The sequence below is a fragment of the Pelophylax lessonae genome, assembly GCF_965119305.1.
Source record: "Pelophylax lessonae genome assembly, chromosome: 12".
Classification (NCBI taxonomy): domain Eukaryota; kingdom Metazoa; phylum Chordata; class Amphibia; order Anura; family Ranidae; genus Pelophylax; species Pelophylax lessonae.
The window spans coordinates 26,382,690-26,454,778 of NC_138779.1; the positions used below are offsets into that span (position 1 = coordinate 26,382,690).

At 45.7% G+C, this 72,089-nt stretch overlaps 1 protein-coding gene across 1 annotated transcript; it reads left to right on the plus strand.

Moving 5' to 3' along the window:
* Window positions 1–22,001: 22,001 nt before the first annotated feature.
* On the plus strand, window positions 22,002–60,098 carry LOC309568827 (tumor necrosis factor receptor superfamily member 8-like; the record flags this gene model as incomplete). Its single annotated transcript, XM_082274613.1, has 10 exons — window positions 22,002–22,031; window positions 22,097–22,175; window positions 31,615–31,743; window positions 34,982–35,137; window positions 37,981–38,074; window positions 45,591–45,850; window positions 48,636–48,755; window positions 52,547–52,572; window positions 54,695–54,881; window positions 59,492–60,098. The coding sequence occupies 10 exons, from the start codon at window positions 22,002–22,004 to the stop codon at window positions 59,719–59,721; spliced, it is 1,311 nt and encodes a 436-aa protein (XP_082130739.1). The 3' UTR covers window positions 59,722–60,098.
* Between the last annotated feature and the right edge of the window lie 11,991 nt (window positions 60,099–72,089).

Below are 72,089 nucleotides of genomic sequence, written 5' to 3' on the forward strand. Positions count from 1 at the left end.
AAAAAATGTTTTCTTAGAGAAATACGCGGTTTGGCGTCGCTGACCCCTGTCTACGGATGATTTCCACAAAGTTTCAGCAAAAATTGGCAGATTATGGAGAAATGCATTGGATTCAATGAGGGAGGGGACATTAAATCGTATTTAAACCCTGGGAACAAAGATGTATTCTTGAAGTTCTGGTAATCTTGAAAATAACTCCAGTCCCTTTGGTGGCTACACTCGCTTCTCTATTGTATCTGTGGGGGCTATGGTTAGATGTCACCTAGGCCGGACTTCCAACGTATTGATCTTTGTTCATTTCTTTTACATGGTGGATCGATTGGACAAGTCGTTTTTGACAGGGCTAACTGGGTGGCGGTAATTTAAAAGGACCAGATGAGACAAGGTCCTCTAGGAATTTTCTGGGCAACATAATGAATATTAAACAGTATGCCAATGTGATGGTATTCTCAAAGTATATGTATGGACAATAAAGCACTTCTATGGTCTTGCCACAATTTAATTCTAATATGTGGAACTTGCATGTGGCAGTGTGCTCAAGGAATGCTCCTTAACCGGTTGCCGACCGCCGCAAGTACATATACTGCGGCGGTCAGCCCCGGCCAGGAAAAGTGACGTACCGGTACGTCACTAGCCTGTCACTTCCTTATGAGCCAATAGCGGACGAGCGCACGCCCGCGGAGGCGCCCGCCCGCCCCGGCTCGTTCCCTGGGAAGTCCGTGCGTGTGACCGGCGGACCCGATGTCCACCGGTCACTCGCGATCGTCCGCCGTGAAGGGAGAAAGGCAGGCGGCTGATGTAAACAAGCCGCCTGTCATTCTCCCCTGTGTAGGAATGGTGATCATACGGTTCTACTATGTAGGACCGTTGATCACCGTTCCTACACCAGTAGCCATGTCCAATCACAGTAAGAAGCACGCCCCTAGGGACACACTTAACCCCTCCTTCCCCAATAAAGTTAACCCCTTCCCTGCCAGTGTCATTTTGCAGTAACAGTGCATATGTATAGCACTGATTACTGCAGTAATGTCAATGGTAACCCCAAAAGTGTCAAAAATGTCAGTCAAGGGTCCGATCTGTCCGCCGCAATGTCGCAGTACCGCAAAAAAATTGCAGATCGCCGCCATTACGCGTTAAAAAAAAAAACACCAAGAATGACAGAAATCTTTCCCTTAGTAAACGCAACAACTTTTGCGCAAACCAATCAAAATACGCTTTTTGTGATTTTTTTTTACCAAACATATGTAGCAGATAACAAATTGGCCAAAAATGTTAAAAAATTTTGATTTTTACATTTTTTTTGGGGGGAATTTTATATAAAAAAAATTTAAAAATAGTGTTATTTTTGCAAAATGTACGCTCTTTTTTTGTTTATAGCGCAAAAAGTAAAAATCGCACAGGTGATCAAATACCACCAAAAGAAAGCTCTGTTTGTGGGAAAAAAGGACGTCAAATTCGTTTAGGTACATCGTCGCACGACCGCGCAATTGTCCGTTAAAGTCACGCAGTGCCGAATCGCAAAAGAACCCCCTGGTCAGAATGGGGGTAAAATCTTCCGGGGCTTAAGTGGTTAAACAGGTCTCCTGGGCCTACAATGGGCCCCCAAATAGGGTTCTGTGCTGGCGATGTAGAGTGCAGACATGCACCAATTCAGATGCAGGCTGGACAACAGGGTCCTTCCCAGACTCCAAGAAGTATTCCAGGAGCATGAGGGCACCAAACTTCCCCTATCATGTCCCTTTTCCGCAGGATTCTTTCCCTACACTCGGTCTCACTCTCCCTTGCTAACGATTACCTGTCCATGTCTGGACAATCCCCCCCCCCCCCCCCCCCCACACTGCAGGGCATGCTAAAATGACCAAGCAGTTGCTATATTTGGCCTTTCTGGGTCTAATTTGGCTACCCAAATCTCCGGAGAGCTCTGTGTATAATCAGATACCTACCCCCCCCTCTATTTCTTTGCCCCTCCCCCTTTTTTTCCGGTCATACTTTGTCCTCCTTTCTTTCTTTTTAAGGAGTTTGTGTTCGTAACCCAATATTGTGCATGGCTTAAAAATTTGTATAATTTATTAGGTTTTTTTTTATCTTATGTCTGAGGATTATGATTTATTCATCAAGGAGGAGGGAAGAGCGCCACTTAAGTGCAAGATTATGATTTATTATGACATAAATAAGTAGTAACTTACATTAAAGTAAGGATAAAAGCGTCTGTCAGGTACAAAACGGTTCCACGATGGTGAGAAGGGTCTGCACAATCCAGGGTGCCTCAGGTACAGAGCGCCAGACCAGCTGGCTGTGTGCGTCCGGGCGATCGGGGAGATCAGAGAGATGCGGCCGTGGAGGGAACCGGAGGGCATCTTTCTGATCTCCCCGATCACCCGGACGCACACAGCCAGCTGGTCTGGCGTCTGCACCTGAGGCACCCTGGATTGTGCAGACTCCTCTCACCATCGTGGAACCGTTTTGTACCTGACAGACGCTTTTATCCTTACTTTAATGTAAGTTACTACTTATTTTTGTCATAATAAATCACAATCTTGCACTCAAGTGGCGCTCTTCCCTCCTCCTTTATCAGTTTAGAGTTGACTTCACTCTGTTTGAATGAGCTGACCCTGAGCTGCGGACCACCCTTGGATTGCTTCTAAGAACTGTCAGAAATTTGCACATGGACTCTTAATCCCCCCCTGTGCGAACTGTTTTTGCCCCACCTGTGTACATCAACACTTTTATCTGCCATTGTTTCAGCTTATATCTATATTAACTCTTTGACCTTTGGCTTCTGAGCGCCTAAACCAGTCTCATGATTTATTCATCAGGTTGCGAAAATTATTGATTTGAAATTTATAAACCTGGTGTTACTGATATGACACAATTTGCACTGACCCCAAATCAATTGTTCATTTAATCAATAATGTTGGTATGGTGCAATTTGTGCTCAGCGCTAAACTGCCCTGCGTGTATTCATACCGTGGTGATGTATGTATGTATGTGTGCAGTCATGTATGTGGCACTGGCCACACATGTATATGTCCCCACACTAATTATGCTTTAATGTGTTTCTTTATATATATATATATATATATATATATATATATATATATATATATATATATATATATACACACTCACATTTTTGTAAATATTTTATTCTATCTTTTCATGTGACAACACTGAAGAAATTACACTTTGCTACAATGTAAAGTAGTGAGTGTACAGCTTGTATAACAGTGTAAATTTGCTGTCCCCTCAAAATAACTCAACACACAGCCATTAATGTCTAAACCGCTGGCAACAAAAGTGAGTACGCCCCTAAGTGAAAATGTCCAAATTGGGCCCAAAGTGTCAATATTTTGTGTGGCCACCATTATTTTCCAGCACTGTCTTAACCCTCTTGGGCATGGAGTTCACCAGAGCTTCACAGGTTGCCACCGGAGTCCTCTTCAGAGCTGGTGGATGTTAGAGACCTTGCGCTCCTCCACCTTCTGTTTGAGGATGCCCCCACAGATGCTCAATAGGGTTTAGGTCTGGAGACATGCTTGGCCAGTCCATCACCTTACCCTCAGCTTCTTTAGCAAGGCAGTGTTCATCTTGGAGGTGTGTTTGGGGTTGTTATGTTGGAATACTGCCCTGCGGCCCAGTCTGTTTTTATGGTCATTCTATGAATCCATAGGTTTATTCAATTTGTTATCATCAATTCTGTAGAAGTCTGTCAATTTACTAGACCGTGGCTCAGTTCCAATGACTACACATACTCAGGATATTTCAACCTGGTTCAAAGTGCTTCAATTATTGCTATCCTTATAATCAGATATAGGCTCCCCCAGGATGGTAACTGGGAGTCCATTGCAGAGGACATGTTAATCCTCTGCAGGGTTCCCCCAGGACAAGAGGTAAGCAGTGATCATGTGATCACCGGGTTAAAGCGGTTGTAAAGGTATAAGTTTTTTTTTTTTTTTTACCTTACTGCATTTTTTTGTTTGATGGTAGCTAAACCTCAGTACAGTATGATGTGCGATTCCCCCCCAGCATACCTTTTTATATAACGTTGTTAATATTCCGATCTATGATGCCACATGTATATGAACCATTACCTATGATGCCTGACATTGAAATGCACGCTGTGTGCATTTATCTTTGCTTTATTATTTGTTATTTTGTCTCTTGTAGAGGATACCTATTGTCTGGTTATCCTTAATTACCTTTTAATACCTCTTGATACCTGGTTGATATATTTGTATGTAACTCTGTTTATAATTTAACCACCTGCCGACCGCCCGCCATGTTTTTACTGCCGCAGTGTGGCTCCATTGCGCGAATCGACATACCTGTACGTCGTTTCATTCAATAGCCACTAGATGGCGCAATTGTGCCGCTGGAGACCGGGAACGCCCTGTGATTTGCTAGCGGGAATTTCAATCAATGGGTCCAGCGAACCGATGTCCGCCAGCCACCCGCGATCATCCCCGGGAGAGGCAGAATGGCGATCTGCCTATGTAAACAAGTCAGATCGCCATTCTGTCAGGGATGAACACAGTGATCTTGTGTTTGTGCTAAGCAGGACCAAGGATCTCTGTGTTCATCTAGTGAGTCCATCCCCCACACAGTTAGCAAGCACCCCCTATGGACACACTTACCCTTTGATCGCCCCTGGTGTTAACCCCTTCCCTGCCAGCGTCATTAGTGCAGTGAAAGTCATTTTTTTTAGCACTGTAATAATGTCACTGGTCCCCAAAAAGTTTCAAAAGTGTCAGTTAGGGGTCCGAATTGTCCGCCGTAATGTCGCAGTCCTGCTAAAAATCGCTGATCGCCGCCATTACTAGGAAAAAAATAAAAATCATATAAAAATATTGCATCGTTTGTAGATGCTATAACTTTTGCACAAACCAATCAACATACACTTCTTGGGATTTTTTTTTTTAACCAAAGATATGTAGCAGAATACAAATTGGCCAAAAATAATGAAAAAATTAGATTTTTTTGATTTTTTTTATTGGCTGTGTTTTATAGCATAACGTAAATAAAATATATATATTTTTTTCAAAATTGTCGCACTTTTTTTGTTTATAGCGCAAAAAATAAAAATCGCACAGGTGATCAAATACCACCAAAAGAAAGCTCTATTTGTGGGAAATAGGGAAAAAAGGACATAATGTTTATTTGGGTACAGTGTCGCACGAACGCGCAATTGTCAGTTAAATTTAGCGCAGTGCCGTATCGTAAAAAAATGGCCTGGTCATTAAGGAGGTGAAACCTTCTGGTCCAGAAGTGGTTATTAAACTATAAATGAACAAGAAAAAAAACTGTCAGCAGACAGTGGGGGGAGTGAGCCTGCATGAGTGTCCCCATAGGAAGCGGATTCCCCTGGGTTACCCTTAGCAACAACCGGCAAATTCTCAACACTTTAAGTCCTTGGCTCAGTCAGTAAACAGTCCATGGGATTTGGTTTTTGTGTATTTTTTTGGAACTGGGATAGGAGAAGGGATGAGTGGGATACTCCAACTATGAACTATGCACAATCTTCGGGACAACTAGCTTTAGTGTGTGCGGCAAGGCCGCTGCTTCACCCTGCCACTAAGGTGAAGATGTTTAGAAAAGCTCCTGTTTTAGTCACTCTCTTCAGGGTTCTGAAACTGGCACCCCCTTTACTCTCAATGCTGGTGTGCTGACACCTCCGCATGGCCTCCTTCCTCAGGTCAGCCTTATAGGACAGTCAGAGAAGAAGAGATCCTGTCTTCTCTGATCCTCCCCTTCTTTCACTGTCCTCAATCTCTCTCCTGATAGAACAGAGCCTTGGGGGCAAGCTGCACATGCTCAGTTTGGTATGTATTGATAGAGAGTTTTTTTTTTTTTTGGGGAGGGTGCATATGATCAGCAAAGGACCATTCAGCACTGTCCAGACAGAGGGTCAGGGGTTCTGCAGCTTCATAGGCCAATCAGGGGAGAATGAAAACTCCTCCTACAAAGCTGTAACCAGACACCGATAGAAGTCACAAGACTGCTATATACTGCTGATTAGAAAAGGTATTTATCAGTTTATATTTACTAGAATAATTGAATTTCCATGTTCTGTGTATTGTGGGAGAGCAGATATAGTGACTGCAGGCTCCTGAGTTTAAGGCACAGGTGTCAAATTGGCGGCCCTCCAACTGTTGCGGAACTACAGGTCCCATGAGGCATTGCAAGGCTGACAGTTGCAAGCATGACTCCCACAGGCAGAGGCATGATGGGACTTGTAGTTCTGCAACAGCTGGAGGGTCTCCAGTTTGACACCCCTGCTTTAAGGAATCCAACACACCACCCCTTTCTTCTACTTAGTGATAAAAGACTGACAAAGTCTCCAACCCCTCAGGTTTCTTTTCAAAATGATAAAAAAAAGATGCCTATACATACACTTTAACTCATCCCCGGCATGTCAGTGTTTAGAAAATGAATCTTTCACATAGCTTTTGCTGCACCATATTGCCGTGTGTCACAACTGTCTCTCTTTAGGTTATCTAAACCTTCAGAACCCTTTTAGTGCTAAATTACATCATTATTAATGATTTTTCTGTTTTCTCATCAGTAATCTTATTTCCAGTTAGAGCCAACTCATCTCAGGAAATGCAAGTGGGGTCATCGCCGGTGATCTCATATTTGTAGTAAAAGACCACTTTCAGGATGAGAGCGTGTAGCAGCACTGCAGCCCTCCAGGGGCAAACTTTTCATTGTGCTTAAAGCGGAACTCCTGACAGAATTAGAAAGAACAGCTGTACATAAAATCAGTTCGACGTGTGTTTTTCAGCTACAGCAAAACCTTTACTGGAGTCAACTTATCCCCCCCACCCCCACCCACCCAGCTGATTTAAAGCGGTAGTATCCCGCTTTTTGACACTTTTACCTACAGGTAAGCCTATAATAAGGCTTACCTGTAGGTACAATTAATATCTCCTAAACCTGCACCGTTTAGGAGATATTTGCAGTGCATGCAGCCGCTCACACGAGCGGCGCATGCGCTCTGAAGGTCCGGGGGGACCTTCAGTTTTCCTTGCCGGGAGCTTGCCGGAAAATCACTCCCGCGCGCAAGCGCGGGAGTGACGTCATCGCGGCTCCGGCCAATCACAGCGCCGTAGCCGCCGAACCCTGAAGAGACGCCGAGGGATCATGGCAGCGCCCGCAGCGGTTTCCGGGGGTCCGTGTGGGGGCTTCGTTCTAAGGTAAGTAATACATGCATACTAGCTCATTATGTCTTTGTCTTGCAGGTTTTTTTTTTTTTTGTTTTCGGGTTTACAACCACTTTTTAAGTAAATAACTTTTCACTTTCTACCAAATTCAGGATTTTCTACTTGAATACTCAACTGCTTTGCTTATAGCTCACCTATAAACTAATACGACTAAGACCGGGTTCACACTTATGCGGGTTTCCCCGCCTCCAATTCGCATGACAGCAGAGTGTGCCTGGCTCTCATTGGAGCCGGCTTACACAGCCCTGAGGCGGCTGCAAAGCGCACTGCAGAAGGGTCCTGTGCGTCTTTGGCTCCATTTGAGGTCCGAATTCAGGCAAAAATTCGGACCTCATTTGGACCTGAAATGGGGACACACTGGACCCCTGCTGCGAGCCGCTCTGCAGATAATATGAACCCGGCCTTAAAGAGGTTTTAAACCCAATTTTTTTTTTCACCCTGAAAGAGAAACACATAATGCGCTAGTATGCATCGCATACTAGCTCATTATGAAATACTTACCTTAGAACGAGCCCCCGCCGTGCCACCCACTTACCTCTATGACGGGCGACATGTTCAGTCTTCCGGGATCGCGGCATCCGGCCATCTGATTGGCCGGAGCCGCGGTGATGTCACTCCCGCGCACGTGCGCGGGAGCCGACGGTGGCGGCACGGGGCTCTGAAGGAACGGCACCAGCGGCCGTTCCTTCAGAGCGCATGCGCCAGAGACGTCACTGGCTGCATGTAAGGTAAATATCTCCTAAATGGTACATGTTTAGGCGATATTTACAGTACCTATAGGTAAGCCTTATCATAGGCTTTCCTATAGGTACAACTTGCAGAGGAGGGTTTACTTCCTCTTTAAGGTGAAGCAGAAGAAGTGAAATTCTTTAGCAGGAGGGGCAAAGTTGATTATCTCAGCTGGCATTTAGATGTCCTTTCATATCCAGTTGCTCATAAATGGCTTCCTTTGGAGGGGTGACTTCCCAATCATGTGACCACTCTGATTGGCATTCACAATGGTCTCATGATCAGGAGCTCGTCCAGCCAGCTCCAAATCATGATTATAGACCGAGATCTGTCTGTAGAGTGAGTGCACTCTCAGCACCAAAACCTCTGCCATCCATGGATGCATATGTGCCGCAGTACGGTAGCCCTCCTAGCTACCGTACATATGCATTATGTGCAGGGCTGGCCCAAGACATTGTGCTGCCTGGATCCAAAAAAAACAATCACGCCCACCAAAAGGCCCACACAATTTTATTTTATATCTTGATAATTAAAACTAAAATTACCTTGATCAGGAAGTCAGATTTATATGCAACAGCACCTTGTCTACATGACCAATTATATGACATACCATCATGTTCAATTCCAAACCACAAACTCCAGTATTATTTTGTTAGTCTGAATGTCCGACATCATTGCGCACACCACATCACATAAGGAATGATCCTCGGAGGAGACCCTCCACCTCCTCATACTCATCAGTTTGCACTACTTGCTGCCCCTCTTAAAGTGCTGCCTGGGTCCGATGGACCCAGTGGGACCCATGGTCATAGTTGCCAACATTTGAAAAAAATTTCCAGGGACACTTTGCAGCACAGCTATCAATTACTTACCACACCCACTTCCCCGAAGCTCCGCCCACTCTGCATAATTAATCTCCGCCTACTTATCAGATTATAGGGTCTACTTCATAAAGAGAGAATTACAGGAAATTGAAAAGGGAATTGAAAACTTGAGGCCAAAGTAGCAGAGTTGGAATAATTCTCCCATTCAGCTGCACTACTTCTGCCTAAAGTTTAAAATTCTCATCACAATTCCCTGCAATTCTAAAGTGTCAGCTTGTCGGAAGGTGCTCTGCCTCCCCCTGCTGGCGGATTTCGGAAAGTGCACCATGCTGACACCCTGCCTCCGGTGACACGTTAAATTTGCGACAGGCGGGAAGAGTGAGCGGGCACCGAGAGAGAGACAACCTGCTGGCAGAACTACAAAACATAGCTGGGGTGAGAGTGACACTGCGTGGAACAAAATAAAAAAAATAATTAATTAACAGGGACAATGTAAATTACCCGGGACAGGCTCCTATTTGCCGGGATTGTCCCGGGAAAAACGGGACAGTTGGCAGGTATGCATGGTAGGGCCAGCCCTGATTATGTGGGCGGCAAGAGGTTCAATGAGAAGAACAGCCTAAGCTTGTTTGTCTGTACTTCCCCTATGGATCACAGGAGTGCAGTTTGTTCTGTTCTCCTGTGACCCCTTTTCGGCAGACAGGGGGTCGAAGTCCGCTGTCAGCTGACTTTACAGAGCCGATCCAGGCTTGGGCAAGATCGCGACAATGAAATAAGGATCTGCCCACATGCCTGGACTGGCACCCAGCTCAGCTGAGATCCTGAGCCAGCCGCTCCCACCCCCTCCAAGGCTCACTGCTCCAGTGAGAACGGGGGGGTGTCAGAGCAGACAGTGGTAACTGATGGTCACCGGCTCTCTGCTCAGGGAGCCCTGAGAACCGAGCGATCGGCAGCCTTTGATTGCTTGGTTCTCAGGCATGGGACAGATGAATTTATGTCGCACAACACAACTGTTTGCCAAATCTTTATTTTCAAGGAAAAGTACTCTAAAATAATTTTAGTGCATAAAAACACAATTTAAGCCCCAATGTTTCATACAAATGGAAAGATGAGGTAGTGTCAAATAAATAGATACCAAATATGTTAGGCCACAAAAGTGCATGCGCCCATAGGATGGTGAAAAAAATACGGTACTGTATGAGACAGAGAACTTTATTGTTTTCTGAATGCTGCCAGCAGCAGGGACTCCAATAGGATTTCATTCATCCTCTTCATTTTTCAGCAGGTCATATTTAGTGAAGGCCAGCTACATACACAGGCTCCTCCTGTGTGTATTTGACCAAGCAATATAATTTTTTTTATAATTAATGTTTTTGTATTCTTATAGCCCTGATGAAGGTGGGAGTGCCCCCCGAAACGCGTTGATATTGTATGATGTTTTTGTGTACAATGAAAGCAATTTTGGACATTTCCACCATTGATCTGGCACCTGTGGTGCTGGTATATTACTCAAGACCAGGGCTTGGTGCAGGAATAGGTGCAGGAACTCCCTTTTTTGGACTTTCCCCTTGTCTCCGCCCCTACCTACCTCCATGAACCGTTCCTTGGTTCCACCCACTACCCACCTCCCAGTACCATCCCTTTTAGAAAAAACAGAACCAAGTAACATTTGTGGTACTAAGCAATTTGTATGGAATTTTTTATTGTTAACAAAAAAGCAGTAAAATAGATCCCCTGCAGCCAACAACAATTGACTCCCCAGTAACAATAGATCCAGCCAGTGACAATGAGCCCCAGCAGCAACAACAGATCTCCCAGCAGACAGCATCCATAGACCCTCCAGCAGCCAGCTACAATAGACTGCTCCCTAAACAGCAGATCCCTCCCAGCAACAACTGACCCCTCAGCAACATAAGAACCACCCCATCAACAATGGACCCCCCTGCGAAATGAGATCTCTTCCAGAAAAAATAGATCCCCCAGCAGCCACACTAGACCTCCCCAGCAGCAATAAACCCTCCTGCAGGAATAGATTCCCCACCAGTAACAATAGATCTCTCAGCAGCCAGCAGCAATAGACAATGTAGCACAACCACAGCCATTACATACATTCAGTGCTGGCTGGAGGTGCCGGTACTGCGTTCCCACTGAAAAAAAGCCCTGCTCAAGACAATCATTTTTTCATGTTGCTCCATCACATATAATGTTCAGGACATCTGGGTGCTGCTGTGCCTGCACAAAAAGCTGAATTGTGGTGATTAAACTTTGCATATTATCCAGCAGCTCACAGAGTAAAAATTTGCATATCAATCTACAATCCACAACCATCTCGGAGTCACGTTTTCCACTATATGTTGTCAGCAGGATGGAAAGTGAATTGGGTTAGTGTGTCAGTGCTCAGTGAAGCAGTTTTATCGTTTCATGCCTTGCATAGGCAACCCAGAATATATGTAGTTGGCCTCATTTATCAAAGTGTCTGAAATGGGGACTCCTCCACTCCGAAGAAGCCAAGTGTAAAGCTGCCCTGGAATAATCGGCAGAATCCTGCTTTTGGTGCAGGACTCTGCATTCACTATATCTGGTCTCCCACAGTACACAGGAAATGCAATTATCTTAGTAAATATAAACTGCTAAATACCTTTTCTCATCAGCAGTATATAGCAGCCTTATGACTTCTATCAGTGTCTGGTAAAAGCTTGTAGGAGGAGTTTTCATTCTCCTCTGACTGTCCTATGAGGCAGCATGACCCCTGACCCTCTGTCTGGACAGTGCTGATTGGCCCTGTGCTGATCACATGCACCCTCCCAAGAAAAAAAAAAAAAAACTCTCTAGCAATACACACCAAACTGAGCATGTGCAGAGTGATTCCAAAGGCTCTGTCTTATCAAGAGATGGATTGGGGAAAGTGGAAGAAGGGGAGGATCAGAAAAGACAGGATCAAACAGCCTTTTTACACAATGCAGAGGATTAACAGTTGACAGGAGGGGGGGGGGGGCAGAGGGACTGGTGTGACAGGACAGGAGGACAATTACAGAATGATGCACTGTGTCCGTGTCTCTCCCTCCAGCAGCTGAAAGCGGCTTTCTCTTCCTGTCCTTCCTGTTGGCTTACAGCTGCTGGAGGGAGAGACACAGTGCATCATTCTGTAATTGTCCTCCCGTCCTGCCACACTGATCCCCCTTCGTGTGCTGCCCACGTCCGATTCCCACCTGTGTGCCCAGTTGTGCCAGGACCCCCCCTGGTCCCCCCTGCATCGCTGCTGTGGGTACACAGGGGGATGTAGAGTGGGGAAAAGGGTAGTAAATGTGTCATTTACTGGTCCTTCCTAATCTCAATTATACACATTGAGCAGTTGGTATCAGTCACTCACTGTGTCCATTCAAAACTGAAGCAGAGTAAACTCTGCTTCAGTCTACGAATGAACAGGAGGCCTCTGTCTCCTGTTGATTCAGGAGAGGGTGGGGGGGGGGGGGGCTGTCAGGTAGGCTGTATCGGGCTCCATGATTTATAACAGCAGCCCTGGCCTCACTTCATTGCTCCATGGGTGTGAGTGAGCATGTGACCAAACCACCCCCCCCCCCACCCCCAGTGCACAGGTCTGAGGATGGGTAGGGCCCTGTTAGGCAGTGTTAATTTTGGCAGCAAGTTTCAATTTAGGTTTAGTCAAAGTCTTTTAACTAAAATGCCATTTTTGTTTTTTAGTCGTATTTTAGTAATCTGAATAGTTTTGATCATATTTTAGTCAACCAAAATCTCATACATTTTAGTCAACTACAGACAGAATGGGTTTAGGTAAATTACGTGGCAGTTCATCCATTGGGGGGCACAAGGGCACCGCCCCCCCATCCATGCATCCTGCCACCTAATCTACATGCAAGTACACCGGATGCATGGATTCCAATGGGTTTTTTTTTATTTTTTTTGAAGCACGTGATTAGAGCCAGAGGCTCTAATAGGCTTCATAAAAGGGTGGGCTGGGGGCGCAGAGCACTGCGCCCTGAGCCACCCAGTTGTGTGACAAATAGCAAATGAATATTCGCTATTGCCACACTGATTCTCCTCCTGGCCAATTAGGAAGACCTGTTTCCCGATTGGCTGAAAAGGAGAAGGCATGCTATTGGCCAAGAAAGGGGGAGGAGATGGCCGCCGAGAAGGGACATGAAGGAGCCTGAGGGGGAAGCCGCCACTGCCGCCTGTCAGTCCGGAGGAACAAGGTAAGTAAACTGGCGGGGCGGGGGGGGGGATGTGGTGGTGCAGGCTGGAGTGAAATGGGTGGGTCCGTGACCGTCTGCCGTCTGGGTAAATTGTAATGCATTATTTAAACATTTCTTTAGAATTTCCAAATAAATTATATACTCCAGGAGAACAAATCTACTAATAATAGGTTACTATTTATAGTATTAAAGCGGAGTTCTGGCCTCGGAAACTATTTTTCAATAAAAATACCCCCAGGACAGTCAGGGCTAGTACATTTCATAATGGATAGCCTCTGAACTGTCCCAGGTTGCGATTACCTTTTAGAAGAAATACTTACCTTGAAAATGTCTTGTCCAGCGCTGCCATCTCAGGTGTGGACAGCTGAAGCCAGCGCATCCTCTTTGGCGTCCTCTTCCGTGTCCTCTTCGGTCCCACAATGCCCTGCACCGGCCCCGCTCATAACGCCCAGAAGCTGTTTAGCAGGGAATGACGCTCCTGCCCAGTGACTGCCGAACTGTTGACCACACTGGACGTTCGTCCACCGTTACAGATGTTGGGGAGTTCAGGGCGTGAGCCCCATACCGGCTTGGTTTTTTCAGTTTTTTTTTCTTTTTGTTGTTGCTGGTATAAGGGCATTGGGGAAGTTTTATTGGCAACCTGACTTTATGAAACTTCTGCCTCACGAGGCCTTCGTGATGCTTTTCTGTATAAGTTTACAGCTCTGTCGCAATCTTTCTTGGCCTTATGTGTTTTCTAGGTGCACTTCCTTATTTTTTATAGACTCGTATGGCTGATGCAGTACGATTCCTCTCCTGGAACGTGAGAGGACTTAATAACAAGTATAAAAGGGCTAGTGTATTCCAGTACTTGAAATAAACTAAGCCACTAAGACTCACCTGGATGGCAGCTTGGTACTGGCCCTAGGGAGGCCCTGGATACAGAAGGCATTTCATGCCACATATTCCACCTATGCCCACGGTGTGTCGGTGCTAATCAGTAAATCCATTCCTTGTACCATCCACCAGGTTATCTCTGACCCGGGGGGAATATATGTGGCTGTGGTGCTGGATTTGTACTCCTTGAAGCTACTCCTGGTGGCGATCTATGTGCCTCCCCCCTTCGGTATTCAACTGTTGTATAACCTGCTAGATAAATTGTCTGCCTATACTTCTCTGCCTATGTTTCCAAAAACACATGACTCACCAGACAGCAGCAGTCTGGGTCATTATATATATCACCTGAAGCTGCCCCTATCCTACATTAAATCATTGGATATGGAAAGGTTGGGAGACAAGGATTTCGGGCACTAAATTTTCATAAAATCGCTTTTTATTAAACAAACACTTTAAAAAACGTCTAGTGATACAAGCAGATGAAAAAGATCTACATTGAACATAGGACCAAAAAACGGTCGACAGTATGAAATATAATGTTACATGAGGTACTAGACCTTCATATAGTATGAGAACAGTTGTGTACAGAATAAGTTGTATTATGCATACATCCAATGTGATATACTTCAAAGCAGACAGAGCCTGCCGGCGGATACCTCAATACTCAAGGTGCCAGTCAGCAGGGTCGGCTGAAGTTTACAGTAAATACATAGTATACATTACTCGTGACAGTTTGCTCAACATGTTTCGCCTTCTTAGGTGAAAGCTTCGTCTGGAGCTTAATAAATGCTTTGTCTGTACAATGTATATTCTGAACTCTTTTGGTACTATAACGAGGAGGACTAGGAGACGGTCACTGAGCTCATAAATGGGGGAGCCAATATTCACAAGGAGTATAAATACAAACGCTCCTGTTCAATGTAGATCTTTTTCATCTGCTTGTATCACTAGACGTTTTTTAAAGTGTTTGTTTAATAAAAAGCGATTTTATGAAAATTTAGTGCCCGAAATCCTTGTCTCCCAACCTTTCCATATCCTCTGCCTATGTTGTTAATGGGTGATTTTAATGTCCTCTTGGATTGTGCTCTGGATACTTCCAACCCCAACCTGCAGGCCTCGGTGGACCTAGTTGCCTGGGCATCCGCTATGGGTTTGGTCGAGCTTTGGAGATGGAAGCATCCTCATTGTAGAGAGTATTCTCACCTTTCCACCACACACCGCTCTGCGGCCAGGATTGACCTCTCCTTTGGAAATGTTCACCTCCAGTCGCTCCTGCTGGGTGCCGAGTACCTGGCAGGGGGGGTGTCTGATCACAACCCGCTTCTCTTGACAGTGCACCTCCACACGGGGGATGGAGAATGGGGGTTGGCGCCTGTCCTCGGCCTGGCTCCAACATGAGCAGGTTCGCCTCCCACCTGGTGCAGGCAATCCAATCCTACTGGGCGAACAATGAAGACTCAGCTGATCCGGCGGTGGTTTGGGAGGCTTTTAAAGTGGTGGCTACGGGGGAATGTATCTCCAGTATCAAGTCTGCTAGACAGGACCATAATAGTGAGATTGTGTGCTTACAGGAGGTGGAGAGGGAACGGGCGAGGGAACATGCTGCCTCACCAACGGACTCCAGCTACGTTTCGCTGCTGGAGGCGAGACGACTTCTCTCGCTCCACATGTCTGACCTTGCCCATACTGAGGCTTCTCACCGCAGGGCATCCAACTTTGCACAGGGGGACAAGAATGGCAAACTTCTGGCCATGTTGGTGGCTGACCAGAGGGCCCCGATAAATATTCCGCTCATTAGGAACCCTGGTGGTGACATAGTGACAGGCCCCAGAGACATTTTGGAGGAGTTTAGACATTATTTTGAGTATCTGTATACCCCGGTTTCGCACTATGACCACCTGGAGATGGAAAATCTTCTCCGGGGACTTGACCTCCCCACCCTGACTGATGACGACAGGGAAGTTTTGGACACTCCGATTACTCCGTTAGAAGTGGAAAGGGCCATTGCGGCCTTCCCACCACACAAAGCTCCGGATCCGGATGGCTTCCCCGCAGATTTCTACAAACTTTTTTCTGAACAGTTGGCCCCCGCGTCTTAGTGCCCTGCTTCAACAGTGCCTGGACGGGGAGGCTCTCCCCCCCTCCATGATGGATGCTTATATGGTGTTACTGTTGAAGACAGGTAAGGACCCTCTGGAGTGTTCCTCCTATAGGCCAATAGCCCTCCTGAATGCGGACCTCAAAATTTTAACCAAGGTCCTTGCGACCCGTCTGGCGGGGGTCATAAACACTTTGGTTGACCCTGACCAGACGGGCTTCATGCCGGGGAAATCAGTGGATACCAATATCAGACGCCTTTTCACTCATCTACAGCTTCCGGAAGAGGGTAGTCCGAGGCGGGTTGTGGTCTCCATTGACATCGAAAAAGGCCTTAGGCTCCGTCAATTGGGCCTATATGCATGCTGTCCTGAAGCTGATGGGCTTTGGCCCAACTTTTAGGACTTGGGTGAAACTACTGTATACGTCCCCCCGCACGGCCGTCCGGTTGGGTTTGTCAACCTCCGTCTATTTTGGGGTGGGTAGAGGGACCAAACAGGGCTGCCCCCACTCCCCCTTCCTTTTTGCCCTTACAATTGAGCCCGTTGCTATTACATTACACAGCTCCCGGGGGTTTGAGGCCATTCGCGTGGGCTCTATTAGGGAATGTGTGGCGTTATATGCTGAAGACATGCTCCTATTTCTTAATGACCCTGGTCCCTCGTTGCGGGCTGTCCTGCAGATCATAGACAACTTTGGTAATTATTTGGGGCTCAAAGTAAACTGGGGGAAGTCCTCGATACTCTCTCTGGATGGGGCGGCAGGTCCTGTTGTGGACGACGACCTTCCCCTATGTTGGGTCGACGCTTTTACTTACCTTGGGGTTCGCGTGACTAGGCACCCTCGAGACTACTATACCTTGAACCTTCTCCCGCTGATTCCTAGGCTTCAACAACAGGTGCAGGTATGGAAGAAGCTCCCGCTCTCCCTGATGGGCCGCATTAGCCTGCTGAAAATGAAATTTCTCCTGGTGGTGCTATACTTTTTGGGACATTCTCCTACGTGGGTTCCTAAAACGTTCTTTCGCAAGTTGGATGGCTCGTTCCTTTGGTCCCCTTGGGCCCCTAGGATAGGCTTGCGAGCCCTCCAGAAGCCCTGGGGTATCGGTGGACTTGCTCTCCCGGATTGGCGTAAGTATTACCTGGCGGGGCAAATGGTGTTCGCGCGGCGCTAGTTGAGGGCGGATGAGGAGGACTCTGCCATTGTCCTGGAGGCTGCTCACCTGGGTTCCTATGAGAGCCTGCGTCTGGCGTTATATCGGGGGGTAAGCTCGGACCTCCCGTTGACGGTGTCCATGAGAGCCACCATTAGGGCGTGGGGCCAAACTGTGAAGCTAGTGTGTCCCAGTTATGTGGGGCTCTCCCCATCTACCCCCCTTTGGATGAATCCAAACCTTCCTTACTTTTATCGGCTGCCGGACCCTGTGGTGTGGGCTACTGTGGGAGTCAAGACATTGGGTGACATAACTAAGGAAGGGGAACTTCTCTCCTTTGACAATCTACGGACTGGTCATGACCTGCCCTCATCTAATTTTTTTAGATATCTGCAGTTGCGCCACACATTTAGGAGTCAGTTTGTTGAATCCAGGATCGAGCCGTTGCCATCGGACCTGGAGTCAATGCTGACTAGTCCAGACCTTAAAAAGACGTTATCCCCTGTGTACAAGGACATGTTTAGACTGACCCCACTGAGTATAACCAAATGCAGGGAGCGTTGGACTGCGGAAATTCCGGATCTCCAGGGTGAGGACTGGGAAGACATGTGGGTTGAACCCATTAAACATTTGATAGCTGCCCGAGACAAGCTTATACAGTTTAAGTTTATTCACAGAACATATTATTCCCCTGCTCGCTTGGCCAAGATTTATCCGACCTCCTCAGCTGAATGTTAGCGCTGTTCCGCCTCCCCGGCAGATGCGACACATGTATTTTGGGACTGTGCCCGGTTCAACGGTACTGGTCGGAGGTTACCTCCTGTCTTGGGGGAGTGCTGATGACTTTGGTTCCGTTGACCCAGAGGGTCTGGCTATTTGGGTCTGGTGGAAGAGGTGGTGCCCTTTGTGGACTTTATTGACCATCCTGCTTTTCTATGGTAAAAAAGCCATACTATTGCACTGGAACAATGTCTCCCCCCTTCCTTGCTGTTTTGGAAGGGGTTGGTGAATGCTGTACTGCCTCTGTATAAGCGGCATATCTCTCCAGGGGGTGCCCAAAAAAATTTGGGAAGGTGTGGAGGGCATGGGTGGAAGCTTCTGATACGGTGGGTTAGCTGTACTGTGAAAGGGTGTTATATACTGCCTGCTTTGTTTTTGTTCTGCTCTTTAGCCATAAGACTACTTAGTTAAATCATAATGTGGAGTGTGAACCGTGTCCTCCGTGGCATTGGGACGGCTGAATATTGAGTACCGCTCGGCACAGCCGGCCCCGGGCCTCGACGATCCGGGCACTTATGTCGGGGGGTGGGGGGAGGGGGGAGTTGGACTGGGTTAGTGAGTCCCTCTTTCTTTGTATAGTTAGTAACCTCACGGTGTGAGACTGTTGTTATTATTATGTTCTGTACTGTATGTGTCTTTGTGGTTGTTCTTTGCAAAACTTTAATAAAAAGAATTTTACAAAAAAAATATATAGACACTTCCTTGTCCAGGGAGCCCGCGATGTCCGCACCCCATCTGATTTTCCGATCAGCTGCCAGGTGCTGCAGCTGCCATTCATTCTAAGGGAAACCGGCAATGAAGCCTTTCGTCTTCACAGCCGGTTCCCTACTGCGCATGCGCGAAGCGCGCTGTGCATTACCATTGGCTCAGTGGCGGGGAAAAGAGAAAGGGGATGGAACTTCCAAGGGACGGTGCTGTGGCGCTGTCTTCCGGAAGTGGGGAAGTGTACCAGTCAAAAACAGGTACCCGTACCCGTTCCCCCCTCCCCCCCACTTTTGGGTGGAACTCAAGAAAAAATTTAAGAAAAGCCTTTTTCTTATTTTTTTTCTCTTTCAGTAACTTGATGGATGCCCCTTACTTATGCTTAAGCGGTAGTGCAGAACATGTTTAAATTTTAATGTGCTATTATTACAGGCTCTGGATAGACTTGTGTTGTCGATTTAGAAATGGCCAGCAGAGTAGTGTTCATTTTGTATTTTAATTTTAATATCAATTTTCAATTTAGTTTTAGTCACAGTCTTTTGACTAAAATGTAATTTTAGTTTTAGTCATATTTCATTCTTATGACTAAAATGCAGTTTTGGTCATATTTTAGTCATCTGAATTGTTTTAGTTTTAGTCGTATTTTAGTCAACTAAAATAGTGTTAATTTAGTCAATGAAAATATTTTAGTAGATGAAATTACCACTGCTATTAGCTAGGCTGTACGATGCCCCGAGATTTCTCACAGCACCCCTGATGGCCGGCCAAAGTTTCTGTGCTAAAAGTGCGTTTTCAGCGCAGTGACCAAGCTCTCATAGACAGCTCCCAGTCTCTAGTAATTTTTGGGAGTGACTGGTAATGGTTCTCAGTCATGTGACCACTGTGACAGCCCCCTTGGCATAAAGACCCAGTTAAAGGGAAGGTGGTAAATTGATGGCGCTCTATAAATACCTGTAACAAATAAACAAACCCTGAACTTTAGTGAAGAAGCTACATGCAGTTACAAATGCTTACATAGGAACTGCTTCGCTTGCCAAAGGATTTGCAGTTCTGTTCAGTCAGTTTTGCAATTCAAGAACTGCTTGTAGATTTCACGGTCAGGATCTAGACCTCCACTGCTGGGGAAGCACAGCCTGATCAGGAACACACCTCCAGGTTGCTGATTGGACGGTGAAGAAGATGTAGCACAGTGATGAGGACATCCCTCCAAGGTTTTCATTCTTTTCTTTCCGCCACTACATAGGAGCTACTGACCCACATGTGGTTCTGCTGAGTCAGTGAAATAAGTACATGGGTGTAACACTGGCTGCATGGTTGTTCTGGGTCAGCCAATCGTGGAGTAGTGAAGGAAGGCTTAACGTGTTACTAAACACACAACAGTACAATCCGCCTGTATATGCAGAATAGCATGCTTGTAATACTCACTGAGTAACTTAAGTGATTAATCCTCTCAGGGCTTTTTTTCAGCGGGAACGCAGGGGAACGCAGTTCCGGCACCTCCAGCCAGCACTGAATGTATGTAATGGCTGTGGTTGTGCTACATTGTCTATTGCTGCTGGCTGCTGAGGGATCTATTGTTGCTGGAAGGGGATCTATTCCTGCAGGAGGGTTTATTGCTGCTGGGGAGGTCTAATGTGGCTGCTGGGGGATCTATTTTTTCTGGAATAGATCTCATTTTGCAGGTGGGTCCATTGTTGATGGGGTGGTTCTTATGTTGCTGAGGGGTCAGTTGTTGCTGGGAGGGATCTGCTGTTTAGGGAGCAGTCTATTGTAGCTGGCTGCTGGAGGGTCTATGGATGCTGTCTGCTGGGAGATCTGTTGTTGCTGCTGGGGGCCCATTGTCACTGGCTGGATCTATTGTTACCGGGGAGTCAATTGTTGTTGGCTGCAGGGGATCTATTTTACTGCTTTTTTGTTAACAATAAAAAATTGTCCTCAATCTCTCTCCTGATAGAACAGAGCCTTGGGGGCAGGCTGCACATGCTCAGTTTGGTGTGTATTGCTAGAGAATTTTTTTTGCAAGGGTGCATGTAATCAGTACAGGGCCAATCAGCACTGTCCAGACAGAGGGTCAGGTGTCCTGCAGCTTCATAGGACAATCAGGGGAGAACGAAAACTCCTCCTACAAGCTTTAACCAGACACTGATGGAAGTCACAAGACTGCTATATACTACTGATGAGAAAAGGTATTTAGCAGTTTATATTTACTAAAATAATTACATGTTCTGTGTACTGTGGGAGACCAGATATAATAAGTGCAGGCCCCTGGGTTTACTAACACTTTAACCACTTCCGGCCCGCCAGCCGCAGTTATTCGTCGCTACTTTGACGTTAGGTACCGGGTTTATGGCAGCCATAACCCTAGTTTTTTTTTTACGTTGTGGGCTTTTCTCTTTCTCATAAAAGTGGTCCGAATGGCAGATTCTCTGCAGGATCACTTTTATGGGCAACGGGAGAGGTGCCTCCCCCCCTCCGGCCGCTTCCCAGTCATTTTCCCTGCTTACTGGAGCCGTCGGTAGCAGGTAAAATAAACCGGTCCTCTACCCTTTTAGGCACAAGGTCGAGGGAGGGCAAGCTGGCCCCCCACTCGACTCTTTTGCCTTGGAGGACTAGAGCGACGTCATACATCGCTTCCTCCCAACGGCCTTAAAGGGCCCATTTTTTTTGTGATGAAAAACATTACTATTTTTTTTGGGTAGATGTGAGATCAGAGGTCTTTTTTGACCCCAGATCTCACATTAAAGAGGACCTGTCTTCCTTATTTCTATTTCAAGGGATGTTTTTTTTTTAAAGGGACAGTGTAAAAATAAAAGGTAAAATAAATAATAAAAAAAAAATGTAAAGCGCCCTGTCTCTCCGAACTCGCACACAGAAGTGAACGCATACGCAAGCCACACCCATATATGTAAATGGTGTTCAAACCACACATGTGAGGTATCGCCGCAATCGTTACAGCGAGAGCAATAATTCTAGCCCAAGAACTCCCCTGTAACTCTAAACTGGTAACCTGTAAAAAATGTAAAATCATCGCCTATGGAGATTTTTAGGTACCAATGTTTGTGGCCATTCCACGAGCGTGCGCACTTTTGAAGCATGACATGTTGGGTATCTATTTACTCGGCGTAACATTATCTTACACATTATACATTTTTTTTTTTTTTAATGCAGTGAAATGTATGTTTTCCAAAGGACTTAGGTTTTAAAGACTGCTGCGCAAATAACATGTGATGTAAAATATTGCAATGACCGCCATTTTATTCTCCAGAGTCTTTGCTAAAGAATGATATATAATGTTTGGGGGTTTGGGGTCATTTGCTAGCAAAAAATACTGATTTTAACTTGTACACAACAAGTGTCAGGAATAGGCCTGGTCCTTAAGTGGTTAAGGAAGTGTAAGGATTGCAGTATGGATCTTGCATCTTGGAACAAGCATGGTGTAAGTTTTTGATTAAACTCACAATGTCCTATTGTCCCAGAACATTCTGCCTTTTTATTTTTTAGGTAATGACCAGTTCAGCATGTCGTGAACATGAATACTACAACCAAACTCTCAGACGATGCTGTGGGAAGTGTCCTGAAGGTCAGTGAAGAAATATGTGGATTTATTACTTATTGCCAATGTTTATATAGTACTTATAGATTCTGCAATACATACAGCTGAAATGTTCATGCACACAGATGTAAAAACACCTGGTCCCGATCCATACGGCTGTTTTATTTCTTTTACCGATCTAAACACAGCTCTATTATAGTCCATGCCTATGCATATTGCAGCATTTACCTCCATGTTCCAGATCAGGGGTCTCCAAACAATGGCTCGCTGCAAGATTTTAACTGGCCCCCTAATGTAAGAGGGGACTCTGATGAGGACCCTAATGGAACAGGGGACTCTGATAGGGACCTTGATGTAACAGGGGACTCTGATCGGGACCCTGATGTAACATGGAACTCTAATGGGGACTCTAATGTAACAGGGGACTCTAATGAAGACCCTAATGTAACAGAGGACTCTGATGGAGATCCTGATGTAACAGGGGACTCTGATGGGGACCCTGATGTAACAGGGGACTCTGATGTAGATCCTGATGTAACAGGGGACTCTGATGGGGACCCTGATGTAACAGGGGACTCTGATGTGGAACCTGATGTAACATGGAACTCTAATGGGGACCCTAATGTAACAGGGGCTCTGATGGGAACCCTGATGTAAAAGGGAATTCTGATAGGGACCCTGATGTAACAGGGGGCTTTGTTGGGGACCCTGATGTAACATGGGTCTCTGATGGAGATCTTAATGTAACAGGGGACTCTGATGGGGACCCTGATATAACAGGGGACTCTAATGGGGAACCTGATGTAACAGGGAACTCTAATGGGGAACCTGATGTAACATGGGACTCTGATGAAGATCTTGATGTAACATGGGACACTGATGGGGATCTAGATGTAACAGGGGACTCTGATGGGGACCCTGATGTAACAGGGGACTCTAATGGGGAACCTGATGTAACATGGGACTCTAATGGAGACCCTGATGTGAGAGGGGACTCTAATTGGGACTCTAATGGAGACCCCGATGTAACAGGGGACTCTGATGGGGACCCTGATGTAACATGGGACTCTGATGGGGACCCTGATTTAAAGCAGAGTTCAGGCCTCAAAACATTTTTTTCAATAAAAATACCCCCGGGACAGTCAGGGCTAGTGCATTTAAGCAACAATAGCCTCTGAACTGTCCTGGGTTGCACTTACCTTTAGAAGAAATACTTACCTTGAAAATGTCTTGTCCAGCGCTGCCATCTCAGGTGTGGGCAGCTGAAGCCGGAGCGTCCTCTTCGGTGACGTTGTAGTCCCAGAATGCCCTGCACCGGCCCCGCTTGTCACTTCCGGTGCATGCCAAGAAGCTGTTTAGCAGGGAATGACGCGCCTGCACCGGAACTGACGAGGGGGCCGGTGCAGGCGCATTGACTCCTGGGATTGATGACGTTCATCTCCCAGAAGTCAATGCAAGCAGGAAGAGAAGGCGCGGGCCGCGGCCGCAGAGGGAGGAAGTGGAAGGAAGGTAAGTATATTTTCTTCAAAAACAAGGTAAGTAAAGCAAAAAAAAAAAAAAAAAAATTGTGATTATCCAATTCTTTTTCGGGTTACTTAGAGCAAGCGGATGTCAAATTTTCGTTTTTAGGCTGGAACTCCAAGCTGCGGATTTTACTTGGACTTTTATGCTACAAAAAACATATTATTCATTTAGATTTGAATACTTATAAATGATGTGATATAGTCATCACGCTGATAAGTTTGGAGTCCCATGCACTAAGGCAAAGCAGCTGTGATGTTCGTATGTTGCAGTGAACCCCAACTCCCATTACCGCACTACCGTGTGTTGTGGTGCGCAGCATCAGGTAGATTGCTACATGTATTTTTTCTGTTTTTCTGACCATCCTCATGTGTTGCCACATTGTATTAAACTATCAATTACTATGTTACAGCACCCCCTGACTGCTGTTATACATCACTGCATCCTGATGAAATATAAGCATTATCTATAACCTATTCCTCCCCGGCCTGACTGTCCCTGGTCAGCTCCCTTCAATTATTGCATTTCATCTCTTTGATGCAGGGTTGGCATTACGTGTTTGCATTACCAAGGGAGGTCTGCATGTAAATACAGCCTGTCTAGCAACACCCACTCCTCCACACTGACATGCAGTGCCTGGACAAGGTCATCCAGCGCCCAGGGAAAATATGCCTAACTGCCCCCCCCCCCCTTACCTTAGGGTTAGGGTCAGGTGCCCCCATCCCTGCAGAAACTCCTTGCACCCAGGGCAGCCTCCCCTCCTGCCCACCACTTGTCCCGGCCCTGCTGACATGCATCTATGGAGGCGTTTTAATATCGGCATTGCCCCTCCTAAGAGCAAGGCCACTGCTTGCATCAGGACTGAAGACTTTTCAGAAAAGTACAGCATAATTCCAGCCCCTCCCACCAGCCACCTTCTGCCTGCATTACATAGAAAAGCACATAGATCCAGTGATGACATAATTGGGTTTAAAATAAAGTATGTATTGAAATTTACCATTTAAACATTTCTGAAGCATACTGATGAGGGGAAGACCTAGAAACTCAAAATATAAGCAGATTAAACTTCAGCTTTTACTATTTTAATAAGACCAGGGAACAACTGGCCTAGAAATCAAACAAGAAGACCAACTCCTCATGGTGAGACCAAGATGGAGGATGGGAACAGAGGAAAGGGGCATTCCAACATCGGGAGAATCTAAATTTTGTAAAGAAGGGAGGACACTCAAAAGGCCTTCTTAAAGTAAATCTTTCCTAAAAGAAACATAGGGGGGCGTTGTTCTATCAAAATACCGCTACCTATCAGATTTATAAAACAAATTTGCTCGTCTTGTAAAATACTCGCAGACCAAGTTACTCGCAATCCAAGGTTTTACTGTACATTATTCCCTCCCTTGTGTTCTTCTACTTATTCCCCATCAGTATGCTGACAGAAGCTGACAGACTTCAGGAAAATAGAAAATCGTATCTACACTTTTTATTTTCCTCTCTTGACGTGTCTCAATGGCCACACGAGTCCCCATCTTTAGTTTAGAGGTCTGGATATGAGAATGCGGTCTCTTGAAGAGAGTCAAATTTTAGCTATAGACCTATGAAGTTGTCAGCAGCAGAGACAACTCCATTGCCTCAGTTTGCTAACATGGAATAGAGAAGTCAGGAAACCTTAAGTTGTGGTCAGATACCTTTTTCTCACAATTTTTCTCACAATTTCCTATAAAGAGAGACATGAAGCCAGTGTTAGTGGCATGACGGTCCAGTAGGATCATATATTTGCAAAATTATCATCACTGCCACCTTTGCATTGTTTCTAACTATTCTGCAGGAGGATAAACTCGCTGAATCGTTTTTGCTGCTATTGTTGCATTGTTTCCCATAATCCTCTGTTTTCAGAAACAAAGAGCTTTTACAGTGTTGTCACATGACTATGCAGGAAGTCATCATTGGTGCCACATTTACATTTTTTGCCATAATACTTGTGCAGCACAGTGGCTGTTAGTATTACACCTAGCAGCACTAGGGTTGTTGGTTCAAATCCCAACCATGGCTCCACCTGCCTGAAGTTTGTATGTTCTCTCTGTGCCTGTGTGGGCTTCCTCCGGTTACTCCGGTTTTCTTTATGTTCTTCATACAGCTATGTAACAGATTCACACACACCCGATAATCTTTTTCCACCAAATGTGACATGGTATGATGCATAAAAACTCCCTCCCCCATACCTGGGATCTCCATACCCATAACCAAGGCCGGAGGGGCAGAGCGAAACGCGTTGTGGGGCATGGCCTGGCCGGGGTCTAGGCTGAGGTTGCCACTCACCATTACACCTGGGATGATACGGATGTGCGGTCATAGGGATATGTTCCTTTATACTCTGGTTTCCTCCCACACTCTAAAGACATTCTGGTAGGTTAATTGTCTCCTGTCTAAATTGGCCCTAGTATGTGTATGTATGAATGTGAATTGGGGACTTTAGGTTGTACGCTCTTTGAGAGCAGGGACTAATGTGAATGTACAATATATTCAGTATCTCACCAAAGTGAATACACCCTTCATATTTTATTCTATCTTTTTATGTGACAACACTGAAGAAATGACACTTTGCTACAATGTAAAGTAGTGAGTGTACAACTTGTATAACAGTGTAAATTTACTGTCCCTTCAAAATAACTCAACACAAAGCCATTAATGTCTAAAACTCTAGCAACAAAAGTGAGTACACCCCTATGTGAAATAAGGTCCAAATTGTGACAAAAGTGTCAATATTTTGTGTGGCCACCAATATTTTTCAACACTGCCTTAACCCTCTTGGGCATGAAGTTCACCAGAGCTTTGCAGGTTGCCACTGGAGTCCTCTTCCACTTCACCTTCCGTTTGAGGATGCCCCACAGATGCTCAATAGGGTTTAGGTTTGAAGACATGCTTGGCCAGTCTATCACATTTACCCTCAGCTTCTTTAGCAAGGCAGTGGTCGTATTGGAGGTGTTTTTGGGGTCGTTATCATGTTGGAATACAGGCTTGTGGCCCAGTCTCCGAAGGGAGGGGATCATGCTCTGCTTCAGTATGTCACAGTACATGTTGGCATTCATGGTTCCCTCAATGAACTGTAGCTCCCCAGTGCCGGTGTAACGTGAGAATTACCTACCCCGTGAGAAAAACCTACCCTCGTCACTTCCGGCCGGGAACAGCTGAGCAGCGCAGCAGTGCGCATGCTCAGAGCGCCGGCAACCTAATGTAAAAGCTGAGGAGCTGAGTAGTGCGCATGCGCACTAGTAGGATATTATGACTGATCCGTGGAAAAAAACTACCCACGCCGCGCTTACATTAAAACATGTCGGCTGCAATATAAGTCATCTCCGCTCCTTTCCCTATGACTTCCCTCATCTCGGCTAGTAAATATAAAAGCGGCTGGCGGCTCCGTGATTTATGTTCTCATACACCCGCCGCTGCTTTTATATTTACTATCCGAGATGAGGGAAGTGACAGGGACAGGAGTGGAGATGACTGTTATTGCAGCACAGCTGTTTTAATGTACACGCCGCGTTACAAACAGTGCCGTGCAACCGGAAGTGACGAGGGGTAGGTTTTTCTCACGGGTAGGTAATTCTCACGGAACACCGGCAGCACTCATGCAGCCCCAGACCATGACACTCCCACCACCATGCTTGACTGTAGGCAAGACACACTTGTCATTGTACTCCTCACCTGGTTGCCGTCACACATGCTTGACACCATCTGAACCAAATACATTTAACTTAGTCTCATCAGACCACAGGATATGGTTCCAGTAATCCATGTCCTTAGTCTGCTTGTCTTCAGCAAACTGTTTGCCGGCTTTCTTGTGCATCATCTTTACAAGAGGCTTCCTTGTTGTCACATGAAAAAATAGAATAAAATATTTACAAAAATGTGAGGGGTGTATTTAATTTTGTGAATTACTGTATATAAAGCGCTGCGTAAATTGATGATGCTATACTGTATATGTAGCTGTAATAAATAAATAGTAAAAATACAGCTTGAGCAGTGTCATGGTGCACCACTTAGATCCTTACTGACCATGGTCACGGCTAGCCACAGCAGACAATGTCATGTGATCCAACGGTAGACATATATACTGCATATCAATATAACCTATTTATACATGAGAACATTTACCATTTTTGCCCTGACTCTTGCAGTGAAATCTTCTGAAACTCCGGAGTTAACGGGCGGCTTTGCGGTTACTCTACATGCTTCCTTTGGTCGACGAGCACAGTCATGTTACAGTAACTTTAAACAGAGAGAAATGATGCTAAAAATGAGAAATGGCGCACCCCAATAAAAAAATGTAAAGCTATTCGAAACTTCTATTTATAAGAATAAGCTTCCGCGGCCGCAGTTGTCTTTTGGTTTCAGAATCTGTCTCAACTTTCAGAACCTGGTCAGGGCTGACAAGTTGGTGACAGTTCTGAAATGAGATCAGCAATTAACGAATATCCTCATTTTTAACATGGGCTAAGGCCTGGGGAAGGGAGGTGGTGCAGGAGGGTGCAGTTGATGAAGATTAGACATGCAACCTTCAAAATCCTATGCTGTGTTATGGTCACGCTCCATTTTACCTGCAATTTTTGCACATTGCTTTATTTAGCAGTGGAAACTTTTGCTGAATACAGACAAGTGAGATCAAACAGGGCCATTTATCAATAAGTTACGGTTATGAGTCCGGACTCCATGTTTTTATATTTTGACAACGTTGCCATTTTTCTTATGGTGATTGGTGAAGGTATTGAATTTTCTATGTGATATTTTTCATGCATTTAATATAAATCAAATAAAGTAATTTTTAATTAAACTACTGGGATCATCTAAGTCAGGGTTTCTCAACCAGGGTTCCATGGAACCCGGGGGGTTCCTTCAGAGGTTACTAGGGGTTCCTTCAGTAATGAGCAATTTCTGCCTCTCAAATATGTTCTCACTGACACCATAATCTTTTTAGCTATCTGTAAGGGGGTGATTCTTCCCAATGACCACAAGTATAAGGAGCATTCTTCCCACTGACCATCACACTAATGTAACATGAGTTGTATATACAGTATATTCATTTTTAGCAGAGGTTCCCTGAGACTGGAAAGTTAGTTCAAGGGTTCCTCTGTGTCGAAAAGGTTCAGAAAGGCTGATCTAGGTACATTCTTTTGTATGGGCCCTTCCATACCATTTTTTTCCCTTTGGTTATTTTGGGTACGTTGCTCCACGCTATACATGGCAAGTTAGTGGATTAGATGGCTGTTTTTACACCACAGTCGTTACAACCACAGTTATATCATTTAACCTTCAAAATATGCATCAGATGGAGATAATATCATTGAGGTTACCAGGGCCAGGTGAGAATTTTTTAAAAGTATTTTTTAAAATAAACCAACAAACAAAGAAAATACTTGTTATAGGAGTATTCAACAAGAGCCACTGCATTCATTCGGCAAAACTTTAAGGCCGGGTTCACATATGTGCGGCCGTGGTTCGCAGCATGGGGTCCGGTGCATCCCTGTTCACTGGTCCAGGTACGAATCAGGTCCGAGTTTTTATCTGAATTCCCACTTGAACTGGACTCAAAGACGCACAGGACCCTTTTGGAATGCGGACCGCGAACGCCCTGGACCTGTTTGAACCGACTCCATTGTGAGCCGAGCACACTCGCATGTCATGCGAATTGGATGTGGGGAAACCCACATCCAATTCGCAGATATGTGAACCCAGCCTAAAGAAATGTCTTTTTGTTTTTTTTTGTTTTCTTTACTACGCATGAAGACTGCTTGATGTCTGCCCTCAAAGTGTTACTAAACCAACAACAGTAAAATCAGTCTGTATATTCTGTAAAGCATGCTTGTTATACTCACTGTGGAACCTAAGGCCCCACATACTCTGTCCGTCGGACGGAGTCCCTTTTTCTCAGCGGGGGATCAATCCACCGATCCCCCGCTGAGCAGGAGGATGACAGCTTTGTCTCCGGAGACACAGCTGTCAGTTCCCTATGCATCTCTATGGGGGAAATCGGATGGGAAATTCTCATCCCATCCGATCCGCTGGTTAATCCGGGGTTAATCCTCCACATTGTGTATAAAGGCTGTATGATCCTGTCTTCTCTGATCCTCCCCTTCTTCCACTGACTCCAGACCATCTCCTGATAGAACAGAGCATTAGGGGGTCAGGCTGCAGATGCTCAGTTTGGTGTGTATTAACCACTTTACCACTGGAGGATTTTGCTGTCTTACGTCTGGGCCACTTTTTGCGATTCGGCACTGTGAGACTTTAACTGACAATTGCGCGGTCGTGCGACACCGTACCCAAACAAAATTTACGTCCTTTTTTTCCCACAAACAGAGCTTACTTTTCGTGGTATTTGATCACCTGTGCGATTTTTACTTTTTGCGCTATAAACAAAAAAATGCGTAAATTTTGAAAAAATAACAATATTTTTCAAATTTTTTTATATGAAATTCCCCCCAAAAAATGTAAAAATCTAAATTTTTTAAAATTTTTGACCAATTTGTTTTCTGCTACCTATGTTTGGTAAAAAAAAAATCACAATAAGCGTATTTTGATTGGTTTGCGCAAAAGTTATTGCGTTTACTAACTAAGGGAAAGATTTCTGTCATTTTTGGTGTTTTTTTTTTAACGAGTAATGGCGGCGATCTGCAATTTTTTTTGCGGGACTGCGACATTGCGGCGGACAGATCGGACCCTTGACTGACATTTTTGACACTTTTGGGGGTACCAGTGACATTACTACAGTAATCAGTGCTATATATATATATGCACTATTACTGTAAAAATGACACTGGCAGGGAAGGGGTTAATTTTATTGGAGACGGAGGGGTTAATGTATGCCTGGTGCTTACTGACGTGTGTGGGGGGAGGTGACTGAGTGACACAAGGACAGATCGAGGGTTCAGCTATGCTGAACCCTGCAATCTGTCACTGCCTGTCACTTAGGAGATCCGCCCGCTTGTGTTTACACAAGCAGGCGGATCTCCACACTCCACACTCCACACGATCGCCGCCGCTCCTCCCCTGGCCCGACTCCCGCTGTGACTGAAAACAGTGGGATCTCCACACTCCACACGATCGCCGCCGCTCCTCCCCTGGCCCAACTCCCGCTGTGACTGAATACAGCGGGAGCGAGCCTCCAGCGGCGCGCACGCGCCGCCGAGAAAGGGGAGTGTCTGGCGACGTAGGTCTACGTCGCCAGACAATAACGAACCACTTTGCCGCAGTAGAGCTCGAGTGAGCAGACGGCAAGTGGTTAATAGAGAGTTTTTTTTCTTGGGAGAGTGCATGTGATCAGCACAGGACCAATCAGCACTGTCCAGACAGTGGGTCAGGGGAAAATGGAAATTCCTCCTAAAAGCTTTAACCAGACAGTGATACAAGTGACAAGACTGCTATATACTGCTGATGGGAAAAGGTATTTAGCAGTTTATACTTCCTAAAATAATTGCATTTCCATGTTCTGTGTACTGTGGGAGACCAGATTTAGTGAATGCGGGTTCTGGGTTTAGTAACACTTTAAATCCTTGTTTCTATTTTTAAGTCCTGTTTATATATATAGTTTCTTATCACATATGTACATGGGGGAAACCATGTTGCTTTTACATATTCTGTTTCCTGCTTTGCAGCACTGTACAATGGTTGTGTTTTACTGCTTCTTCTCTCAATGCAAGTCAATGAGTCAGCTGACCCACTGAAAACAATACAGTCCCTTTGTGGCTGGTATCTATTTACGCAGATGTTAGGTAGGGTCACTATAATAGCTAAAGTACTCTAGTGACTAACCTACAAATCTTTAGAAATGTGAAAATTACATCAAATTACTTTTGGAAAATATTGAAATAATTACTCTCCATTGACAGCATTAGGGGATACAAGACTGAATTTGACCTTTTTCCACTGTTGTCACCTTTTAATTCATTTCCAGGTATGGTGAAAGGCTCCGAATGTATTGAGGACATTGATAAGGATTGTGCAGAGCCTTGTAGTGCCGGCGAGTTCATTAACTGGAACAGATCACCTCCTCAATGTGCAACTTGTAACAAGTGTAATACAGGTAATGGCTTCTATAGTTTGTCAAGATGGTCCTACATATCATAAGGGATTGCTCTCCCTGCTCTGTGTATATGCTGTGCCAGTTCCGATTTCAACCAATGAGAATTAATTTAGCATTCTGAAGAGGGGCCAAACACAGGGACACACTCTGGACTTCTACATGAGGGCCCACATAGAGCACCATTAAAAAAAAAAAAAAACATATATACAGTATATATATATATATATATATATACTATATTAACAAAAGTTTTGGGACGCCTGCCTTTACACGCACATGAACTTTAGTGGCATCCCAGTCTTAGTCCATAGGGTTCAATGTTGAGTTGGCCCACCCTTTGCAGCTATAACAGCTTCAACTCTTCTGGGAAGGCTGTCCACAAGGTTTAGGAGTGTCTATGGGAATGTTTAACCATTCTTCCAGAAGGGCATTTGTGAGCTTGGGCACTTATGTAGACGAGAAGGCCTGGCTCACAGTCTCCACTCTAATTCATACCAAAGGTGTTCTACTATCGGGTTGAGGTCAGGACTCTGTGCAGTCCAGTCAAGTTCTTCCACCCAAAACTTATACTTGCTTATCACTGTTACAGCAAGATATTGGGGGTTATTTACTAAACCTACAGCATCCAAAATCTGATGCAGCTGTGCATAGTAACCAATCAGCTTCTAACTTCAGCTTGTTCAGTTAAAGGGGTTATAAAGGCAGAAGGTTTTTTTATCGTAATGCATTCTATGCATTAAAGAGAGAGTCAACCAATGTTTTTTTAATTACCTGCAAAGTAAAGTCATAATGTGCTAGTGTGCATCGCATACTAGCACATTGTGTGAAACTTACCTGCAAACTAAGCCCTTGTTGTCTCCGTTGGAGGCCGCATACATTTTCACCCCGTCTTCCCGGTCCGCGGACTCCTGCTATGTGACTGGCAGAAGCCGCGTGACATCACTCCTGGGTATGCGCGCGGGAGCCGCCGTTCACGGCACAGGGCTCTAAAGAAACACCGGTGGCTATTCCTTTAGAGCGCATGCGCCGATGACGTCATCGGTTCGCCTTGCATATACAGTAAATGTCTCCTAAACAGTACACATTTAGGAGATGTTTACACTACCTATAGGTAAGCTTTATTATAGGCAGGGCCAGATTAACGTAGGGGCTATTGGAGCTGCAGCTCCAGGCCCCTACCTTTTATATAGGCCCCGGGTTGGCCATATTCACTGTTACCGTTCTTCTGTCACTTGTAAACACAGAAGTCTGGCTTCTATGCTCGCTTCCCCAGGCAGCACCCTCAGAACCTCCCCACACAGCGCGAAGGCCGGACAAGGAGGGACAGTTGCCGATGCATGGATGTGTTTATGGGCTTCAGAGACAGCATCCCATGTTGAATTAGGCATGCATGGCTGCACCCTTCCTCCTCTGGGTGCATGGCAAGGCACGGCCCTTAAGGCCCTTCAAAATCCTCAGCACCAAGCCCATGATGCTCTTAATCCGGCCCTGATTATAGGCTTACCTATAGGTACAAATAATAGATGGAAGTTTACTTCCTCTTTAACCACTTAAGCTCCGGAAGATTTTACCCCCTTCCTGGCCAGGGGGTATTTTGCGATTCGGCACTGCGTGAATTTAACGGACAATTGCACGTCGTGCAACGCTGTGCCTAAACAAATTTGACGTCCTTTTTTTCCCACAAACAGAGCTTTCTTTTGGTGGCATTTGATCACCTGTGCGATTTTTTTGATCATGCGCTATAAACAAAAAAAGAGCGACAATTTTGCAAAAATAACAATATTTTTCACATTTTTTTATATGAAATTCCCCCCCAAAAAAATGTAAAAATCAAAATTTTTTAACATTTTCAGCCAATTTGTTTTATGCTACATATGTTTGGTAAAAAAATTTGCAAAAAGCGTATTTTGATTGGTTTGCGCAAAAGTTATCGCGTTTACTAACAAAGGGAAAGATTTTTGTCATTTTTGTTTTTTTTTTAACGCGTAATGGCGGCGATCTGCGATTTTTTTTGCGGTACTGCAACATTGGGCTGACAGATCGGACCCTTGACTGACATTTTTGACACTTTTGGGGTTACCAGTGACATTTCTACAGTAATAAGTGCTATACATATGCACTGTTACTGTAAAGATACACTGGCAGTGAAGGGGTTAACTTTATTTGAGAGGGAGGGGCTGTGTGTGTCCCTAGGGGCGTGATTCTAATTTTGATTGGCTGTGGCTTGAGGTGTAGGAACAATGATTAACGGTCCTACATAGTAGAACCGTGTGATCATCGTTTCTACACCGGGGAGAATGACAGGCGGCTTGTTTACATCAGCCGCCTGCCTTTCTCCCTCTCCCCCGACGATCGCCGAGTGACCGGCGGACATCGGGTCCGCCGGTCACACGCGCGGGGGGGGTCCGTGACCGAGCGGGAGCGGGAGCGCGCCTCCAGCGGCACGCGCTCGCTCCCCTGAGCCTCACAGGCTAGCGACGTAGACCTACATCGCTCTGCCTGTGAGGGGCTGACTGCCGCAGTAAATATACTGTGAGCAGTGGGCAAGTGGTTAAGGTAAAAAGCTTTCTGTGTGCAGCAGCCCCCCCCCCCCAGCTTCCCTTATACTTACCTGAGCCCCATCTCGATCCAGCAATGTCCACGAGTGCCTCTGCTGTCTGGGACTCTCCCTCCTGATTGGCTGAGACACAGCAGCGGTGCCATTGGCTCCCACTGCTGTCAATCAAAGTCAGTTAGCCAATGAGGGGAGAGAGGGGGCATGGCCGAACCATGGCTCTGTGTCTGAATGGACACACAGAGCTGTGGCTCAGCTCGGGTGCCCTTAAAGCAAGCTATAGGCTGGGGGGGGGGCACTCAACAGGAGGGAGGGGCCAGGAGCTCCGAAGAGGGACCCGAAAAGAGGAGGATCTGGGCTACTCTGTGCAAAACCAACTGCACTGAGGAGGGAAGTATAACATGTTTGTTATTTTTTTATAGAAAAGAAAATGAGACTTTACAATCACTTTAAGCTATAAGAATAAAGCCTGGAATGCAGAGCTGCACCAGATTCGGTGTACACCAGTTTAAGTAAATCTCCCCCATTGCATGTATTTGTAGGGGAGCTCTAGGTGCCAGCCTACAGCAATCATTTTTGTTTGTTTGTCCTAGAAACAGAGATCCCCGAAGAAAGTTCCCATAGGAAAACTGTTTTAATTACTTCTATTTCAGCAATTTACCATTAAACATATTTCTTTCACAGGAGATAAGCTTGTGGAGATTCAGAGCTGCTCCTTGCATAAAGAAGCAATCTGCCAGTGCCAAGACGGGTACTACTGCCAGAGCCCTCTAGGGAACACGTGTATACGGTGTAAGCCCCACAAAGAGTGCCCACCTGGGCAAGGAGTAAAGACAAAAGGTACAAAAGGTTTATTCATTACTTTTGTTCTGTGCCCAGGAAAGTTCCATTAAACACAGCCAGCACTGGGACCAGCAATTGTCAGTAAATTTGCAGTCCATCTGAAAATGATAAAGCTGATTAAAGTTGTCTGTAAAGTCAGTGAAAAAATGAATGTCCAAAAAAATGAGTTTTTGCCGTACCTATATTTTAGTGTCACAATACATCTTCCTGATGAAGTTGCCAGCGCAAGTCATGAAACACGCTGGCGGTGTTATATGTGTTTGCTATGATTAGTAAAGACTCACTGTTATCATAGAAGATTCTTTTGAGCAGTTTCTCCAACAATTGGCACATCTGCGCATCTCCTCCACCCTTTTATTGGGGCTCAACTCCTGAATCACTACATACACCGGGATCCCACTGCTGTCTAGCGCAGGACTCTCTGGAAGAACCCCCATTGAATGCGGCCACCCTCTGCGCATTGGTGCCTTTCCCTGCTTCTAGAATTTTGGAGAATATTCTAGAAATTAGTGGGCAGAGGCCTAGGAGGTTTGCCTTGCATATTTAGGGGCCCTGATGGCCTGGCAGGTACATAAGGAGTCCTAAAAAGCCATGAGCCATGCCTGTTGGGGAGTCCAGTGGAAGATGGAGAAGCAGTGCTGAGGGAGTCTATCACTGACCCTTGGGGGACCTCCGCTGGGGAGGGATTTTACCTTGAGTTATGATTAATAAAGGCTCACTGTTATCATAAAATATTCTCTTGAGCATTTCCACAAACAGAAAGCAATAAACAAGAGAAGGGCGCACCGACCTAGTGCAATACCATAAGATATTTATTAACAAATTTTTAAAAACACATGATATATTCTACTCACAAGAGTATGCTATGTAAAAGCGATAACCAAAAGAGTTCCTTCGGCTGTCCCGAGACCACTAGTCCATGATCCTTAGTAATAACAGGCGAACTTGAAGGTGTCCATACGGCTAACGCGTTTCGAGGGAGAACCCTCTTCCTCAGAGCTTTGCATGGCTCTGAAGTTCAAGTTCGCCTGTCATTACTAAGGATCATGGACTTGTGGTCTGTGGACAGCTGAAGGAACTCTTTTGGTTATCGCTTTTCCATAGCGTACTCTTGTGAGTAGAATACATGATGTGGTTTTGACAAATTGTTAATAAATATCTTATGGTATTGCACTAGGTCGGGGCGCCCTTCTCTTGTTTTTTTTGGCTTTCAGTTTGTGTGGATACCCATCATCCTGAGAGGGCAGCAAGACTTCAGAGGCCAACAATATAGCCAATGCCTTTTTGCCCTATATGTACTATCTGAGTGCAGGAGACATTTACTTGCATTTCCTCCAACAATTGGCACCTCTGTGCATCTCCTCCACATTTTCAGTGGGGCTCAGCTCCTGAATCACTACTTACCTTGGGATCCCACTGCTTTCTAGCGCAAGACTCTCCGGAAAAACCCCCATTGAACGCAGCCACCTTTTGCGCATTGACAGCTATAATGTTCTCTGTACAGGTTGCTTGATCACCGCCCAAGCATCTTGCAAACTTACAGATAAGAGTAGCATCCACTTGCCGACTGCAAAACGTATATGCAGCATCCTGTAGTGTGCTACTAGTAGTAGTGCAGGTAAATTATAGCTGGGTCAGGGATAAACCTGAGTCATGAAAACTTGGTTTAGGGTTTTTAGACGTTAGGGCTAGATGACTCATCCTGGCAGCTCTCTGGTGCCTCCCCCTAATTCTAGAATGTTGGAGAATATTCTGGAAATTAGTGGGCAGAGGCTAAGAGGGTTGCCTTGCATATTTAGGGGCCCTTAGCCAATCCCCAGAAAGTGGGCCAGGCAGGGAACTAAGCAGCCCTTAAATAGCCATGAGTCATGCCAGCCGGCCAGTCGGGTGGAAGATGGAGGAGCAGCGCTGGGGGTGTCTGTCGGCGGCTCTTGGGGAGGGGTTTTTACCTCGGGTTGAAGCTCAGAAGGCTGGCCTGGAAGGATCTTACCACAGGAGGCAGTTGGAGGAAAAGTTTTGGAGAGGCAGCAGGAGAAAAGAGAGACAGAATGAGTAGATCAGGACAGTGAAGGGACAGACAACGGGAGAGACTGCCAGCTGTAGCAGGTCTCTCTTGCAGACAACGTTGTGCTTAAGACTTCATCTTGGAAGACTCCAGAATGTGTCAGTCAGGTAGACTGGGAAGAAGAAGTAGCCAGGTGGGCTGATGATAGGGTTGCCACCTGTCTGGGATCCACCCAGACAGTTGGAGGTTTTAAATCCTGTGTCTGGGTTTCAGTCTGCCTGACCCAGACACATTATTCAGACAGGAATGTGGCCCAGAACAGGAGGGTGATGGGGCACTATGCATACCACATTAAAATTAAAATTCTCTTTTGGAGCACCAAATGGTGTCCCAGGTCTGTTACACTCCTATAGTGTATACTAAAAAGAAAAAGGTGGACTAGCATTTCTGCAGGAAGTAGAGCTGGGACCAGTGTCTACTACAGGGAAGCAGATGGTGTTGCAGAAAGTAGTTCACTCCACATGTGCTGTTTTTCCCAAGGGACTTCCTGGCCTGTAATGGGCTGTTGCAGAACTAACTAAAAAGACTGTTGGTTCCCAAGGAGTGAAGCCAGCGGAACTGTGCAAAGGATCAAGTTTGTGCAGGAGGAAGAAGTAGAAACTGTTCTTTGTGTCTGGATGCAAGAAGGAAATGCTGTGTGACTGGCTGTACAGCAGTGGGGAACTCTGCCTGATGTTCTGTGTCTCTGATTAGCCTCTGCAATGGTGTTGTTTTTGAAACCCAGATTAATAAAATTAATAAAATAGCGAGTGAAATTTTTCTGTGCCTTTTACAGGGACCTCAGAAAAGGACACAGTATGTGAAGCATGCCCCTCTGGCACATACTCCTCCATCAGCTCCGCCATGGAAACCTGTAAAAGGCACACCGAGTGAGTATAATTATGTGTTGATAATGACAAGTGTCCAGACCAAACAGTCTCCATATTGTTTTCTCCAGAGAAACAATCCTAATGATTCAACAAGAATCTACAGATTATTTTTCTTTTTTATTATTTCTTTTTTTATAAAATGTGCTTATTCAGCACTGTCAATTTACACAAGTGCTTAAGAGCCGGTTCACATAGGCGCACCGCGACCTCGGAGCGGCATGCACAGACTTCATATCATTGAAGTCAATGCAGGTCGCTCCAGGTCGCCCCAAAGTAGTACAGGACCCTTTTTCTAAGTCGGAGCGACTTGTGTCACTCCTATTAGAACGGGTCCTGTGCTAATCTATGGCAGGCGACCCACGGCGACTTGTCAGGCGACCAGGTCGCCTGACAAGTCGCCCCAGTCTGAACGGGGTCTTACATATACACTCACCGGCAACTTTATTAGATATACCTGTTCAATGGCTTGGTAACACAAATTGCTAATCAGCCAATCACATGGCAGCAGCTGACATCTAGATGTGATGAAAACAACTTGCTGAAGTTCAAACTGAGCATCAGAATGGGGAAAAAAGGGGATTTAAGTGACTTTGAACGTGGAATAGTTGTTGGTGTCAGAGGAACCTGTCTGAGTATTTCAAAAACTGCTGATCTACTGGGATTTTCACACACAACCATATCTCGGGTTTACAGAGAATGGTCCGAAAAAGAAAAAATATCCGGTGAGTGGCGGTTGTGTGAGGGGAGAATGCCTTGTTGATGTCAGAGGAGAATGGACAGACTGGTTTTTGATGATAGAAAGGCAACAGTAACTCATATAACCCCTTGTTACAACCAAGGTGTGCAGAATACCATCTCTGAACACACAACACATAAAATCTTGAAGCAGATGGGCTACAGCAACAGAAGACCACACCGGGTGCCACTCCTGTCAGCTAAAAACAGGAAACTGAGGCTACAATTTGCACAGGATCACCAAAATTAGACGATAGAAGATTGGAAAAACGTTGCCTGGTCTGATGAGTCTCGATTTCAGCTGCGACATTCATATGATGGGGTCAGAATTTGTCGTAAACAACATGAAAGCATGGATCCATCCTGCCTTGTATCAGTGGTTGAGGCTGGTGGTGTAATGGTGTGGGTAATATTATCTTGGCACACTTTGGTACCTCAGTACCAATTGAGCATCGTTTAAACGCCACGGCCTACCTGAGTATTGTTGCTGACCATGTCCATCCCTTTATGACTACAGTGTCCCCATCTTCTGATGGCTCCGTCCAGCAGGGTAATGCACCATGTCACAAAGCTCCAATCATCTCACCACTGGTTTCTGTACCATGACAATGAAGTCACTGCACTCCAATGGCTTCCACACTCACCACATCTCATCTGCCTTCATTCTAAGTTGATTCAACAAGGTGTTGGAAACATTTCTCAGAGATTTTGGTCCATATTTACATGATAGCATCATGCAGATGCTGAAGATTCGTGGGCTGAACATCCATGAGGCGAATATCTCGTTCCACCACATCCCAAAGGTGATTTATTGGATTAGATGTGGTAGAACGGGAGATTTGCATCATGGATGTTCAGTCCACAAATCTTCAGCAACTGCATGATGCTATCATGTAAATATGGACCAACATTTCTGAGAAATGTTTCCAACACCTTCTTGAATCAACGAATGTTGAAGGCAGTTCTGAAGGCAAAGGGGGGTCCAACCTGGTACTAGCAAGGTGTACCTAATAAAGTGGCCAGTGAGTGTATATTGTACATTCACATCAGTCCCTGCCCTCAAGGAGCTTACAATCCAAGGTCCCTAACTCACAATCATACATTCACATACTAGGGCCAATTAAGACAGGAGCAAACTAACCTACCAGCATGTCTTCGGAGTGTTGGAGGAAACCGGAGTGCCCGGAGGAAACCCACGCAGGCACAGGGAGAACATGCAAACAGACAGGCAGGTAGTGCCTTGGTTGTTGGGATTCAAACCAGCAACCCTAGTGCTACTAGACAGAAGTACTAACAACATGGCCACTGTGCTGCCCATAAATGAATATTGTCCTATATTTGCTAACAGAACCAATATCGAAGTTCCTCCACCCCAAACTCACTCATCCATGTCTTTATGGACCTTGCTTTGTGCACTGGTGCACAGTCATGTTGGAACAGGAAGGGGCCATCCCCAAACTGTTCCCACAAAGTTAGGAGCATGAAATTGTCCAAAATGTCTTGGTATGGTGACGTCTTAAGAGTTCCCTTCACTGAAACTAAGGGGCCAAACCCAACCTCAGAAAAACAACCCCACACCATAATCCCCTCCACCAAATGATTTGGACCAGTGCACAAAGCAAGGTCCATAAAGACATGGATGAGCGAGGGTGGAGGAACTTGACTGGCCTGCACAGAGCCCTGACCTCAACCTGATAGAACACCTATAGGATGAATTATTGCGGAGACTGCGAGCCAGGCCTTTTCTCCAACATCAGTGCCTGACCTCACAAATGTGCTTTTGGAAGAATGGTGAAACATTCCCATAGACACTCCTAAATCTTGTGGACAGTCTTCCCAGAAGAGTTGAAGCTGTTATAGCTGCAAAGGGTGGGCCAACTCAATATTGAACCCTACGGACTAAGACTGGGGTGCCATTAAGTTCGTGTGTGTGTGTGTAAAGGCAGGCGTCCCAATACTTTTGGTAATGTAGTGAATCTCTTGTGTGGATATAAAACTCCAATGTTACCTTTGGTGACTTGTTTTTTTTTTTTGTAAATTCAAAGTTTATTAGGAGAGGAAAAGGCATACATACAATACAGGCAAGATCAACAGTACAGGTCTATATACACCATTACAGACATAGAACAACTCAAAAGCTTATAATCGCATCATATACAGCCTCTAAACTAGAGGGCAGTGGTACAAGATGTCAGAGAAAACTTCTACAGGGAGTTAGGCCCCCGGAGAGGTCCCCCCCTCCACCGGCATCTATCACATGGCCGGGGTACGGAGGTGGAGAAAAACAACCCCGGCGGACCCAACCCCTCGCAGTCGACCATAGGAGACCCAGGTATGTATGCCCATGAGAAAAGAACGAGAAACAAAAGAGAAAATGGGGTGATTAACATTCCCCTTCCTCTCCCTTTTCTTTTTTACGTAGAAGGTGGGAAGATCCCAATGAGTGAGAGAGAAAAAGGGTTGGGACAATAGAGGGGGGAAGTGGGAGAGAAAGAAAGGAGGAAGGAGGGGACTAGGGGGGGAGGGGGGGGAAGATGGCCACCCATTCCGCTAATAACAAGCTAGATCACCAAGTCTTTGTATTCTGCAGAAAAACTGAACTCATGCCAGTAGTACCATCTTTTGAGGAACTTCTCCCTTGTGCCCCGTTCAGCAGCCACAAGATCTTCTATTTCATTGATACTTGCTACTTTCCGCAGCCACATAGCTACCGTGGGTGGCTGTGACTGCTTCCAGAGAAGAGGGATACAGTTTTTAGCTGCCGTGAAAAGCAGCGGCAGGATGGATTTTCTGTAGGACGCTCGCGGGAAACTGTTGTGGTGAAGGAGAAAGAGAGCAGGATCCAAAGTGAGAGCATGGTCCGTGAACTTTTGTGCAATGCGCAAAACCTCAGCCCAAAAGGGCTGCAGGCGGCTGCAGGACAAGAAGATGTGGAGAAGAGAACCCACCTCCTCACCACATCTCCAGCAGAGGTCAGAGCAAGAAGGGAACATTTTGCGCAACCTGACCCAACCGGAGTGTAGTACCACCTGGTCAGCAACTTGTATCCCGCTTCCTGATATTTGGAACAAGTGGAAGTTTTATAAGTGAAAAACAAAAAGCGATCAACCTGGTGATCCGAGAAAGAGAGGTCCAGGTCACGTTCCCAACGGGCAAGATACAGGGGACGGGAGGAAGGTTCATCAGAAGGCCCCGTTAGAAGGCGATAGATCAAAGAAATGGTATGTCGCAATGGAGAGGTTGACGCACATAGTTCCTCGAAAGGCATCAGGCGTCTATCAAATGAGGTCGCAGGTGGAAGGGACTGCAGGAAGTGTGCCAATTGCACTTTCTGCCAGAAAGACAGAGCCGCAAAGGAGTCACTGGAAAAGAGAGTCTGTCGTGAAACCCATCTCCCCCGAACAATGAAGTGTCTGGCCTGGTGGAAGCCGTCCGACTTCAAGATGTGGAAACCTTGATCTGTCAGACCTGGGGAGAAGTGCTGGTTTTCGAGGACCGGGAACAAAGGAGAAGGGAGAGAGGCAATCAAGCCCTCCCCGCATATCCTATGGCCCAATTTAAGGGTGGCCCCCACAGTTGGATGGTCTGACACATGTTTAGGTAAGTCGGATGCGCCCCATAGGAGGGATTCCGGGGGAGGATCCCCCAGGCTCCGCTCAATCCTCATCCACTGTTTCAGGTGGCTATGAACTTGCCAGTCCACAATCCTGGTAAGGTGACAAGCTGCGTAGTACATCTTCGCATCTGGGAAGGTGGTGACTTGGTTTTTAAAAAAAGTCATAAGAGCACAGAGACCACCTGACCTCCTGAAAATGCTAGTTGCCTGGCTGTCATGTTGGTCCACTAGCATCAGTAGTTTCAGTTGCTGACTCGGAAAAAAAAAAGCAGATCAGGAAACTCCTGTTTCGCGCAGTTTTACTAGTCCAGTGACCAAGAAAATGCTGAAGCCATTGCAACATGTGCGTAAAGGCAGGCGTCCCAATACTTTTGGTAATATAGTGTATTTAGAGAGGAATTCCAGGTATGGCATTTTTACATAGTTACATTGGTCAAGTTTGAACCAATGTAACTATGTATACACATATACCATGGTGTGATATGAAAGTTAAATAATTAAACCACCTGCAAAAAGGTAATATGGGTAGCTGCTGCTGTCAATGGCCTGTGACCCCGTACACCATGCCCTAGGAAAAAAAAGTGCGTTTACCCTGTAAACATAAATACCAAAGTACAATACAAAAATACAAAATTAATTCAAAGAAACTCCAATCCTCTCTAAAAGAAATCATACGTTTACATCCACTCTGCGCTCCGCGGATGTAAATGTATGATTTCTTTTAGAGAGGATTGGAGTTACTTTGAATTAATTTTGTTCTTTTCTATTGCCCTTTGGTATTTATGTTTACAGGGTAAGTGAAGCTCTTTTTCTCTAGTATGTATATACCATACCTGGCCGATATCTCTAAAAGCTGGACACCATTACTACACCGCTACTTCAGTAATCATCACTTGCTTCAGGGTTCCATGACAACCGGCTGCCCTGCTGCATTATGAACAGAGGAGGTCGCCCGCTCAGCATGGGCTCCATTCAGAAAATGCAATTTTCTGAATGAATGCAAAGTGGTCAATGATTGGATAAGGAGGAGAGGTGGAGCAATGCTGTCATGCTCTCCACTTCATCCAATCTGAGAATGCTTTACATTCATTGAAAAAATACAAATCTCTCTCTCTGAATGGTGTCCGTGCCAGGGGATGACCTCCTGTGTTCACAATGCAGCACGGCAGCCACTCGCCATGGGACCCAGAAATTAGTGGAGATCACTGGAGTAGTTTTGTCTACTACAGTGATTTCCAGCTTCTAGAACATGTGTCAAACACAAGGCCCGAGGGCCAAAACCGGCCCTCCAGGCCATTTCATGTGGTCCTCCCACCCAGCGGAAGGGGTGGAAGTGAGATTTGAACAGTCTGCGAAAGAGAACTGACTACTGCACACTGTGCATAGCACACCCCTAAACCAGCCCTCTGTATGTAGCGCACTCCTCAATACTGCACTCTATACACAGCGCACTCCTGAACTCTGTACATAGCGCACCCCTGGACTCTGCACTCTGTACGTAGTGCACCCCTGGACTCTGCACTCTGTACGTAGTGCACCCCTGGAATCTGCACTCCGTACGAAGCGCACCCCTGGACTCTGCACTCTGTACACAGCCCACTCCTGAATTCTGCACTCTGTACGTAGCGCACCCCTGGACTCTGCACTCTGTACATAGCGCACGCCTGGTCAATACACTCTGTATGTAGTGCATCCCTGATCTTTGCACTCTGTACATAGCACACCCCTGGACTCTGCACTCTGTAAGTAGCACACCCCTGGACTCTGCACTCTGTAAGTAGCACACCCCTGGACTCTGCACTCTGTAAGTAGCGCACCCCTGGACCCTGCACTCTGCACATAGTGCATCCCAGAGCTCCGCACATATCACACTCCTGGTATTTATAGCCCCTTTAAGATCCTCCCACTATTAATGCAATTTGGCCACAGCCATAGTTTGATATAGTTCAGTGTGGGGGTGGTTACGTTTCTGCCTATTCTCTGAGGAAAAAAGCCCTACATGAATGTATATAGTCTTACAGATACAACCGGCCCTTTGAGGACAAGCATAATGCTTGTGCGGCCCTCATTGAAATTGAGTTTGACACCCCTGTTCTAGAGGGATCCCACAGGTTTGGTATATGCTTGTTTACATTGGTCTAAGTTAGACTAATGTAGATTACATAATAATTTAGTTTTTCTTTAAGTTTGATCCTTGCTTCTGGGTACAAAAACGGATCATACTTATCAATATACACATCGATAAACTTTTTTCTCAATATTTTTCTTTTTCAGGTAAAATTTAAAATATTGCTAATTAATTTTTAAGCCAGGGGATTGAGATCTTGGCTTCAGTTTGCCTAAGATTGCATCTCCTGTTGATTTTTTTTAAAAAGCCAGTTGTTTAAGAGAGAATAATAGTTGTAATTTACACACAGACCTTAGTGAGTTATTACAGTCTTATCTTATATTCTCTAAGAGCTTTTAGTTAGACATAGCCAGCCTCAATACATTAGCTAACCTACAGTGCTCTGTGTATCCTTTGTTATGTATTATTTTAAATAATATATATAGAATATTAAATAATGTATATATAAAAACATACAGAAAAGTTTAAAGGAGACAGCCAAACATGATTTGGCTGTACTTCTCCTGTGAATCACAGGAGTTCAGTTAATTCTGCACTCCTGTGACCTGTTCTCAGCAGACAGCGGGCTGAAGTCACAAAGAAGATTTAGGCTGGGGATCAAGACAATATTGTCGGGATTCACCAGCCCTGGACCGGCACCTGGCTCAGCCTCTAAGCGAGCCGTTAAGAGCCTTAGCAGGCCACTCCTGCCCCCTTCGCTCCAGTGAGCTCCGGGGGGGAGGGGGCAGAGCAGAGAGACGGTGACTGACAGTCACCAACTCTTTGCTCAGGGAGCTCTGAGAACCGAGAGATCAGCAGTGTTTGATCACTCACAGACAGATGCAGCATCAGACCTATGCTGCATCCACTTAGGTAAGTTTGATTCTTGAAAAAAGAAAACAGCCTTTGCTTCTCATTTAAAATGTATAAACTTAAAAAAAAAAAAAAGCCTTATAATTTTTAAAACAGACCTCAAAAACAATAACTTCCTATAAATAATGGATTAGACCAGCAAATTGCCATTACTTTGTACAATGAGAATGCTTTTCTATTTCCAGCTGTGCCAACTTGCAGCAAACGATATTAAGGAAAGGGAACTCCATGACAGACACAGTTTGCAAAACATCTGGTCATACAACTCCGGATTCAGAGAAGGAAAATGCCTTGGAGAATAAGAATTCTGGGCAAAATGCAGGCACAATCCCTTCAGCAGAGCAGAGATATACAACACCCAGGGTCCATATAGTCCACCATATTTCTGAAACTTCTACTGCATCTTTTGCTATGACTTCAACCAAAGGTGAAGATGGCATCAAAGGTAAGCGGACATATTTTGTGGTGTGTGTCACTAAAGGTAGATCGCAGAGTGGTGCCTGACATCTGTGTGCTACCTCCACTGTGAATTTATAGCAACTCCTCTGTCATTTTTTCATCTTTCCATCTATTAAATTTTCTGCCCTTGTTGTTTTAACTTTGGATAGAAAAACATTTTTCTTCTGCCAGTAAATACCTTATACAGCTCACTTCCTCTTTCTTGTCTGGAAAAAAAGTCTAGGCTAATGACATCATGCACAGCTCTCTCTCACCCTCGTGAGAGTTTGCCAGCAAGGGAGGAGGGGTGAGTCATAGGAGGGCCAAAAAGAGCTGCAGAGCTGAAGGGGGCTGGATGAGGGGTGGAGATAGCAGGAGACTGCAGAGATCTATTCATCCAGATAGAAGAAATGTGCAGGCAAGCAGTGGTGTGAGTGTGTCTGTATGTGTATATATATATATATATTAGTGATCGACCGATATCGGTTTTTCATTGCCGATACCGATATTTTGCCAATGCATATCGGTACCGGGCGATATTTTTGTACATTTAAAAAAAAAATTTATTTTTTATTTTTAGCACTTGACAAGTACTGTTGTGGAGGGATCTGGGGGTCTAAAAGACCTTAAACCCCTCCTCTGCACTTAAAAGCATTAAAAACGCCAAGTTTGGCTGTTTTGAATGCTGTCATTTTTTTAAATCTGGGGCCGAGTACCCGGAAGTGATGTCATGACAGTCAGATAATGGGCACGAATCTGTAATCGGTTGTGACATTTTTGAGCCGATAAAACTAAGGACGAGTTTGGAAATTTTCTACCGAACAAACGATAAATTGAGAGGGTAATGTGTTTCTCGCCCAAACTGTTTGCACTAGGTATATGAGAAAATACAAACAAAAAACTGATTCATTTGTGTCCATTGAACGTTTTGTCGTTGATGGCACAATCGTGTGATGTCACAATCATTTGCTCTCACGGTCGAGCTTTCGTTTTTCCAAAATGAGTTTGAATGATTTTTCGTATAGTGTATGGCCAGCATAAGTTTAAAAACGTTATTAATAAAAGTTGCACTTACTGTACGTACAAAATAGCAATCCACAGTGCTGTATACAGTGTAAAAAAACTCTGATGTGCCAAAATCAAAGATGGCCACAGTCCGGCGTGCGTGCATGCTTCCATACGCCTAGGCATACTGTCATGTACCTGGTCGGAGACTGAAGTGCTGAGAAGGCAGAGCGCCCCTGAAGGTGGTAACAGGGAGTACTATGCTCAGAGAAGCAAAGGTTGCCAGTAGAGACAGGCTGAGGTGATGAGGAGATGTCTGCTGGATGGTGGCTGACGAGCAGGATGCACTGCTGGACAGGAGTCCCTCAGGAGAACCAAGTGAGACTTAACAGAAGGCAGAGCCAGGAGCAGAGTTGGGAGCCAGGCCAGAAGTCATGCACAGGGGAACACCTGAGAGTAAGGCAGCAAGTAGAGTCAGGAGTCAGCTGGGGTCATACACGAATCAGCAGGCAGAAGCGGAGTCACTGGAACAAGCCAAGGGTCAAAGCCAGGGATGGAGATAACACAGGTCAAAGGCAAGCTGGGTCATTAACAGGAAATCCAATAATAGCAGGAACAAGAACTCAGGTCTCAGGAACACACGGGTCGCTGAAGATCATCCAGCAACTAGTGGCTGATGCTGCTGGCTTTAGATAGGCCACTGGGCACCATAATCCCTCACGCATTGCACACTGGCGTATGGTTCTTCTTAGCCGTTCATGATTGTGTGTGCATGTGTATTAGCATTGGCGAATTCGAGTTCTTCTGCGGACCGTTCTCTGACACATACGTTATTTATTACTTCCTTATGATTGGTATCCTCCTTGTAGTCGACAATAGGTTAATGATGCCAAAGTTCACGAAAGTGTGGAAAGCTTCAAGAAGACTAGTCACGAAAATTCATTCTAAATGTTCAGAAAATTGCAATCACCTGTGGAAAATGTACATTAGCGGCTTTTAACTTTAACAAAGGCCTAACGTACATGGGATTTTTGAAAGTACTTAAAGAGGTTCTTCAGTTCCCATAATTCTTCCCCACTGTGATTGGCTGTCACAGTGGTGATATGATCCCTCCCGATCAATACAAGAGATCAGAAACTGTCTTTGACAGATCAGTCACTGTGCTGAGAGCATACTCTGGGTACAGAAACCTCTGCCGCCAACTGACCCAAATATGTGCCGCGTAAGTGTTGAAGCCCACTCTATTTGCCACCACACATATACGTTACATGGGGGACAACAGGTTAAACCCTCCAACAAAGAGGGGACTATTAAAAAATAAATTGCTGGGCTCATCTGTTACGAATAATCACTGTAATTTGCCAAATATATTTGTTTCTTCTGATCGTCAATTCAATCTACTCAATAATACAGTATTTTTTTGATTTCTGTATTTCAGGAAATAATCATACTGTACAAAATATAAATATAATTTGTGATGGCTGGGTGAATGCCTGTGTCACTCATCCAAAGGTTTTTTTAGTAAATAGACCCCATAATGTCTCACGCAATCTCATCCATTTTTGATAAATACATTAGATTCCCACATCTAAATTTAAAAGATCGTGAAATCCAATTGTGTGCCATCGTCTGTAGACTGCTAATCCAGATTATAAGAACTGCACAGACTGTCCACCATTGTCATGCTAGAACTTGTGTTCCTTGACATTTTTCATGTTTTTGTATATTTTGTCAACCATGTTATACTGTAGTTGTAACTCTAGTGAATACAATTGTTGTATCCATAGGTAAATGGAATGGTGGATACATTGTGGCCTTGATAATCTGCATCCTAATCCTTCTCGTAGCCCTTGCCATGATCCTCAAGCAGAAACTATGCCGTCTGAAGTTGTGGATAAAAAATACACGTAAGTATTGTCTTAGTTTTACTCAATTTTATCAATTTCCCTTTGGGATTATTTCAATAATTTCTCTTTGGGATTATTAAAGTATTCTGAATCTGAATCATAAATTTACTAGACACGAAATGAAGAGCTTTGTGCTTACAACACCACTTATATAGAATTTTCCATGAATGCCCCTTCAACTAACAAGTACAGTTTTATTTATATTGGTCAAAGTGAACCTGGGAGCATATAAATATGGAAACTGCAGTGCAATCTTAGCTTGTTTTCTGGAGCTATTCCTCCTGCAGTACTCTCCTTTCCCCACTAGATTTTCTCAGTCTCCCAGATTGAGGGCAGGGCTGCATGGGCACACCCCTGAGGGGTCCTTAAAAAAAAATGCCCTGCATTAACTGTGTAATGGTGCAGAGAGCGGGCCCCTCTGTGTATAATTGAGGACCACCCACTGCAGGGTGAAGGCCATAAACAAAAATGACTTTGCATGTCACGTGACTCATAACTTCAGAAAATGAATATCACAAAATACTGGTGGGGCAAACTTCAGAGAGGGAGGGGAGAGTCCTGAGGGGCAGGGGCTGAGAGCAGAGTTGGGCCTTACAGTGCAGGCTCCAGGGCTAGAAAGTAAGTCATGGACTACACAAGAGGAGAATCCAGACTTCACTGGCTCACGTTAGTCAATCAGTAGGTAGAAACATCAGGATGGCAGATCCCCAAACCACATCTTTAAAAATCAAGTCAACAGTTGTAGCTCCTTTACTTCTGTTCTTACAGGTTCTTTTTAATGCTGATCTCTGGGCACAAAATCTTTCATTTCAATATATTCTTCAATAGCCACAAAGGATATAACTCCACTTTGTGTGTAGAAAATGCTTTTATAAACTTACCTTGTAAAAGTAGTAGTGTCATTACTGTGCTGTACATGTACTGTGCAGAGAGCAGAGCTGTGGGATGGACCCAGCAAGCCCCACCCACTACAGGCTGCCTGCAGAAAACTACAGGAGGGGGTGGAGACAAGACCAGTTATCCTGCACAAGGAGAGAGAGCAGAGCTGTGGGAAGGACCCAGCAGGCCTCACCCACTACAGGCTGCCAGTAGAAAACTACAGGAGGGGGCAGAGACAAGACCAGTCACCCTGCACGAGAGAAAGCAGAGCTATGGGAGGGACCCAGCAAGCCCACTCACTACAGGCTGCCTGTAGAAAACTACAGGAGGGGGCGGAGACAAGACCAGTCACCCTGCACAAGGAGAGAAAGCAGAGCTCTGGGAGTGGCCCAGCGAGCTCCACCTACTACAGGCTGCCTGTAGAAAACTACAGGAGGGGGCAGAGACTAGACCAGTCACCCTGCACAAGGATAGAGAGCAGAGCTGTGGGAGGGACCCAGCAAACCCCAACCACTACAGGTTGCCTACAGAAAACTACAGGAGGGGGCTGAGACAAGACCAGTCACCCTGCACAAGGAGAGAAAGCAGAGCTGTGGGAAGGACCCAGCAAGCTCCACCCACTACAGGCTGCCTGCAGAAAACTACATGAGGGGGCAGAGACAAGACCAGTCATCCTGCACAAGGAGAGAGAGCAAAGCTGTGGGAGGGACCCAGCAGGCCCCACCCACTACAGGCTGCCTGCAGAAAACTACAGGAGGGGGCAGAGACAAGACCAGTCATCCTGCACAAGGAGAGGGAGCAGAGCTGTGGGAGGGACCCAGCAAGCCCCACCCACTACAGGCTGCCTGCAGAAAACTACAGAAGGGGGCGAAGACAAGACCAGTCACCCTGCACAAGGAAAGAGAGCAGCAGTGAGCGGCCTTTAATATAGGAAGCTCCTGCACAGACATCTCACACTTAATTACTGCACAGATGTGGAAGAAATACATAAAGCACAACAAGATTCAAGAAAGAATTCACGTCTCTTGTATTTAGAAAATATTTGAACATTCTAGGGTTCATTTTTAAATCTATACAAAGCACTAGGGATAGACCGATATGGTTTTTTCAGGGCCGATACCGGTACCAATATATTGGTCACACCGTATCGGTATCGACCGATATGGGCCTATATTTTGTACATCCTATGTCAGGGTCCGAGACTAGTCTTCTCCTCCTCCAACCATTAGGTGGTGATGCTCATGTAAGGGTAAAATGATGTCACATAGCATAATTCCGTTTACAAATGTTATTGAATATGCCACTCACATATGTACAAAAGATATAAGCAATTCCACATTAGAAGATCTGATCGGCATCTCTCACCCACTTGCCGTACGTGATACCCGGGTGATACCGCTCCGTCCGGCACACACTTTATACCACTCTGTCTCTCACCCACTCCATCTCCCACCCACCCGATACCGCTCCGTCTCTCACCCACTTGCCGTAAGTGACACCCAGGTGATACCGCTCTGTTCGGCATACGATCTCAGAGGTCACTTGGTCACGGCCCTGACCACGTGACGTCCGAGATCGTATGCCGGACGGAGCGGTATCACCCGGGTGTCACTTACGGAAAGTGGGTGAGAGATACCGATCTGCCAGCAGATCTGCTAATGTGCAATTGCTTATATCTTTTGTACATATGTGAGTGGCATATTCAATAACATTTGAAAATGGAATTATGCTATGTGACATCATTTTACCCTTATATGAGCAATATTTGGAATATCGGTAATATCGGCCAGTTCCGGGGCCGATACAGATGTATCAGCAAAAGTGAATATCGGCCCTCCGATAATCGGCTTTGCCGATAATCGGTCGATGCCTACAAAGCACCACTCAAATCTGGTTGCTTCTCACAAGATTAAGAACGTTCCTATTTTATAGAGGAGCTTGCTGCTTCATAGTTCCCATTTTATTGCGGAGTCTACTGCTTCATAGATAGGTAAGGATGAGTCACCATGGAGGTCCATGTGTTGGAATGAAGCAGCTTTTTTAAACGCCACATAGCCATGAGTAGTTTGGAATATGACTCACATTAATAATTGTATCTTGCCAGTATTTTTTAAGCAAAAAAAGTAAAATATTATTTTTACCAAGAACTGTCATAAAAGGATAGCTGCTGTTTTTTAGAAGTTTTATGGCCCTGACCTACCCTGATATCATGGCTAAGTTCCACTGCCATCCTCGGATACAATGAGATTACCCAATGGCACTCTTAGGCTCCGTTCACATATAGGAGTTTCGGATCGTGGGCAACTAATCGCGGTAAAATAACACACAAACAGAATCGCGGGATGCCTGATGCTCAAAAGAAGTACAAGAACTTTGGGGTGCCATTGCAAGTCAAGGGAATCGCTTGGGCGTCCCGCGACTTGCAATGGTTCGGAATCGCAGGAAGAATCGCTGCAATTCTGCCCACGATCCGAAATGCCTATATGTGAATGGAGCCTTACTGGACAGGAGAATGGTAGATAGTGAGGTTTAGCCATGAAGCCAGACTCCAGTAATAAATCAAAACAAGTTTCCAAGCAGTGTTAATGTCACCATCAAATTTCGGTTTCGTTTTAGTCAAAGTTTTTTGACTAAAATGCCATTTTAATTTTAGTTGTATTTTAGTCGACTAAAATCTCCATTACCAGTGTTCATTTCACTGACAAAAATATTTTCGTCTACAAAATTAACACTGTTTCCAAGAAGCCCTCGGAGGAAGCTTTTCTAGCTAATACAAGTAATAGACTGCATCTTGTTGCATCTGCTCTGAGCTAGAAATTGTATTGGTAAATATTGAAAACGGGGGATAGGTTTATATTAAATCACATGACCAGTGGTTTTTTTTTAAATATTTCTTGTGCTTTTTTTTCTAGATTTCATCCACGCGAAGACCAAACCAGTAAGTAATATGTCTTATGATCATTCACTGTATAGGTTTAATCCAGACCCAGATTTATATTTTAGGAGCCTGTAGGCACAGATCCTCTGACTTCTTTAAGTGTATATTCCAATAAAAAAGCTAGCAGGTAGGATTTATATGACAGATGAGACCCTATTGGTCTCTTGTCATGAACACCTCTCCCTGCCTGTCAGCATTTATGTACACTGAGTACTGCATGCGCAGTTTGAAGTACATTTATGGCACCACTCTGTGCAGTGATGGTGTCATCAGGGCATGGCCAACCAAGCAGTCGAAAAGTCAGAACATGGAATAAAGACCAGGATTAAATGGCAGCATTTGTAACTGATGGGAGTGCTGATGGTGCAGCGCTAGGGGGGATCACTTGCTAGGTAAATCTGGTATGATGTGTATACTAGCACATTATAGTTAAAAGCTCCTGGGGACCAATTTAAAAAAAAGTTGGTGGAGGTTTAATTCTGCTTTAAATAGTTTGATAGGTTGAAAAAAGTCCACTGAATTCAACCTAAAGACTAAAATATATGATTAAAAACCTGCAGCCCTAAACCAGCGGCTGTTCTAAAAATGGGTAAAAAACTCTTCCAAAGCATGATCCAGTTTGCTTGACATTACACAAACATTTTGACAAGAAGCTGATTGAATGGCAAGGCAATTCTGAAGCCAATTTGCTTCACTCACCCAATGACTTAAGGCCCGTACACACGAGAAGAAAATCTGTAGGGAAAATTCGTCCGACGATCAATCTGCCGATTTTCGGATTGTTAGTATGGTGCTTTCGACAGCCAACTCCGACTTTTCGGCTGACAAAATTCTGATGTGCAGACTATAAAATGTTTGTTGTCCGTAATACAACATCCGATTTTCGTCTCATTAGTACAGATTTCGACGGAAAAAAATCTTAAGAGCAAGACTAGGCATGCTCAGAGAGGAAAGAACACATACAAAGCAATCCAACACATGACATCACTTCTGAAGTAGAATTCTGTTGTACGGGAAAATTCGTATGAAAATAACCTCTTTACTTTCCACATCAGACTAGCATGCCACAAAAAACGGACTACAGATCGTTCGATAATCTGATCGTGTGTATGGGGCTTAAGGCCGGCCATACACACTATACAATTGTCTTTAGATTTTTTTCTTTAGATTTACCAAAACGATTTAATATGAGGTCAAATATAAACACTTTTAATTTGTATGCAGTCAGGCAGGCCCTTTCACTACATAGTTGAAGGTAAATCTAAAGGAAATCTAACAACCAAAGTTGTATAGTGTGTATCCAGCTTTAGGCTGGCCATAGATGGAGCGATTTTTTTCTTTCCTGCAACCACAGGTTGGAATCCCAGCAGTTTTTAGCATTCAACAAGACAGAGTCACGTGAATGAAGACCTACAAATAGCTGGAATTACAACTATGGGCTAAGTTATATGTTACTGCATGTAGTGTGTTGAAGCATATGAGCTCAGTCATCATTGATTGGGCCCAGAATGCTCCAACATATTTATCATCTTTTGCACCATTGACCCAATGTTGTTGGGGGGTCTTTTTTAATGTTGATTTTCCCCGTTGAGGAGATTTCGTTTTATTTTACATGAATTTGAATAAATGTTAATCTTTTTAAGAAGATTATTTTTTTTGTCAATATTTGCCTATAAAATCCCAAAAAAGAGGATACCAATTTTTTAATAAAATAGTTTGCTTCCCCCATCAACACAGTAGGTGTTGAAGGGGGAATCCCTCCTGGGATGTGTTCTCCTGGTAGGGAAAGCCATCCCCACTGTAAGAATACATGAATTAATGCTAGCGGCTATAATAGGTGCTAGCAATAATCATATGTACTGTAAAATTAAACAGGCTTGTTGTACCCAAGTTGATTGATTGATCGATCAACTTGGGTACATTTAGCCTACCCATACATGGTTGGAATCTTGGCTGGTTCAACAGGGAATTAAAACGATCTATGGCCGTCTATTGGTTTTTAGAAAAATGATTGAGAATGTTATCACTAAATGGAAATATGGGAATTCTGGAGCAGGGAACCTTCATGTATAGTTGTTCTAAAGATCTAGTAAATCTAACTTCTACCTTTTGCACTGTACAGGCCAGAATGGAGTTCACCTACCAGAAAGAAGATAAAGAGCAAAACCTGCTGGAAAGGCAAAACTCTACTCGATCCCCGCTAGTTACCCTGGAGTTGTGCCAAAAGACGGAGGGAGGGCAGACTGAGCGAGCGGCAGAAGATAAGATGGAAATGCAGCAAGGACGAGACCATCTCAATAACAGAATCGGTAAGAAACTTGAATAAACCTTCAGGTGTTGCCTAAAGCAGAGCTTCATCCAAAAGAGGAAGCTCTGCTTGTCTGCCTACCCCCCCCCCCTCTGCTTCCACATTTGAGGGAGGAGCAGGTACTGGGTTTTGACAGGTACCCACTACCACTTCGCCATGGCAAAGTGAGCCGAATATTCCACCCCCCTTCTTCCCCCCACAGCCGACCCATTCACAAAGCACAGCACGATTCACGCCAGTGGCGGCCGATGTGTTGGGGGCGCAGGGGCGCCGCCCCCCTCTCCATGCGTCCGGCCCCCTAATCTGCATGCGGGGCGCCAGATGCATGGAGTTCAATGGGGCTTTTTTTTTTTTGCATCACCTGATTAGAGCCAGAGGCTCTAATAGGCTTCAGCAAAGGGTGGACCCGGGGCGCAGAGCAGTGCGCCCCGAGCCCACCCATTATGTGACAATAGCGAATGAAAATTCACTATTGTGACCAATCAGGAAGCGGGTCCGATACGCGCTTCCTGATTGGCCGAAAGGCAAACCCCATGCCATTGACTGGGGAGGAGCGGGAGCCGGGAGGACCGAGGACTCAAGGAGACGCCGCCACGCCGGAGAAGCCGCGAGCCGCCGCTGCTTCCACCTCAAGCTGACCGACTCCGCTCTCCGTTGTGTGCGGGACTTTCAGAAGGCGCAGGTAAGTCACCACATGTGTCAGTGTGTGTGCCCGGAGCCGTTCATTGGAATACTAATTATTCCACCAAATGTCATCTGTCACAGGTGTGCCCCGATCAGTGCAATACTTTACCCTGTGTGTCTGTAGAATACCCAACTCATGGGCAGCATCTGTCACTGAGGCCCGATCCATGCAATACTTTCCCCATATGTGTTTGCTGTATACCATCAGCCAGTGTTTGTCCTGATCGATGCAATATTTATAGCCAATCATCTGTGCTGTACTGTACCTGTCAGCATGTGCCCCGATCAATGCAAAACTTTATGCCCACATATATCAGCTGTACTACATCTGTGAGTGTGTGCACCCAGATCTGATCCATGCAATACTTTACCCCAAATATATCTGCTGTACTGCATCTGTAAGGGTGTGCCCAGACCCGATCATTGCAATATTTTACCCCAAATATGTTTGCTGTGCAGTACTTATCAGTGAGAGCCCAGGGCACGCTGGCATCTCTGCATTGAAAGGGGGCACGCTGATCTCTATGCATTGAAGGGGGGCACGCTGATCTCTGTGCATTGAAGGGGGGCACGCTGATCTCTGTGCATTGAAATGGGGCACGCTGATCTCTGTGCATTGAAAGGGCCACGCTGATCTCTGTGCATTGAAAGGGGGCATGCTGGTCTCTGTGCATTGAAGGGGGGCACGCTGATCTCTGTGCATTGAAGGGGGGCACGCTGATCTCTGTGCATTGAAAGGGGGCACGCTGATCTCTGTGCATTGAAAGGGGGGACGCTGGTCTCTGTGCATTGAAAGGGGGGACGCTGGTCTCTGTGCATTGAAAGGGGGGACGCTGGTATCTCTGCATTGAAAGGGGGCACACTGGTATCTCTGCATTGAAAGGGGGCACGATGATCTCTGCATTGAAGGGGGCACACTATACCTTGATTACTGAGGGCCCCTTTCACACTTGTGTTCACAGTGTTTGTAGCTGCTGACTTTTCTTTTTTTTTGGGGGGGGGGGGGTGAAACTCCTCTTCAATGAGATAATGAACTTTAAAGAAGTCTTTGGTAATATCCAGTTGTGTATAATGTAAAAAGTCTGCTTTTAACTGTCTGTTAGAGGGCTGCATATTTTAACCATTGAGGAGCTTCTACAAAATACCACGAACATACACCCTGTTCCTCTTCCCCTGCTCCTCTTCCTTCCTGGGTTGCTAGTTCATTCAGCAGTAGCTGCTGTGCAAAATAAAGTGTTGAGAAGTTTCAGTAAGAATTTCTATGTCAACATTATTGTTAAATTGTATTTACTTAGTTTCAATTGTGTTGAGATTAAGTGCCGGTTCACACATATGCAATGCGGAAAGCCTGCAAATCCACTGCGGGTTCCCGCATCGCACTCGACTCGCAGGCAGTTCACACTGCAATATGCGAATTGCTGGGGGTGTTAATACAAAGTTACTGACACCCCCAGATCAGTTCACATATCGCAGTGCGAACACACATGCGATCCGATTCTGGTGTGGACCAAAAAATCGTCCTGTGCGACTTTGGTCCATAAGCAATGCAAATTCAGCCATATAATCTGTATGGCTGAATTCGCATTGCACAGACATTGCATGTGATTTGCATAGCAGTGCGGTGCGAATCACATGCAATGTCTGGCATCACATATGTGTGAACCGGCACTAAGGGGAGGGGGCTGCGAGTGAAATCAGATTAGGCACCTGTACAAGTAAATGTAATGGCACTTTTCCACTGCAAGTACCGGCTAGTACCGGCTCGGCTCTACTCGGCCCTGCTTGGCCCTGTTTGCTTTTCCACTGCGGTACCGCATGGTATAGGGTCGGAACGGTTCGGTACGGTACGGTATAGGTTTGCTTTTCCACTAAAGTAGTACTAAAGTTAAGTGGGTGGGATAACAACGGGGTGGGTGTGATTCTCTGACCAATCAGTGGCTAGTAGTGACTGCATGCAAAGGATTGTGGGATATGGTACCAGTTTGGTACCTGTTGGAACCACAATCGAGTAGGTACTGTTTTTTCAGAGCCGTACCGTACCGTACCGTTCGGTTCCATGCAGTGGAAAAGCAAACCTATACCGTACCGTACCGAACCGTTCCGACCCTATACCATGCGGTACCGCAGTGGAAAAGCACAAAAGCGTGCCGAGCCAATACGGTTCTATGCAGTGGAAAAGCGCCAAAAGTGTTCCTAGCTACCCCCCCCCCTTTCCTATTAAACATTAATTAACGCTTAACAGCCCAAAATAACAATTTTCCTCCCTCTTCTTCTGAGTCCCCAGTCACAACGGTGCAACTTGTGTTGCGATTTGAAAGTTTCAAATTGCATGACAAGTCGCACCCTATTGTCCACAATGCAAGCAGTCAAATGGGTGCAACTCCGACTCCATCGGAGTTGCACCGATTTTGCAAGTAGCTTCTGTATTACTTTTTGCAAGTTCAGGTGCAACTTGCATAGACATCTGTGCATGAAGTCGCACAGATGTCTTGCAAGTCGCAATGATGTGCGACTTCGAAATTCAGTTGAAGTCACATGGTTTCAAAGTCAGACTCAGTGTGACCTAAGCCTTAAAGCAGAGTTCCGGATGTTTTTTTAATTACCCCGTGACAGTCAATGTTTGTAGATTATACATCAGCATGTGTTGTCTATTGTACTGCTTCTGGTCTTAGTTCCCCTTTCATTACTTACTAGAAACTCCAGATTCAGCATTCAGCCATCCTGATTGTGGGCATCTGAAGCCTGCCGGGAGTCTCCTCCGGGATTTGGTGCAGCTAGCTACCCAGCATGCAGCTCCTGATCTTGCACATGCGCAATGGGAACAAAACGCGGTCTAGCAGGTTGCTATAGCGACCGCCTAGCATTGCAGCATTTCTATTATTTGGCAATGCTTTATACTAAAAATTTAATTTGTCATTGGACTTTTGAGGGGAATTCCTTTCTTAGACAGTTGTCACCAAAACAGATATTTACTCTCACCTCCTATTGTGTTGACAACGCTATAATTGGATTTCAGTCCAAGTTTTATTCTTGGTCACAGTAGTCACCAGGACATACCATGTTTCCCATAAAATAAGACCTACTGTTATTTTCCAGGATGGCTGCAATATAAACCTTACCCTGAAAATAAGCCCTAGTGGTTGTAAAATCCTATAATCCACTTTATTACAGTATTATATAATGTACAATGTGTGTGTTTCTGTAATATTATTGTGCCAAATACCTTCTTTACAGCGCCTGACCGTCCACTGCTCTCCTCCTCTGGACACTGCTGATCACATATTGAGGTAAAGGACCAATCAGCAGCTCTTTACCATGTGATCAGCTGTGTCCAATCACAATGTAAACAGAACCCGGTTATTGACACTCCTTTCCTTACGCTACAGCGTGAGGAGAGGAGAAGAGGGCCGATAACCAGCTTGTGTAAAAGGGACATATACATTGATAATCAGGGTACTGATTAGTGTCCTGATTATCAGTGCAGTCCCATCAGTGCCCATTAGTGCTGCCAACCAGTGCCGCCTATCAGTGCAGATTATCAGTGCCCATCAGTGCACATGATCAGTGCCCATCAGTGCAGACTATCAGTGCCCATCAGTGCAGAAGATTAGTGCCCATCAGTACAGACTATCAGTGCCCATCAATGCCACCTAATCAGCGCACATCAGTGAAGGTGAAAAATTAGCTCTTTGCAAAATTTTATAGCGAATTATGAAAAAGTTGTTTCGTGTTTATTTACTTATTTTTAATTTCCGGACTTTATTTGTTTATTTAGCATAAAATAAAAAACCCAGTGGTAAACAAATACCACCAAAAGAAAGCTCTTTTTGTTTATTATCCTGGATCCGTCACATAGATTTGAATCAAAGGGTTCTTTAAGCATATCCTGTCTTCCAATGACGATAATCCGTCTTTCTTTTTCTGCAGAAAAAATCTACATAATGAATGCAGACACGGTTCTTGTGGGATCCATATCTGAAGTCCCTGGCAGATCCCAAAGATCAATAACTGTCGAGAGTGAAGAGAAGCAGAGCCTGGTGTTAGAGTCACGGTACCCAGAACAGGAATCCAGCAAGGTGCCAGGAAATGATCTCATGTTATCTATTGAAGAGGAAGAGACGGGGGGCACCACAGCCAAGGTGATCCTGCAAGGCTAAAAGGAGGTCTGCACCTGCATGGCCATGGGGATACCGAGTGAGCACAGGTCTGCTCTGTTCATGTTGCACTGTTGGTGTGGCCTATGTCGCTGAACTGATACTTCAAGGTTTATATAGACGACTGATGCTGCTCGCCCAGGATAAGTCACATCTGCTGGTCCAGAATGGTTAAGTTGGATGTGCAAACTGTTTTATATACTGAGATGTACTATGCCAAGTGTTCCAGGAGCCTTTTAGTACTACTGTGTGCTGTTTTTGGAGGAACCTTTATTTTCCTAAGAACATCATGGCACTATCCTACTTCTGTACAGTCCTGCTCTCACTTACAGAAATCACAGTGCTGCCACCTTTCTGCTGAAATACTACCCGCTGCCGGAGGACCCTTTTAACTTCCAGCATGTGACACACTCAACACATCATGAATTGGTCCCTGATAAGTGCAGTAATGTCCCTACACCATTGCAAGTTGAGGTCTTGCACATCTGTCCCCTACAATACTCGCTGCAATCTCTGCATTTTTAATTAGTCTTCTGTTCTTAAATAATCTACTTCAAAACTGTGTACAAACATGGGACCACAATATCAAAAAGCACAGTGGTTTTATTAACAAGTGCCTTTGGAGTATAGCTATGATTAAAGTGTGGCTGCACTTTTGAGATAAAAACAAAACAAACAAAAAAAAACAAAAAAACAATCCCATCTGGGTGATCAGTGTACATTGCAAGGATTTTGGAAAACTTTGTAGTGGATTCCTACCTCTTTCTGTTCTGACGAAAAAGCTGTTTGTTCCACTATATTACGAGATTCCTGATTTCTGAATGGGAGTGTCTGGTTCGTTATAATCACCTGGTGCACTTTCAATGCTCTAATAAGGAAAGTTGCAGTGTCTGCATAGAATGAACCATTAGAGTGAATCTTACCACAAATTAAATTCCTGTTGCAGAGGATGACTAAAATGCTACTTGAGTCTTAGTGTAAGCATCTGAGAAAATCATAGAGCCAATCAGAAAATTAGGAAATTACATTTGTGGGGGGCATTATGTACACAAATGTATAAAACACCTTATGGTTGCCATAGCGGATTTATTTTATTTATTTATTTTTTTTAAATTACATCAGCTTCAGAGTGAAATAACAACACAAAAATACAAAATGGATTGTGTGGCAATTTTATAGGCTTTTTATTTCTTTGCAAAAGTGTAATTCACATTTAAACCCCAGGCAAACACCTAAATATATTGATCACATACATATACAGCAAGAGAGCTGTTTTACCTGCCAAAGGATTTGTTTTTCTGTCCATATCATCCTGTGATTTACACAGCTCTGTTGATGTGACCAGATTTTTCTCTGATGCAGTTAGGTAACACTTACAGGTCTGTGCAGTCCTTGCAGTACAGCACACCTGATTGGCTCCTTGTGCTGCTTCTTCTTCCTTCTATCTGAGCTCTGCTGTAGAAGGACTGCAAGAGGCTGATACCAAGATTTGGGTGCTTACACTGTTTTTCTGGAAGTGTTGAGTTCTGCTTTAAAATAAAGTTGGTTCATACACAATTTAGCTGGACACAATACCTTCATCCTTTCGTTTGTATAGTTTTGAAGCCAGCTGGTAAAGTGGATTTTTACAGTTTTCACAGCTGCTATCTAGGGATCGCTAGAGAACTGTGGGTTGAGAAAGGGATCATTTAGGAGTTTAAAAAAACCTCTACGCACAGATACTGTTAGATTGGATAGCAAGAGGAATGGCTTAAGTCTCTAAAGTGAGGCTGTGGGTCTTGTTTTATTCTTGACTTTACATGGGGCTGCAGAAGTCAGGGCTATGTGTAATACATGGACCTGGGATCCAAGGTGGCTCAGCCAGGATTGATTTTAAGGCTAACACAGTTACTTCAATTCAACCCAAAGTGTTACCTCCTTAGGTCAGGTCAGATTCTCTTCCAATGGTAAGAGCTCCTTGTAACGGCTATAGTTTCTTGTTGGAACTAGCAACTCATGTAAAGATCTTGCCATTTGAACCCCTGAGAAAAGAAACTATTCAGTAACTGAAACTCCTAGTATCCATTGAAAACTGAGAAATATTCTGTATGTTTTATATGACTTGGTCTTTAAATAGTCAGAACTTTATTTTTTGCTTTTAAGAGTAGAGAAGGGTAAGAATCTCTATTCCAGAGGTCTCCAAACGTCGACCCAGGGGCCAGATGCGGACCTTTGCTTGCTTTTGCCCTTTGGGCACTATTTCATCCACTGATACCAACAATGGACATAATTCCCCGCACTGACACCAACAATGGGGCCCAATGACATCAATGATGGGGTGCAAATCCTCTCAATGACACCAACAATGGGGCCCAATGACATCAATGATGGAGTGCAATTGCTCCCAACGATATCAATGATGAAGCCCAATTTGTCCCACTGTCACCAATGAAGGGGGCACAATTCCTCCCAATGACATCAACGATGTGGAACAATTCCTCCCACTGACAGCAACAATAGGGCCCAATGACATCAATAATGGGGTGCAATTCCTCCCAATGACACCAGCAATGGGGCCAATGACATCAATTATGGGGCGCAACTCTTCTCAATGCTACCAACAATGAGGCCTAATGACATCAATGATGGAGCACATTTTCTCCCACTGACACCAATGATGGGGGGGGGGCGTGCAATTACACCCACTGAAAATGGGGCATTATTTTTTCCCACTGACGTTAGAACCTTTTCTACTGCAGGACAGTAAACTGGCTCTTTGTTTAGAAAGTTCGGAGACCCCTGCTCTATGCTTTTAATGTCTATGCTGCCATTAGGAAAACTTACCCTCACTTCCTGTCCCAAGGACACAAATGAAAGTGAGTGGAAATTCCCCAAAAGCAAGAGAAAATCCCCCTTTCACAGTTGTCACCTGAATCAATGACCTCATTCAGGGATTTGCCTGGTTCAGAGACAACTGCAAACTTTTACATTACTTTTTTCTCTGTTCTGGTGGCAGCAGTCCACAGGACATAAAGTAAGTCCCCAGAGGAGACATAGACATTGAAAACACACTTCCTTGCTTCATCCAAAGCAAAAACATTTTGACTGGAGTTATAGTTTTATTTGTGTGGATTATCATTTCCGCATCTTTGCAGCTGCAAAGGTTATTTTTAGAAATTATATGTATTTTTTTTACATTTTTAGAAACTGGATACTGCCTCACATCTAATGACCATGGCACAATAGCAATCCTGAAATTCACTAGCATCAGGATCACTATACAGAGCAGAGAAGTACACACTAGTTTCCACTCGTTGCTCCCTCACTGGTCAGAATGGGCATTGCTTTGTCACTGGCGTGCAACATTCTGCAGCGCTTTCATAAATGAAGGAGCAACACCTTTGTGGACAAGAAGTGTGGAAACGGGTGTTTTGTCTACACTTTTTTGCAATCGTGTTAATCCAGTGTTGTGTCCTTCAACAGGATCGTAAGTGTTGCAATTGAAGAGACAAGAACTCACTGCTCAAGGTGGTGTAATTGCCTGATGACTCACACCGGTGCATGCCCGGCTCGCCTCCGTGAAAACTTGATAAAGGAAAAGGAATTGGCAGCACTCCAGGTTGAGTCAAAATCCAGATTTATTGACTGGACATCCAAATATGACAATCGTGACAAGGTAGATGCGTTTCACACACTGACTGTGTGCTTAATCATTACTTAGGTAATGATTAAGCACACAGTCAGTGTGTGAAACGCGTCTACCTTGTCACGATTGTCATATTTGGATGTCCAGTCAATAAATCTGGATTTTGACTCAACCTGGAGTGCTGCCAATTCCTTTTCCTTTATCAGGATCTTAAGTGTGCCATGGACCTAGGTGTAATGAATGTTATACTGTATTTTTGTACCATGTTGAAATATGTGAATAAACAAATGTTACCTCATCTGTGCCAAATTGTATCTGTAAGAAGCATTGTGAGTGACTTATAGGACACTGCCCATTTATCCCAATCAAAGCCCAGGAGAGGGCCCCTAATCACTTCATTACCGGGAACCCCCCCCCCCCTTCCTGCTCAGGCCAATTTGCAGCTTTCAGTGCTGTCACCTTTTGAATGACAATTACTCAATGACATAAATGAATGACAATTACTTTTGGTCTTTTTTAATCACCACTGGGGTTTATATTTTTTGCTAAATAAAAAAAAGAACGAAAATTAAGAAAAAAAAATGTTTTTCTTATTTTCTGTTATAAAATGTTGCTTCTTCCCTGCTGTGTGCTGATGAGGCTGAACTGATGAAGCAGCACTGATGGATTCTGATGAGCTGCACTGATGGACAGTGATGAGACTGCACTGATGGACACTGATGAAGAGGCACTGATAAGCTGCACTGATAATTAGGGCACAGAATATCAGTGCAGATAATGTACACACTCTGCCCCCACAATCCGGCTCTCCTTTCCTCACGCTGTCTCTGTATGAGGAAAAGAGAGCCGATAACCAGCAAATCTGTTTACATTGTGACAGGTGTAGTTGGACACAGCTGATCAGCTGGTAAAGAGCTGCTGTGATTGGCCCTTTACCTCGATCTGCGATCCTCTGTATCCAAGGCACACAGGGGTCACTGAGCGCCCCGGATGCACAATTGGGAGGACGTCCTCCCAGACCTGGAAATGTATAAAAGAAAGGAGAGCGCCTCTGAGTGCAAATTAAATTTAATACAGCAATAAAAATATAGAAACTCAAATAGAGGTAAGTGAATCAGTGTTTATCATGACCGTCAGTGGCTCCAGTGGTTCTCAGGTGGCGATCCGCAGGGCCCAGGGTGTCCTGTCAGAGAAAGAAGAGTGCTGGCTTTCTGTTGTCTTCCGTCTGGCGGGAGGTGGAGACCACGAGGCGGAGGCGTCTGACGTCAAGATGAAGGGAAGGGCATGAGCGAACACCCAGCGGGGCATGCGCACTCCTTTAGCAAGTGTCTCAAATATACAGTGTGAAACCTTTGTCAGATTTTATTTCTGACTGTTTACCTGTTGGAAAGGAGGGGTTGGATTTACCCTATTTTCCCTAATGTCCATTGTCACTGGGGCAGAAAATGATGGGAAAAATATTTTACTGTTACCACATAAACAGCAGTAGAGAAGAAATCTATTCTAGTAACAACTAAGAGAAGGTTTCCTCTCATGTCATGTTGTATCTCTGGGGCAGGAAGTGAGGGGAAATCTTCATTGTGGAACGCAGGCAACAAAAAATAAAAAACCTGTCAAGGGATCTAACCATTCCATACTCTGTCCAAAACTGAAAAAGAAAGAATTTTGAAGTACTGTACCTGTATATAGTACAGGGCACATGAATTCATTCTTAGACCATGGGTTACATGCGGCTAATTTCAGGTGATCAGACACTCACTCACTCACCCACCCCAGTGAGTCCATTCTGTGACACTCTAATTTTTTAGCAAGCTATAAAGATTGCAGAAAAAAGAAGGGAGGGACCAGTGCCCAGTACCTCAAACTATGGAATTTACAGATACATAAAAATTCCTATTGTTTTAATATTACAAAACTGGACACAGGAATGAATTCTTAGGCCATGGTACACCCCCAAGCAATAATTTGAGGTCCACAGGAAAAAATAAGAGAGGTCAACGGACCTAAACAGATCATTGGCAGCAGAAGCACCTTGCAGCCGAAGCAGGAAAAATCACAGAGGCTCAAACAGCCACCTGGCAAACAAATGGTTTTTAAAAAAGTAACAAGAGGATCAGGTGGTGGCCCTGCAACATGCTAGATGCTGTAAAAAGCCCATGAACCCTGACATTGCTTGGAAATGGGCTCAAGTAGGGAAGGAGAGCAGACGTCCTAGCAAAAAAAAATGACCACCCAGCTGGGTGAAAGAGGACAGAGGAATCCCATAGAGCAGTGGTCTCCAAACTGTGGCCTGGGAGCCAGATTCGGCCCTTTGCTTGCCTCGGACTGGCCGTTTGGAAACTATTTCTCCAGCTGCCACCAATGATGAAGCACCATTCCTCCACCAACCATGGGGCACAATTTCTCCTGCTAAAGCTAACAATGGGGCACTATTCGTCCTGTTAAAACCAATGATGGTGCAGTGTTAACTCCCACTGATGCCAAGACATTTTCTACTCATACTGATCACAGTACAGCCCCCCCCCCCCCCCCCCAAAGCCTAAAGGACATAAGGTAAACCGTACAGTGTTTGACATGCATTCAGGCAGGATATAGGGTGGGAGAATGACAGTTCCACAGAAGGGGGAGAAGAACAGTTCCAGGGAAGAAAGAACCAACCAGCTTCCAGGAAACTTGGTCTCCATGTAACATAAGAAAAGTGGTGAGCTCCCAAGAAGAAATTAAGAGAAGCCAAGGAAGAACTATGGCTGCTGGGCAACATAGAAAGAAAGTAAAGAAATAAAGGGTGCGCAAACCTTAGAAATTATTAGAGGCAGCACTAGAAAAGGTGAATGATGAATATAAATGAGAAAAAATAGTGCGCTTCTTTTTTTTTTTTTGAAAATTTGTTTTTATTGAATTTTTGCACACAAAAAACAGACAAGACAATGCCACGCAGGGCAACAACCACCCTCAGTGACAACAGGTCAAACCCCTCCCACACCACCCCCCACCCCAGGCTCCATCCAGCACGTCCAGTGGAAAAACAAAGCATCCATCAGTAATAAAGATACCCCTCAAGACTGCTCCAATTATCCAGTAACAAGGTCATAGAACATTATAGATTAGTCCAGCACAGAGCCCACTAGCAGCAACCCCATGGCTTAGTCAATAAAAAAAAAAAAAAAAAAAAAAAAAAAAAAATAGAGAGACTTCTATACATGCAGTTAGAGCACAAGGAACAGGAATATATCACCGACCGGCATGGCCATCCCCCCCCCCCCCCAGACAGTCCCGAACAGTAGCACATAAAACACTAAAGCTGATCTACGGAGGTCGAGGCCGGAGAGTCTATCCATGTTTTCCATACTTTATCAAACTTGCGGGGGCACCCCCTACTGAGATACGTGGCCGTATAGAGCGGAGTCACTTTATTAACCAAGCCTTTCCAGAAAAGGATCGTGGGAGCCAAGGGACTCTTCCAGTGTAAGAGCAGAGCCTTGCGCGCATAGAAAAGCAGCAAGCTGACCAGAGTACGAATGGCCCTCGCAGGGGCTAAGCCATCCACCAACCCCAAGAGGCAAACCTCCACGGAGCTGGGGACCGGAATCTTAACCACCTCCACAATACAAGCTAAGACGGATGCCCAATAGTCCTTGACCACCGGGCACCCCCAGAAGATGTGACTGAAGTCCGCCGGTGAATGGGAACAACGCCAGCACGCCGCCGAGGCCGTCTGATAAATACGTGCCAGCCTCGCCGGCGTGTAATAAATCCGATGCAGAAATTTAAAGTGAATCAGACGGTCCCTCGCAGAGACCAGGTAGGCGAAGGGTGAACTCCACATATCATCCCAGTCATCACCATCCAGGTCAGGCACCTCCTCCACCCAGCGTTCCCGACATCTACGTACAGCAGGCGGAGTGACAGCGAACAATTCCCTGTACAATTCTGAGAGAGGCTTCCGCATACCCGCCGCTTGTATCGCTGTTTCAAGAGCTGAAGCTTTAATCACAACCCGAGAGGAACCGAATTGTGCCACAAACGCATGGCGAAGTTGGAGATAGCGAAAAAAATACCCATTTGGAAGATCATAACGCGCCTTCAGGGCATCAAAGGAGCACAGCTCCTCACCAGAGACAATATCCCCCAGCAACTTCACCCCCTTAACGGCCCAGATGGTAGGATCAGGGATCGAGGCAAAATGAGGAAACTTGGGGTTCCACCACAATGGGGAGGCCGGGGAAACACCAGTGGCTCCTGGCTCCACCAGCACCTGCATCTGTTCCCAGGCTTTGATGGTAGAACGCATCGTTCCTGTCAGCTGAAATGTAGCCCTGGACCCTCGATGCAGTAAAAGGCGAAGACTCTCGTAGGAGCCCAAAACAGCCGCCTCCAGCACCGTGGCGGAGTCCCCATCGTCCCCTGCAAGCCAGCGTCGCGCCACCACCCCCTGCCCAGCCAGGAAATATTTATAAAGATCAGGTAAAGCCAATCCCCCCTGACCCCAGGGCTCCTGCAACACCTGCAGACCAATTCTAGGAGGAGAGGTACCCCAAATAAAGGAACCTATCAGGCCATGAACGCGGCGGAAGAAAGAACGCGGGACCCACACCGGGGAATTTCTAAGGAAGTATAGAAAGACAGGGAGAAGTTTCATTTTCACCAAGTTAATGCGCCCCAGAACCGACAAAGGTAAGTCGCGCCACACCTCCGCCCTGCGTTTAAAGACCTCCAGCAGTGGGTTAAGATTCAGAGTAAGATAATCCGCCACCCTCGCCGACACCCTGACTCCCAGGTAGGTGAACTCCGTCACCCATTTCAATGGTAGCGCCCCATCAGCTGCAGCAATGGCACCAGGATCAATAGGGAGCATAGTGGATTTATCCCAATTCACCCTTAGGCCGGAAAACTTTGCAAAAGTGTCTAGGATATTGAACACCGCCCGCAGAGAAGCATTGGGATCCTTCAAAAATAAAAGCATATCATCCGCATAAAGTGCCAGGCACTCCTTAATGGAGCCCACTTCCAGAGCCCCCACCTCCGGAGATGCACGCAACGCAATAGCCAAGGGTTCAATCATCAGAGAGAACAAAAAGGGCGAAAGAGGGCAGCCCTGCCTAGTCCCCCTACCTACTGCAAAAAATGGAGACAGGGAAGATCCAATCTTCAACGCCATACGCGGGGAGGAATACAAAAGGGAAATCCACTTGCAAAATTTAGGACCAAACCCCATGCGCCTCAGCACCACCCCCATGTACCCCCAATCCACCGTGTCGAAGGCCTTGGCAATGTCCAAGGACACCACCACCCTAGTGCCAACGGAGGCATGGGACACCTGCAAATGAGTAAACAGATGTCGAAGGTTGGTGTCCGTGGACTTGCCCGGCATAAACCCGGTCTGATCAATGTCCACCAGGGAAGGCAAGACCACCGCCAGCCTAGTAGCCAAGACCTTCGTGAGTATCTTGAGATCCACATTGAGTAAGGCAATGGGGCGGTAGGAGGAACACAGGGTGCGATCCTTCCCCGGCTTGGGCAGGAGAACAACATACGCCTCGAGCATGGAACCCGGCAGGGCCCCCTGATCGAAACACGCAGCATACAATGCCTGGAGCCTGGGAGCCAGGGAGTCTGAGTACTGCCGATACCATTCCACCGGGAACCCATCAGGGCCCGGCGATTTATTGGAGGGAAAGGATGAGATGGCTCTCTCTATTTCCTTCAACGTGATGTCATTGTCCAGCCACGCACTGTCCTCACCCTCCAAGACCGGAACCGGCAAGCCAGATAAAAGGCGCTCCAACTCCTCCAGGTCATATGCAGGTAGGGGGGAATAGGTGTCAGAGTAGTAATCCATAAAGACCCGGGAGATCTCCCCCGGGTCCCTAACCAGTTCCCCTGAACTAGACTGGATGCACGGAACACTTACCGAAGCCCTCTGATCTGCCACCAAAAAGGCCAAAAGCTTACCATTCTTGTCTCCCTTCTCAAAAAGTGACTCCGCTCTATGTTTAAGGTTGGCATGCGCAAAATCAGTATCCAACAAAGCCAAACGCCTCCTGGCCTCCTCCAGGGCCGCATAGGCCGCCGGTCCCGGAGTGGCCGAGTATTCATCTTCCAACCTACGGACCTCCAGCAGAACAGCTTCCCTGTCAGCATTAGCCTCCCTACGAGATGCCTTAATCGCAGAGATGTAATGACCCCGCATAACCGCTTTGAAAGCATCCCACAGGACCACCCCTACCGTGGACGAGGCATTATCTTCCCAATATGTAGGCATCTGGGGCTCCACCTGTTGCATCACCTTGTCAGTTTGCAGCCAACCCGGCGAAAGGCGCCATGCACCCCTAGTTCTACCCGTTCCCACCCGCAGAGTCAACAGCAGTGGGTTGTGATCAGAGAGGCCACCCGCCAAATATGTAGCATCCTGGACCAAAGCAAGACAAGGCCCATTAGCAAAAGCCAGATCTATCCTGGACGCCGTTCTGTGCACCCCAGACCAACAGGAGTAGCCACGTACCCCAGGGTTTTCCAGCGCCACAGCTCCGTAAGCTGAGCCGCGGAAGACCAGGACACCAGTTCAGGAGACGACAGTCTACCCGGGTTAGAGGAGTCCAGCCCGCCGTCCAGAACAGCATTGAAATCCCCCGCCATAATTAGAGGAAGATGCATATAAGGGGCCAAGGTCACCAGGAGATCCACCAGAATCTGAGAGTGGAACGGGGGAGGTAAGTAGGCACTCACCAGTACCACCTGCCGGTGAAAAATCTCCAGTAGAACAATAACATACCGTCCGCCAGGATCCGTAATTACCTTTTGAATCGAGCAGGGTGCATTTCTACCCAGCAAAATAGACACCCCACGGGCATACGTGGAGTAAGTGGCATTGAAGATCCTCTGAATCCAAGGCCTCTTCAAGGCAAGCACCCTGCTCCCATCCAAATGCGTCTCCTGGAGGAGGATAACATGCGGTTGAACAGATTTAATGTACCTAAAAATGGCTGTGCGTTTCACCCTGTCATTGAGACCCCGCACATTCCATGACATGATTTTAAGTAGCTCAGCCATAGAACAGCAGAGGGACATATAGCAGGAGGGAGCCGGAGGACCAAGCACAGCCCGAGGACCAACCCGATCCCCCAACTCCATCCAGACATTCAGCAATACAGACACATAAGTAAAAAAGAACAGTGACCACCGGATGGAGCCTGGAGCCAAAAACAAAAAAACATCCCTGCTGTGATACCCAAACCTGGAACAAAAAAAAGTGCAACAGGGTACCCAGCCTAATCCCAAAACCCAGCAAAAATTTTAAAGGCATGGCTGCAACATAAAAACCGCAGCCGGCGTTACTCTTGTCTACCAACGGCAGCCCCAAAAAAGGGGGGGCCGCTAGATAGTCATTCCTCAAAAAAAAGGAAAAAAACCTAAAGAGAGGAAAAATAGAGTCAAAACAAAAAAAGAGAAAAATGTCAGTTCAACAACGTGTAGCACACAGAGCTCCAATGACCTGTAGACCAGTCCACAGCCCCAGGAATAGAAGCATGGATCCAGCCCAGGGCAACCCAGGAAACTTCAGGGCAGGATCAACAATACAGGAACCGTAGATGTCCCCCCAGCAGCAATTGAGGAGGCAGACCGTGCGTAGACAGGAGCTGCAAATAGGGAGTACAGTGCAGCAGGGCCCCAAGAGCCCCATATCATCCAAGATAGCAGGTGCATCAGAGGAAATTAAATGGAGTCCAACCAGTCAGCAGCCTCCCCCGCCGAATTGAAGAAAAGGACAGATCCCTTGTAATCCACACGCAAGCGGCTCGGGTACATCATACCATATTTCAGGCCCTTGGTTCTCAGGAGTTTGCGCACTTCAGTAAATGATCTGCGTTTCTTCTGCGTTTCCACAGAGAAGTCAGGAAATAACATTATCTTGCTGTTCTCAAACTGCAATTCCTCCTGCTTCCTGGCCTCAGAGAGGATACGATCCCTGTCACGGAAGTTCAAAAAGCGGACCAGAAACGGGCGCGGGGGGGCCCCGGGTGGCCGAGGTCCCGTGGGAACCCTATGGGCCCTCTCCACCACATATGTCGGGGGAGGGGGAGGCAATTTGAGTAGATCACAAAAGAACTTCTCAGCAAACAATGTAGAATTAGATCCCTCAGCCTTCTCTGGCAAGCCGACCACCCTGATATTGTTGCGACGCTGTCGGTTCTCAGCATCCTCCATCTTGTCCGCCAAAGCATTCACCTGGGCCTGCATGGCAATGATTTGTGCCGAATGGGAAGCGGTGACATCCTCCACCTCAGACACCCTGCCCTCAGTCTCAGTCAGGCGCCCCCTGATTTTATCCAGATCATGGCGGATTAGGGTACATTCAGAGGCCAGGTGGTCAATCCGGAGCATCAGGGCAGTTTTTGAGGCGTCTATAGCAGCCAGTATGGGAGCAGTAATATCCCCCCCTCCATGCGACCCCCCATTCTGACCAGCGGTCCCCAGCAGAGACCCCCCGGTACCTGAGTCCATAGGCTGTGCCATAGGAGGGTCCCCGGCCCCCGCGGACATCTTTCCCGACTTCAGGAAGGCCTGGGCGCCTGTGGCTGCAGAGGAAGAAGATGAGGCCTGGACCTGCAAGATGGCGGCGGCCGCTTTCGCGCCTCGCGGCGGGACCGCTCGTTTAGGCCGCGGGGTCGGTGCTGAAACCCGGGATTTTCTCCCCGGCATCCGTGCCCCACCTGTGCCCGATGCGGAGGAGGGCAAAACCGCCGCG